The sequence below is a fragment of the Salmo salar genome, chromosome 03 (genome assembly GCF_965601325.2).
Source record: "Salmo salar chromosome 03, fSalSal1, whole genome shotgun sequence".
NCBI classification, from domain to species: domain Eukaryota; kingdom Metazoa; phylum Chordata; class Actinopteri; order Salmoniformes; family Salmonidae; genus Salmo; species Salmo salar.
Genome location: NC_138293.1, coordinates 51204856 through 51265803, shown reverse-complemented (window position 1 = coordinate 51265803; position 60948 = coordinate 51204856). Strand labels below are relative to the sequence as shown.

General features: G+C 43.3%; 1 protein-coding gene and 1 long non-coding RNA gene across 2 annotated transcripts; both read right to left on the bottom strand.

Annotated features, from left to right (window-relative positions):
* Nucleotides 1–20656: 20656 nt before the first annotated feature.
* On the bottom strand, nt 20657–30392 carry LOC145877581 (uncharacterized). The gene is made up of 3 exons (XR_014391912.1): nt 30262–30392; nt 28205–28368; nt 20657–27900 (listed from the first exon to the last, which is right to left on the bottom strand). It is a non-coding gene; the product is annotated as an uncharacterized LOC145877581 (long non-coding RNA).
* Nucleotides 30393–35915: 5523 nt separating this feature from the next.
* Nucleotides 35916–50038, bottom strand: LOC123741838 (GDNF family receptor alpha-4). The gene is made up of 5 exons (XM_045716042.2): nt 50032–50038; nt 49827–49931; nt 37468–37743; nt 37046–37126; nt 35916–36327 (listed from the first exon to the last, which is right to left on the bottom strand). Exons 1-5 carry the CDS (start codon nt 50036–50038, stop codon nt 35978–35980), a joined length of 819 nt encoding a protein of 272 aa, XP_045571998.2. The 3' UTR covers nt 35916–35977.
* Between the last annotated feature and the right edge of the window lie 10910 nt (nt 50039–60948).

Genomic DNA, 60948 nt, shown 5'->3' with positions numbered 1-60948 from the left:
TGTGTCTATTTGTCAGTAGCAGCTCGTGTGCGATGTCTAATACTAAGGACGCCTCGAGGAATTGCTTACCTGAGGTAGAGTACCTCATGATAAGCTGTAGACCACACTATCTACCAATTATATTTTTCGTAGCCGTCTATTTAGCACAACAAACCGATGATGGCACAAAGACTGCACATAACGAGCTGTAGAAGGCTATAAGCAAACAAGAAAATGCTCATCCAGAGGAGGTGCTCCTAGTGGCTGGGGACATTAATGCAGGCAAACAAATCCATTTTACCTAATTTCTACCAGCATGTCACATGTGCAACCAGAGGGAAAACAACTCTACACCACCTTTACTCACAAAGCTCTCCCTCGCCCTCCATTTGGAAAATCTGACCATAATTCTATCCTCCTGATTCCTGCTTACAAGCAAAAACTAAAGCAGGAAGTAGCAGTGATTCGCCCAATACGGAAGTGGTCAGATGACGCGGATGCTATGCTACAGGACTGTTTTGCTAGCACAGACTGGAATGTGTTCCCAGGATTCATCCAATTGCATTGAGGAGTATACCACATCAGTCATTGGCTTCATCATTAAGTGCATTGACGACGTCGTCCCCACAGGTCGTACGTACATATCCCAACCAGAAGCCATGGATTACAGGCAACATCTGCACCGAGCTAAAGGCTAGAGCTGCAGCTTTCAAGGAGCGGTACACTAATCCGGAAGCTTATAAGAAATCCCGCTATGCCCTTAGACAAACCATCAAACAGGCAAAGCGTCAATACAGGACTAAGATTGAATCCTACAACACAGACTCTGATGCTTCTCGGATGTGGCAGGGCTTGCAAACTTTTACGGGCTACAAAGGGAAACCCAGCCACGAGCAGCCCAGCGAGCCTACCAGACAAGCTAAATGCCTTTTGTGCTCGAATCGAGGCAAGCAACACTGAATCATGCATGAGAGCACCAGCTGTTCTAGATGACTGTGTGATCATGCTCTCCATAGCTGATGTGAGCAAAACCTTTAAACAAGTCAACGTACACAAGGTCGCAGGGCCAGACGGATTAACAGGACGTGGGAAGTGTCTTCACTGACATTTTCAACCTCTCCCTGACCGAGTCTATAATACCTATATGTTTCAAAGAGACCACCATAGTCCCTGTGCACAAGAAAGCAAAGGTAATCTGCCTAAATGACTACCACCCAGAAGCACTCACAATGGTAGCCATCAAGTGCTTTGAAAGGCTGGTCATGGCTCACATGAACACCATCATCCCAGAAACCGGCACTCCACACTGCCCTTTCCCACCTGGACAAAAAGAACACCTATGTGAGAATGCTGTTCATTGACTATAGCTCAGTGTTCAACACCATACTGCCCACAAAGTGCATCACTAAGCTTAGGACCCTGGGACAAAGCACCTCCCTTTGCAACTAGATCCTGGACTTCCTGACAGTCCACCCCCAGGTGGTAAGGGTAGGCAACAGCACTTCTGCCACACAGATCCTCAACATGGGGCCCCTCAGGGGTGCTTGCTTAGTCCCCTCCTGTACTCCCTGTTCACCCACGACTCCAACACCATCATTAAGTTTGCTGATAACACAACAGTGGTAGGCCTGATTACTGACAACGATGAGACAGCCTACGGGGAGGAGGTCAAAGACCTGGCAGTGTCGTTCCAGGACAACAACCTCTCCCTCAACATGAGCAATACAAAGGAGCTGATCGTGGACTACAGGAAAAGGAGGGCCGAACACACCCCCATTCACATTGACAGGGTTGTAGTGGAGCGGGTCGAGCATTTCAAATTCCTTGATGTCGACATCACCAACAAGCTATCATGGTCCAAACACACCAAGACAATCGTGAAGAGGGCACAACAACACCTGTTCCCCTTCAGGAGACTGAAAAGATAAGTCATGGGTCCCTAGATCCTCAAAAAGTTCTACAGCTGCACCATCGAGAGCATCCTGACCAGTTGTACCACTGCCTGGTAGGGCAACTGCTCGGCATCTGACTGTAAGGTGCTACAGAGGGTAGTGCATTCAGTCCCAGTACATCACCGGGGCCAAGCTTCCTGCCATCCAGGACCTATATACTATTAAAGACTCCAGTCACCCACGTCATAGACTGTGGTCTCAGCTACTACACAGAAAGCGGTACTGGATCGCCAAAAAGCTCTTTAACAGCTTCTACCCTCAAGCCATAAGACTGCTAAACAATTAATCAAATGGCCACCCGGACAATTTACATTTACCCCCTTTGTTTTTACACTGCTGCTACTCACTGTTTTTATTATCTATGCATAGCCACTTTACCCCTACCTACATGTACAAATTTCCGCGATTCAAATCTAGACGTTCCGCTAGCGGAACACCGCTCCAATATCCAATGATAGGGCGTGGTGCGAATTACAAACACGTCAGAAATCCAAAAACTTCAATTTTTCAAACATATGACTATTTTACACCATTTTAAAGACAAGACGCTCCTTTATCTAACCACATTGTCCGATTTAAAAAAGGCTTTACAACGAAAGCAAAACATTAGATTATGTCAGCAGAGTACCAAGCCAGAAATAATCACACACCCATTTTTCAAGCTAGCATATAATGTCACAAAAACCAAAACCACAGCTAAATGCAGCACTAACCTTTGATGATCTTCATCAGATGACACTCCTAGGACATTATGTTATACAATACATGCATGTTTTGTTCAATCAAGTTCATATTTATATCAAAAACCAGCTTTTTACATTAGCATGTGACGTTCAGAACTAGCATACCCACCGAAACTTCCGGTGAATTTACTAAATTACTCACGATAAACGTTCACAAAAAACATAACAATTATTTAAAGAATTATACATACAGAACTCCTTTATGCAATCGCGGTGTCAGATTTTAAAATAGCTTTTTGGTGAAAGCACTTTTTGCAATATTCTAAGTAGATAGCCCGGCATCACAGGGCTAGCTATTTAGACACCCACCAAGTTTAGCCCTCACCAAAGTCAGATTTACTATAAGAAAAATTGGATTACCTTTGCTGTTCTTCGTCAGAATGCACTCCCAGGACTTCTAGTTTACACCCAATGTTGTTTTGGTTCCAAATAATCCATAGTTATATCCAAATAGCGGCGTTTTGTTCATGCATTCAAGACACTATCCGAAGGGTGACGCGCCGGCGCATATCGTGACAAAAAATGTCAAAATATTCCATTACCGTACTTCGAAGCATGTCAAACGCTGTTTAAAATCAATTTTTATGAGATTTTTCTCGTAAAATAGCGATAATATTCCGACCGGGAGACGTCGTTTTCGTTCAAAGACTGAAAATGTAAAATGGACTCTTCACGTGCTCGCGCGCACCCGTTTCATTGTTCTCAGATCGACCACTATCCAAATGCGCTACTGTTTTTCAGCCAGGGACTACAGAGTCATCATTCAACGTTCTGGCGCCTTCTGAGAGCCTATGGGAGCCTTAGAAAGTGTGATGTTACAGCAGAGATCCTCTGTTTTCAATAAAGAGGCTAAAGAAGGCCAAGAAATGGTCAGAGAGGGCACTTCCGGTTTGGAATCTTCTCAGGTTTTGGCCTGCCATATGAGTTCTGTTATACTCACAGACACCATTCAAACAGTTTTTGAAACTTTAGGGTGTTTTCTATCCAAATCAAACAATTATATGCATATTCTAATTTCTGGGCAGGAGTAATAACCAGATTAAATCGGGTACGTTTTTTATCCGGCCGTGAAAATACTGCCCCCTATCCTAAACAGGCTAATCTGTACCCACACATTGACTCGGTACCGGTAGCCCCTGTATATTGCTTCGTTATTGTTATTTAATAAAAAAATAAAAAAAATTACTTTATTTTTGTAAATATTTTCTTGAACTGCATTGTTGGTTAAGGGCTTGTAAGTAAGCATTTCACGGTAAGGTTGTATTCGATGCATGTGACAAATATGATTTGATTTGAATAAGTCTCTTGGAGCTTTCATTAACTCCTTGAAGCTAACCTCACCAGATGCAACAACTGGGTAACACAGATAGACATGAATATTCGCTGCTTCAAACCTGCTAACCCTACTCCAATCACACTTTAAAAAATATATTTTCATTTCACCTTTATTTAACCAGCTAGGCTAGTTGAGAACAAGTTCTCATTTACAACTGCGACCTGGCCAAGATAAAGCATAGCAATTCGACACATACAACAACACAGAGTTACACATGGAATAAACAAAACATACAGTCAATAATACAGTAGAAGAAAGAAAACAAAAAGTCTATATACAGTGAGTGCAAATGAGGTAAGATTAGTTATTTAAGGCAATAAATAGGCCATGGTGGCGAAGTAATTACAATATAGCAATTAAACACTGGAATGGTAGATGTGCAGAAGATGATTGTGCAAGTAGCGATACTGGGGTGCAAAGGAGCAACAAATAAATAAATACAGTATGGGATGAGGTAGATAGATGGGCTGTTTACAGATGGGCTATGTACAGGTGCAGTGATCTGTGAGCTGCTCTGACAGCTGGTGCTTAAAGCTAGTGAGGGAGATATGAGTCTCCAGCTTCAGTGATTTTTTTAGTTCATTCCAGTCATTGGCAGCAGAGAACTGGAAGGAAAGGCAACGAAACGAGAAATTGGCTTTGGGGGTGACCAGTGAGATATACCTGTTGGAGCACGTGCTATAAGTGGGTGCGGCTATGGTGACCAGTGAGCTGAGATAAGGCGGGGCTTTACCTAGCAGAGACTTGTAGATAACCTGTAGCCAGTGGGTTTTGCGACGAGTATGAAGCGAGGGCCAACCAACGAGAGCGTACAGGTCTCAGTGGTGGGTAGTGTATGGGGCTTTGGTGACAAAACGTATGGCACTGTGATAGACTGCATCCAATTTGTTGAGTAGAGTGTTGGAGGCTATTTTATAGATGACATCGCCAAAGTTGAGGATCGGTAGGATGGTCAGTTTTACAAGGATATGTTTGGCAGCATGAGTGAAGGATGCTTTGTTGCGATATAGGAAGCCGATTCTAGATTTAATTTTGGATTGGAGATGCTTAATGTGAGTCTGGAAGGAGAGTTTACAGTCTAACCAGACACCTAGGTATTTGTAGTTGTCCACGTATTCTAAGTCAGAACCGTCCAGAGTAGTGATGCCAGTCGGGCGGGAGGGTGCGGGCAGCAATCGGTTGAAGAGCATGCACTTAGTTTACTAGCATTTAAAAGCAGTTGGAGGCCACGGAAGGAGTGTTGTATGGCGTTGAAGCTCGTTTGGAAGTTTGTTAACACAGTGTCCAAAGATGGCCAGATGTATACAGAATGGTGTCGTCTGCGTAGAGGTGGATCAGAGAATCACCAGCAGCAAGAGCGACATCATTGATGAATACAGAGAAGAGAGTCGGCCCGAGAATTGAACACTGTGGCTAGAGAGACTGCCAGAGGTCAGGACAACAGGCCCTCCGATTTGACACACTGAACTCTATCTGACAAGTAGTTGGTGAAGCAGACTAGGCAATCATTTGAGAACCCAAGGCTGTCGACTCTGCCAATAAGAATGTGGTGATTGACAGAGTCGAAAGCCTTGTCCAGGTCGATGAATATGGCTGCACAGTAATGTCTCTTATTGATGGCGGTTATGATGTCGTTTAGGACCTTGAGCGTGGCTGAGGTGCACCCATGACCAGCTCTGAAACCAGATTCCATAGCGGAGAAGGTACGGTGGGACTCGTTGGAGGGCAGTAACACAATTACTATTTGTTCATTCAAACCATAACCCTCTTTGGAATAAATATGATTGGTTATTCTGAATAATAACATTTCCAATACACCACAATGACAATTTGAATGCACGGAGATACCGTGATGAGATCCTGAGGCCCATTGTTGTGCCATTCATCCGCAGCCATCACCTCATGTTTCAGCACGATAATGCACGGCCCCATGTCACAAGGATCTGTACACAATTCCTGGACGCTGAAAACGTCCCAGTTCTTCCAAGGACTGCATACTCACCAGACATGTCACCCATTGAACATGTTTGAGATGCTCTGGATCGATGTGTATGACAGCTAGTTCCAGTTCCCGCAAATATCCAGCAACTTCGCACAGTCATTGAAGAGTGGTGGGACAACATTCCATAGGCCACAATAAACAGTCTGATCAACTCTATGCAAAGGAGATATGCATGAGGCAAATGGTGGTCATACCAGATGCTGACTGGTTTCCTGATCCATGACCATACCTTTTTTTTAACAGATGCGTGTCTGTATTCCCAGATTAGGGCCTCATTTATTTATTTAAATTGACTGATTTCCTTATATAAACTGTAACTCAGTAAAATCTTTGAAATTGTTTCATGTTGCGTTTATATTTTTGTTCAGTATAAGTGACAGGAAATACAAATCTTTCTGAACTGGAGTAAAGTGGATAAAAATGTCATATATACTGACTCAGCATTCCATTGAATGTAATAGTTTGTTGGAGCAAATCAGCAGTGTACTTTCCTAACAGAAGGGGGCAGTCTAGCAACGGCTTTGTTTTCTCCAACAACAGCTCCATGGCTCTGTCCCAATCAGTCCTCTCCCTTGCCTCCTCTCCTTCAACATTCCGATGTGAAAGAACTGACCAGGTGAAAGAGCTTCAACTATATTGTTTTTTCCTGTCAAGTATTTTCCAGTAAGGGCAGATACGGAGGAGGAGGCAAGGTAAGGATGGACTTTCAAGCAGCTGAAACATAGTTTTGGCTTTTTCTATTTATGCGTTTACACAGGCAGCCCAATTCTGATTTGACCAATCAGATCAGCTATTTTGCCAATAATTCGGCAAAAGATCAGATTTAGGCTGCCTGTGTAAACACAGCCTATGAGTCCCATAGGCAAGACCGCCTACCCTGTCCCCCTCTGTTTATTCCTATTTTTGTAATAAGATTAATGTTAACTAAGGTTTTGCCTTTGAATAAGAGCGCATGGAAATTAGATTGTAGCCTGGGTATCTGAGCAAACAGCAGTAGCCTAAAGCGGGATATGTGTTGCTAAGGCGCTTAATGACTAATATCAGTGGCTGATTGTCTAAGGTCCACTGATTGCCTGTTCTGTGTGTTTTGATTGCTAATTTCACCCTGCATGTGTTCTAACAAAAGTTCACACCACCTGAATGTACCTTGGCTGCGGATCTCAATCGGAAATAGGAGTCACACAACTGAAAACACATGCAGGTATTTCTAATTGAGTTTTGCCTTTTTACATTGACTAAATATCATCAAAAAGCACTTGTAAACTACACAAATCTGGAAAACGAAGAAACAAACCATCTGATCGGGATACGACACAATCAAATACGATCGGAAATGGTTGCATTTGAGGACTAGAAAGATTATGTTGGATTTTCACTATCATCTTTAACATTACGCTTACTAAGTAATAGACTAGAGTCCTGTCCAGAGGGTGAACTTGTACATCAAGCTGCCTCACGCTACAGAAACAGGAGCTCATATGAGCTGTTCCGGCTCACACACGCCAAGGATCTTACAAGGCTACTTACTTACTTACTTTTTAGTAAGTAATGAGTTGATATCAAGGCAGTTGCTTTCACTGTTTTGTACAATGTCATTCTGGCTCTAGTTAGGTAGAGCACACACATCTGTTTAGCTAAACCTGGTTCAGGCTCTTCATATTTCAGACAGGTGCTGGCTTTGGCTTGCATCTGGAACCAAACATGTGGAAATACTCTGCAGTGATTGGTGTCTGTCTCAGAATGTAGAAGAGAATGAGAGACAGATGGAGAATGTCAATTGCATATTCCTCGTATCCTCTCTCCTCGCATCCTTCTCAAAACCCATTGGATGAGAAAGCCAGAGGTCCCTCCCCTTTGACCTTCTCCTCCAATGAGTTTTGAGGTGGTGAGGTGAGAGCCAACATGTTAACCCCCAGCCCAGATCTTTGCACATCCAGAGTCTTCCTCCTGGGCAACACACTATGCTTACTCCAGTCGGCATAGCTCCCCCAATTAACAATACTGACCGAGAGAAGATATCCAGGGGATTAGAAGTGGATGTGAACTGACATCCCCGTACACTCACCGCACCACCCTGTTGCATTCAGAAAGTCTAATTTCTGGACAAGAAGTGGAAATCGAAACAAATGCTGTTTCTCAATTAATATCTCCTCGATACCTTGCATTTTCTCTCCTTACCTCCTTCTCAAATCTCATAGGACAAGAAGGTCCAAGGGGAGGGAACTGGGACCTTCTCCTTCAAAACATGAGGCGAGGAGTTATCTGGGATCAACATTACTTGAATTTGGCTGGAACACACCAGTACTGAGTACCAGAACCTCACATTTTCTACTGCTTGAGGTCCAGCACCTCTTATAGAATGTTGGCATAAAAATTGCTAAAATATACAGAACTAGTCAAAAGTTGACACCTACTCATTCTAGGGTTTTTCTTTATTTTGTTATTTTCTACATTGTAGGATAATAGTGAAGACATCAAAACTAAGAAATATGGAATCATGTGGAATCATGCAGTAACCAAAAAAGTGTTTATCAAAATAGATGTTAAATTCTTCCACCCTTTGCCTTGATGACAGCTTTGGCATTCTCTCAACCAGCTTCATGAGGAATGCTTTTCCAACAGTCTTGAAGAAGTTTCCACATATGCTGAGCACTTATTGGCGGCTTTTCTTTCACTCTGCGGTCCAACTCATCCCAAACCATCTCAATTGGGTTGAAGTCGGGTGACTGTGGATGCATCACTCTTCTTCTTGGTCAAATAGCACTTACACAGCCTGTAGGTCCTGTTGAAAAACAAATGATAGTCCCACTAAGCACAAAACAGATAGGATGGCGTATCGGTAACCATGCTGGTTAAGTGTGCCTTGAATTCTAAATAAATCACAGACAGTGTCACCAGCAACGCACCCTCACACCATCACACAACCTCCACCATGCGTCACGGTGGGAACCACACATGCGGAAATCATCTGTTCACCTACTCCACGTCTCACAAAGACACAGCGATTGGAACCAAAAATGTCAGATTTGGACTCATCAGACCAAAGGACACATTTCCACCGGTCTAATGTCCATTGCTCGTATTTCTTGGTACGAGCAAGTCTCTTCTTATTATTGCTGTCCTTTAGTAGTGTTTTTTTGCAGCAATTCACCCATGAAGGCCTGATTCACGCAGTCTCCTCTGAACAGTTGATGTTGAGATGTGTTTGTTACTTGAACTCTGTGAAGCATCTATTTGGGCTGCAATTTCAGAGGCTGGTAACTTTAATTAACTTGTCCTCTGCAGCAGAGGTAAGTCTGGGTCTTCCTTTCCTATGGCAGTCCTCATGAGAGCCAGTTTCATCATAGCGCTTGATGGTTTTTGCGACTGCACTTGAAGAATCTTTCAAAGTTATTGAAATGTTCCGGACTGACTGACCTTTGCTTATTTGAGCTGTTCTTGCCATAATATGGACTTGGTCTTTTACCAAATAGGGCTATATTTTGTATACCACCCATACCTTGTCACAACACAACGGATTGGCTCAAACGCATTAAGAAGGAAAGAAATTCCACAAATTAACAAGGCACACCTGTTAGTTGAAATGCATTCCAGGTGACTACCTCATGAAGCTGGTTGAGAGAATGCCAAGAGTGTGCAAAGCTGTCATCAAGGTAAAGGTTGGCTACTTTGAAGAATCTCAAATATAAAATATATTTGGATGTCTAACACCTTTTTTGGTTACTACATGATTCCATATGTGCTATTTCATAATGTTGATGTCTTCACTATTATTCTACAATGTAGAAAATAGAAAAAATAAAGAAAAATCCTTGAGTAAGTGTGTCCAAACTTTTGACTGGTTCTGTACATCATTCCCGCATCACTACCCACCATTATAAACACTGCAAGCACTGGCGATGGACGAATCATTGAAAGATTAATGGAGTTTGAAACACAGACTTTTTATTTTCAAGCAGGAATAGCTCAAAGTAAACAGATGTAGAATAAGCAATTCATTACTTGAGAAACTTCAGACAAAGTAATTTCTCAATTAAGTATTCTAATGGAGGCTGGAAATCTCGACTTTCCACCCGAGTGTAATGTGAAGTCATAGGGTTTCTCAACTACATCAGCCAATATAGACCACCCTCTGCCCTCAGCTGTGCTCTGGACACCATATGTGAACTGATTGCCCCCATCTATCTTCAGAGCTCGTGCTGCTAGGTGATCTAAACTGGGACATGCTTAACAACCCAGCCATCCTACAATCTAAGCTTGATGCCCTCAATCTCACAAAAATTATCAATGAACCTACCAGGTACCATCCCAAAGCTGTAAACACGGGCACCCTCATAGATATCATCCTAACCAACTTGCCCTCTAAATACACCTCTGCTGTTTTCAACCAAGATCTCAGCGATCACTGCCTCATTGCCTGCATCCGTAATGGATCAGGGGTCAAACGACCTCCACTCATCACTGTCAGACGCTCCCTGAAAGTTAAATCTAGAATTTGCTTCCTATTTCGCAAAACAAAGCATCCTTCACTCATGGTGCCAAACATACCCTCGTAAAACTGACCATCCTACCGATCCTCGACTTCGGCGATGTCATTTACAAAATAGCCTCCAATACCCTACTCAACAAATTGGATGCAGTCTATCACAGTGCCATCCGCTTTGTCACCAAAGCCCCATATACTACCCACCACTGCGACCTGTACGCTCTCGTTGGCTGGCCCTCGCTTCATACTCGTCGCCAAACCCACTGGCTCCAGGTCATCTACAAGACCCTGCTAGGTAAAGTCCCCCCTTATCTCAGCTCGCTGGTCACCATAGCAGCACCCACTCGTAGCACGCGCTCCAGCAGGTATATCTCACTGGTCAACCCCAAAGCCAATTCCTCCTTCGGCCGCCTCTCCTTCCAGTTCTCTGCTGCCAATGACTGGAACGAACTACAAAAATCTCAAATTGGAAACACTTATCTCCCTCACTAGCTTTGAGCACCAGCTGTCAGAGCAGCTCACAGATTACTGCACCTGTACATAGCCCATCTATAATTTAGCCCAAACAACTCCCTCTTCCCCTACTGTATTTATTTATTTGTTTTATCTCCTTTGCACCCCATTATTTCTATTTCTACTTTACACTTTCTTCCACTGCAAATCTACCATTCCAGTGTTTTACTTGCTATATTGTATGTACTTCGCCACCATGGCCTATTTATTGCCTTTACCTCCCTTATCTCACCTCATTTGCTCACATTGTATATAGACTTATTTTTCTACTGTATTATTGACTGTATGTTTGTTTTACTCCATTTGTAACTCTGTTGTTGTATGTGTCAAACTGCTTTGCTTTATCTTGGCCAGGTCGCAATTGTAAATGAGAACTTGTTCTCAACTTGCCTCCCTGGTTAAATAAAGGTGAAATAAAAAATGAAATGGGAGTCTGGGGCTTTTTTATCTGTCAAGCACACTATTGACATTCTGTGGCTGTATTCGTATGCTCAATTTGATGATGCCGTGGTGCTTTCCAATTAAAATGTGGAAAACATTATGGAAGAGTGCATATTATCTGGAACAGAGCTCTTCAACACCCATCAAGGGTGCATTGACCCCTACTTTCATCTTCTGTGAGATGAAAATTCCTGCAACATCCCTATTTAGTCTGTTTATTGGTTCGTTCGCTTTCTTGCTGGTGATTACTGTGCGAGCATATGGTACCTTGGACCGGCTTAATTTGAGTGCACCTTTTCAGTGACACAGATTTGACTCATATTGCTATATGCCTGTAAGCAACCCTTTGGAGTCGGAGCCATAGTGGAGATCTCATACTGTAGACTGTACAGTACCAGAATTCAGATAAGTCACCTTATTATTTCAAAAGGGGGAATTAAATAATCAAAGGAAGCTGACCGAAGTTCCCCTGCTGTGGCACTTCCACATACACGAAGCATGTACATCCCAAATAGTACTGACACAACTGCTCTGCTTGCTCCGACGACCATGCCTTCTCGCCATGTCTTCACTCACAGAACTTTCACAAGTCTGGATGAAGGAAATAGCATCAAAGTAAAAAATAATTGCCACCCATTTCCAGGTAGCTATACACTGGCTACATATAAGCCCCACAAGTCTGGATTGTGATACTGTAACTGTACAATGTGTCAGCAAGGGCACCATGACATAATGTTGTTATGTATGGTACGACGTGCTGTTCGTCGTACTGTACGCTGTTATGGTTTACAACATTGTGCTGCTTTACGGATGAATGGGTTGTCAGAATGAGTGGCACATGTCATTAAACGACAGTGATGTAAAATGTGAAACTGTGCAGATGTGCGTTCTTTGACACCTAAGCTAGATATAACATTGACGGCGAAGATGGCTGAATTCAGTTTACCACCACCAGCGCCATTCCTCGCCGTGCCTGGCAAACCTCCAGTCCCGTGGAATAAGTGGCTTGAAAGTTAACACTTATCTCGAAGCTATGGACTTTTCTACAATCTCCGACAAGCAGATGACAGCACTGCTCCATCACTGCCTCGGTACAGAGGGACAGAGGATTTTCAGAGCGCTTGGATCGGCTCCTACATCCACCGCTGCAGTCAGCCTCCTACAGAACCCCTTTGACGGGAAAGAGCGAGTGCTCCTCGACGCTACCGGCTACGGAAAAGACACCAACGCCCAGATGAGTCCATTCAAAGCTACGTGGCTAATCTAAGGGATTAGGCTAGCTCTTGACGAGGTCATCAGGGATCAGCTGATAGAGGGGACGTTATGTGAAAAACAAGGGTGAAACTGCTTTTGGAAACAAAATAATTTACAACTTGATGGAGCTATTAACCTGTTATGGCTAGGGGGCAGTATTTTCACAGCCGGATAAAAAACGTACCCGATTTAATCTGATTATTACTCCTGCCCAGAAACTCGAATATGCATATAATTATTAGCTTTGGATAGAAAACACTCCAAAGTTTCTAAAACTGTTTGAATGGTGTCTGTGAGTATAACAGAACTCATTTGGCAGGCCAAAACCTGAGAAGATTCCATGCAGGAAGTGCCCTGTCTGACAATTTCTTGCCCTTCTTGATTATCTCTATCCATTACAGGGGATCTCTGCTGTTACGTGACACTTCCTACGGCTCCCATGGGCTCTCAGAAGGCGGCAAAAAGCTGAATCGTGGCTTTGCAGGCTCTGGCTGAAAAAAAGTAGCGCGTTTGGGTAGTGGCTGGTTACAGTACTGTGAGACTCAGGTGCGAGCCCGAGTCGACCTCATGCTTTGTTTTCTTTCGTCTGTTTACCTAAACGTAGATTCCCAGGTCGGAATATTATCGCTTTTTTACGAGAAAAATGGCATAAAAATGTATTTTAAACAGCGGTTGACATGCTTCGAAGTCCGGTAATGGAATATTTAGATTTTTTTTGTCACGAATTGCGCCATGATTTACCATTTCGGATAGTGTCTGGGACGCACAAACAAAACGCCGCTATTCGGATATAACGATGGATTATTTTGGACCAAACCAACATTTGTTATTGAAGTAGCAGTCCTGGGAGTGCATTCTGACGAAGAACACCAAAGGTAATCAAACTTTTGTAATAGTAAATCGGAGTTTGGTCAGGGCTAAACTTGCTGGGTGTCTAAATAGCTAGCCGTGATGGCTGGGCTATCTACTCAGAATATTGCAAAATGTGCTTTCACCGAAAAGCTATTTTAAAATCTGACACCTCGATTGCACAAAGGAGTTCTGTATCTATAATTCTTAAAATAATTGTTATGTTTTTTGTGAACGTTTATCGTGAGTAATTTTGTAAATTCACCGGAGTTTTGCGGGGGGTATGCTAGTTCTGAACGTCACATGCTAATGTAAAAAGCTGTTTTTTGATATAAATATGAACTTGATTGAACAAAACATGCATGTATTGTATAACATAATGTCCTAGGTGTGTCATCTGATGAAGATCATCAAAGGTTAGTGCTGCATTTAGCTGTCTTCTGGGTTTTTGTGACATTATATGCTAGCTTGAAAAATGGGTGTCTGATTATTTCTGGCTTGGTCCTCTGCTGACATAATCTAATGTTTTGCTTTCGCTGTAAAGCCTTTTTGAAATCGGACAGTGTGGTTAGATAAAGGAGAGTCTTGTCTTTAAAATGCTGTGAAATAGTCATATGTTTGAAAAATTGAAGTTTTTGTATTTTTGAGGAATTTGTAATTCGCGCCACGCCTATAATTGGATATTGGAGCAGGTGTTCCGCTAGCGGAACGTCTAGATGTAAGAGGTTAAAATAGCACTCCGGGTTGAAGCGGCTTTGGAATGCTCTACTATGCTAACAGACAACTCTGCAGCATCCACTCGGCCCCCAGCCATTCTCACACAGCAGCTTCAGCCCAAGCAGGCGCACTACAACGAGCACGCGCTGCGCACGCCCTGACCGCACAATTTCATGGCTCCACGGTCTTCATGAAGCTCGACCTGCATCAGGGTTATCTTCAGGTGGCCCTCCACCCAGCCAGCAGAGACCTCACAGCCTTTGTCACACATGCTGTGTTCAGATACACAAGCATGCCTTTTGGACTTAGCTCCGCCCCAGCTGCTTCCAGAAGGTGATGAGCACCATCCTCACTGGAATCCCTGGGGTGGCAGTCTATCTGGACGACATCATGGTCCACAGCCCTGACCTCCACATCCATGACCATTGACTCCACCGAGTATTCAGTGCTCTACTGCGGAACAACCTGACCCTGAACGGTGGAAAGTGCAGCTTTGCAGCTCCAGCCGTCGAGTTTGTGGGGTTCCGCCTGGCGGCCGAAGGCATTGCCCCACTCATGTCGAACATTGAAGCCGTCCTCCGCATCCCGGAACCGACCTCAGCCTCTCAGGTGGCCTCATTCTGGGGCATGACAGCCTACTACCTCCGGTTTCTGCACCACTACTCTCAGACCACAGCGCCCCTTCACCAGCTCCTCAAGATGGACGATCCATGGGCCTGGACAGCAGCCTGCTCAGACGCTGTCCGCTCACTGAAGAGCCAGCTTACCACAGCCCCAGTCTTGGCTCACTTTGACCCCGTCTGCCCCACCATTGTCACCTGTGACGCCTCAGCTGGAGCATTAGGATCTGTCCTCTCACAGCTGCAGAATGGCATTGAAAGGCCCGTCGCCTTCGCTTCAAGGGCCCTGAGCCCTACTGAACAACGGTACTCAGTGGGCGAACGAGAAGCACTGGCCTATGTCTGGGCGTGCGAAAGGTGGCACCTCTACCTATACGGCCTACTGTTCACGCTCCGAACTGACCACCAGTCCCTCACAACGCTACTCTCGGCATCAGGAACTGGTCACAAGCCACTTCGGCTGCACAGATTGGCTGACCGCCTCAGACAGTATGACTGTCAGCTGAAGTTCACTCCGGAAAGGGATAACGTGGTGGGAGACCTCCTCTCATGCTCCTTTGACGCTCCTATTCCGTCCGTCTTGTCAGACGACAACAAAACAGAGCTTGTACAAATGCTCTACGCTCCCCTTCAGTCAGCCATCTCACTGGATGAGCTGAAGCAAGCATCGGAACTGGATCCCACACTGTTTACCCTGCGCACCTACATACGCACTGGATTGCCAGCAAGTGTGTCAGAAGAGCTGACGACTTTCGCCAGGGTGAAGCACGAACTTTCTTGCTGGGAAGAAGTCTGTGTCTCTTGAGGGTTTTGCACTGTGGTCCCGAGTTGCCTGCGTGCGGGTGTTCTATCAATGGCGCACAAGGGTCACTTGTGCATAGTGAAAGTCAAGCAGCGATGTCAAGACCTTGTGTGGTGGCCAGGCATCGTCCACGACATTGAAGCCCTGGTCTGGGATTGTGTGCATGCATCCTCAGTGTGAAAACAGGAAAGTCCGCCCCACCCCCCTTGCAGCCTCTCGTGTGGCCGTCCCGCCCCTGTGAGCACATCCAGCTGGACGTCTGTGGCGAGATCCATGGGCACGCAGTCCCTCACCATCAGCGCTTCTTGGTGGTGGCATATGACCTCAACTCTAAGTGGCCAGAAGTGGTTCCTGTCGGAACTGTCACAGACAGTCTGTTCATAAGGTGGGGCCTACCCCTCACCATCAGAATGGGCCCCAGCTAACCTCTGTCGAGTTCTCCTCCTATCTCAGCAACAAGGGAATCAACCCACAAGCTAACGGAGAGGTGCAACGCTTCAACCAAATGCTGAAGAACGGTATCAGAGTGCACCTGGTCCAGGGGTGCACGTTCCAAACTGCTTTGAACCAAATGCTAATGCACTATAGAGCAAGCAAACACACAACAACACAGGCCTCCCCGGCATCTCTCATGCTAGGTCGTGAGATGGAACTGCCACTAGACAGAATCAGAACACAGAGAGTAGCAGAACCGGTGACTAGGCACACCCAAGAAAAGCAGGGAGTGACCAGGCACTGCAGGCAGTGACCAGCATTTTACATCGGCGTCTGACGTTGACTAACTATTTTCCCGTCAAATGCATCCAGGGAAACAGTGCTACATTTTACTGAATTACTATTCGAAAACTTTTTAAAAATGTAATATTGTCATTCTAAGATTTATAGATGAATATCTCTTGAAAGCACCTGTCATACCAGATTTAAAAATAACTTTACTGGGTAATCACACTTAGCGATAAAAGGGGATGCGATACTCAGAAAATGAGCAATTAAATACAGCTCGGCGCCATCTTGGAACAATCGCATTTCACATCTAATGTTGTATAATATTGTCAATAATCCCTTACCTTTAGTTGTCTTCATCAGAAAGCACTTCCAGGAATCCCAGGTCCACAACAGATGTATTTTCGGTCGAAAAAGTCCATCCTTTATGTTCCATTAGCTTGCTGACGTTAGTGCGTCCAAAGGGCATATCCAACTAATCTGCCTTGCGCGCCACAGTGGTTTCGAAATAATACTTTTTTTTCACATTTAGGTTCGTTCAAACATGTCAAACGTTGTATAACATAAATCTTCAGAGCCTGTTTCAACAAGAGAGCCAATAAGATTCGAGGGGGACGATTTCAATGTGTTTCAAAACGTTTCCAAAGGTGGGGGTAGACAGGGCCGCCGGCGTCATAATGGTGATGGCCCTCCCGCTGTGACCAATTTCCAACGCGTCTCATTCACTGAGTTTCAACAGTAGAAGGATCAAAACACTTTGTAAAGACTGGCGACATCTTGTGGAAGCAATAGGAAGTGCTCAATAAACGATATCTCACGGTGTGAATTATGGGCGACGACGTGAAGTTGAGTCCACAATTCAGAATTCCACTTCCTGGTTCAATCGGTCTCGGGGTTTTGACTGCCATATGAGTTCTGTTATACTCACAGACACCATTCAAACAGTTTTAGAAACTTTAGGGGGTTTTCTATCCACAGGTATTAATTATATGCATATCCTAGCTTCTGAGTCTGATTAGTAGGCCGTTGAAAATGGGCACGAATTTTTTCCAAAATGCGCTGTGGCGCCCCCTATCCTAGGGTAACGTCAAGAGGCCTCCTTTCATGCTTAGACGCTGTTAGGTGTCTTAGTCAACCTCCAGGTTAATGGACTGAACTGGCTAGTTTGGAGAGTCGTTATTTATCTCTTCCGTTTAAGGCAGGGGTCGGCAACCCAAAATGTTGAAAGAGCCATATTGGACCAAAAAAACTAAAAACAAATCTGTCTGGAGCCGCAAAAAATTAAAAGCCTTATATAAGCCTTATAATGAAGGCAACACATGCTGTAAGTGTCTATATTAGCTATAGTAGCCTACTATCAAAATGATAAGTAGGCTACAAATAGAATGAGAGAATGATGCACCACGTGACTACTCTGCTGTACGATGGTGCTTTAAGTTTAGCTTCCATTATAATATTAATGTATTATGTTTCGTTGCATTGATGAAATTATAGAAATACAATACAGAAATCATATTTTTGATGTCATTTTTATTTTAGGATTCGAAAAAACAACAACAAAATGTGCAACGTGCATAATAGGCCTCCTGTAATTTCAGACCTCCCCATGGAAATAAAATGCAGTCCTTTTCAATCCTCAATAATACGATACAATCCTCTTCTCTTTTCCCCCTTATCTGGGCAACATACAGAGTGCAATAAAACAGCAGCCTTTTGAAAAGGTAAAGTATATACAATTAAAATAATACAGTTTAAGTTCGATTTCTGTGCATTATCCTCTTCTCTTTAGTTTTCTGCAAATGTGCAAGGGTAAAATGCAGCAGCACCCTCTTCTCTTTTGACACGCACAATACAATGCAGCCATCCTCGGACCTGAGCAAAATCAGAAATCACTTTATAAAAACAGCCACTGTTACTAAATATGTGACTATGACAGGATTGTGTTCTTACCCGTTTAATGTGACTTCTGTTTTCGGACATCACTGGATAGCTTCTCAACATCGGGCATGTAAGATGTAACTTTAATCTTCACGCAGGACTGCAAGCTCTCATCTGTGAGGCGGGTGCGGTATTTGGATTTTATGTAGTTCATGTTTGAGAATATCTGCTCGCACAGGTATGTTGATCCAAAGATGGATAATACTCCAAATGCATATTTCTTCATGTTCCTATAACTGTCAGGAAGAATGGAAATGTCTTTCCACGTTACTCTTTTTGTTATTTGACAACTTCTCATTACAAAGCAAACACGCAGGCAATCCTTCCGCATTGGCAATGAAAGCAAATGATTCGGTCCAAGAACTGTGGAATCCTCTGTTCTCCTCAGCTATCTTTCTCTTTTTCCCTTTGGGATCCATGGCCCATGACACACCCGCCGGTTTGTTTGCAACAGCCACCTGTCTGGCACTACGCCGAGCTGAAAGAAACGTAAATCTTCATTGACAGAAATGTTGAAATTAAATATTTATTATACACATTTTTACAGCATTGGATAATAAATTATATTAAAACAAAAAATATATTCACACCATCTTTTTCCATTTTCATATTTTTGAAAAAGCTCCAGGGAGCCACTAGGGCGGCGCTAAAGAGCTGCATGCGGCTTTAAAGCCGCGGGTTGCCGACCCCCGGTTTAAGGGTTAATGTTTCTTTCTTACAGGTATCACTCTAGGTTCTTGCCCTATGAACATTTTTATGTATGGTAGCAGTCCCAGGTTTTAAAGGGGGGGGGATGTTATGTATGGTACAACGTGCTGTTCGTTGTACTGTACGTTGTTATGGTTTACAACAGTATGCTGCTTTACGGATGAATGGGTTGTCAGAATGAGTGGCACATGTCATTAAACGACAGAGTGATGTACAATGTGAAACTGTGCAGATGTGCATTCTTTGACAGCTAAGCTAGATATAGCAAACGTGTCATGATTAATCAGTGTACTGTAACCCGAAAGAGCGACAGTTGCCGGCTAAATGGGCCCTCGCAGGCAGCTTCATGTCAGGGGCAAGCCTGGTCGGCCTCCAGGGAGTCTGGGCTCTCAAATGCAGGGCTCGGGGGTAGCATGAGTGGGGCCCAACATGGACCCATGGGCTAGCATAGAGAGTGGGAGAGGGAGTGGGCAGCTTATCCAGTCCAGCTGACCCCCCCCCCCCCAAACAGACTCCCCCTCTGTTCAGGGACATAAGTGCCTCAGCCACGCTGCAGCTGCTGGCCGCTGTGATAAGAGCACCACACAGACACACACACACACATACACACACACACACACAGACAGACACGGATGTAGTTCACACACATATTAGGCACACACATATGCAGCACACTTGCGCGCACACATGCACATACACACACACACAAACAGAGAGGGGAGAGAACTTGATAAACAAGATGCGCATGCACACTCACTGCTGGACGTACAAACACACACACACATACAAGCATGTGCTCACCCTGACCCATTTGCTGAACCCCCCACTGAGAAAGTTTGATTATTTCACATACTGTAAATGTGATAGTCTTCCACTGACATGCACTCTACCACAAATGCAATCTCTCAAAATACTGCTGTAGAACATCAACATCACTGAAAGATGCCAGACCTGGGTCAGACCTGGCCTAGGTGAAATACTTCAAAGTATTGTAGATGCGCTTGATTTATCTTGGCGTTTGCACTTTGGGGACTATTCCATTGTTTCCATTGTATCGGGCAAACCAAATCAAGCTCAGCACAAATACCCAGGTCTGCTACAGTAGGCTGATGTTAAAAACATTTTTAGTAAAATGTCTTTGTATGCTGGTTGAATGTTCCAGACAGTGCAGTGTGGTGACATGTTTGTGGTAGCCTTGCCTCAGTCAGTGTTCAGGACTGGGCTATAGAGCAGTGATAAAGCTCCTGCTTGGGAAACACAGCAATGCCCTTCAGACAGAATATTATTAGCGCTGAGTTGGACTGATTTAAAGCCAAACTGTGCAAACAAGCTCCAGTATGTGGATTATAAAGCTTCAGCCAAATAAAGTTCAAACACAAAGCACAGCTTCGCTCTGCTCTCTGCATGTCCTTCTTAGACAACTAGAGAAAGTAGTGCTCAGAATTTATGATGAAAGGTGTACAAAACACATAACTCTCACTCGTCTCAATGAAGTACAATTAGTTGTTTGAGTGTATGATAGAAATAGGAGAAACTGTGCAAAGCATTAAAAAAACTCACCCATCTCAATGGACAACAATAAAAACAGGGTCATGCTTTTGTAATGTGTTTTTTTATGTACGTACAAGGTCAATATAGTATTACCTTTCCCCAATTCCCAGATTGAGAGAAAATACAAAGTTGATGTGAGCATTTGTCACGGGCTTTAGAGAAGGCATGCAATGGGGTTTACCTCTGTGTTTCATTGTTAGGGGTTGAAATCATGAAATAGCTACTAACAAGTCATTACATATGAGAGTAGAGCACAGAGAAAATTGTATTTACATGTTTCATGAACTCGGGCTATACTTTGTTGCAGTGTTTACAACAATGAGCTTGGCCAAATGGAAGGAAATACAGACATTGGATCAAGGGAATGGCAGAGGGGTAAAAAGATGTTGATCTTCAATTCACAATCAGATTTGTAGTTCAAAAAAGAGGGTGGCTTGGAACATAAAAGATGGTCACCATTAGCTTTTTTATTCTTCAAAATAATTTTCATCCCATCATCCTCCTCAACTTGTTAGGCCATCAGCCACCACTGAGTTTCATCACTGTTAGAGTAAAACAAACCATTTTCACTCATCCTGTAGTGTACATAGGTTGTATCTTCTTGCAGGGGGTAATGTAATCACCTTGCAGTACGTAAATCATGTAATATCAGACCCATCTAAAAGGGAGGCCATCAAAGCAGTGTCCCTGCAGTGTTCGGTAATAAATAATTGAGGGATTCCATGTGGCCACATCAATCCATAACTAACGTTATACCATGAAATGTCCATTAACTGTGCATTCCTTTGGAGCTTTTATATGGGAGATAGTGCAACCATTTCAATTACTTCAATTACAATTACTACCAACGGGACATTAAAACTGTAATATCTTATGTTTCACCGAGTCGTGGCTGAACAACAACGCGGATAATATAGAGCTGGGGGGATTTTCCATGCATCGGCAGGACAGAGAAGCTACGTCTGGTAAGACGAGGGGCGGGGTGTGAGTCTATTTATCAGTAACAGTTGGTGCGCAATGTCTAATATTAAAAAAGTCTTGAGGTATTGCTCATCTGAGGTAGAGTATCTTATGATAAGCTGTTGACCACACTATCTACCAAGAGAGTGCTCATCTATATTATTCGTAGCCGTCTATTTACCACCACATACCAATGCTGGCACTAAGGCCGCACTCAACCAGCTGTATAAGGCCATAAGCAAACAAGAAAATGCTCATCCAGAAGCGATGCTCCTACTGGCCGGGGACTTTAATGCAGGCAAACTTAAATCTGTTTTACCTCATTTCTACCAGCATGTCACATGTGCAACCAGAGGAGAAAAAAAACCTCTAGACCACCTTTACTCCACACACACAGACAAAGCTCTCCCTCACCCTCCATTTGGCAAATCTGACCATAATTCTATCCTCCTGATTCTTGCTTACAAGCAAAAACTAAAGCTAGTACCAGTGACTCGCTCAATACGGAACTGGTCAGATAATGTGGATACTATGCTACAGGACTGTTTTGCTAGCACAGACTGGAATATGTTCCGGGATTCCTCTAATGGCATTGAGGAGTATACCACCTCAGTCACTGGCTTTATTAATAAGTGCATCGACGACGTCGTCCCCACAGTGACCGTACGTACATATCCCAACCAGAATCCATGGATTACAGGCAACATCCGCGTTGAGCTAAAGGCTAGAGCTGCCGCTTTCAAGGAGTGTGACTCTAACCCGGACGCTAATAAGAAATCCCGCTAAGCCCTAAGACAAACCCTCAAACAGGCAAAGCGTCAATACAGGATTAAGATTGAATCCTACTACACCGGCTTTGACGCTAAATTATTATGGACAACAAATGGAAACCCATCCGCGAGCTGCCCAGTGACGCGAGCATACCAGACGAGCTATATGCCTTTTATGCTCGAGTACTCAAAGCATGTGCGGACCAAAATGTTCAACCTCTCCCTTACCGAGTCTGTAATAGCTACATGTTTCAAACAGACCATGAAGCCATGAAGTGCTTTGAAAGGCTGGTCATGGCTTACATCAACAGCATCCTCCCAGATACCCTAGACCCACTCCTAATTCGCCCCAACAGATCCACAGATGACGCAATCTCAATCGCACTCCACACTGCCCTTTCCCGTCTGGACAAAAGGAACACCTATGTGAGAATGCTGTTCATTGACTACCGCTCAGCCTTCAACACCATAGTGCCCACAAAGCTCATCACTAAGCTTAGGACCATGGAACAAAACACCTCTCTCTGCAACTGGATCCTGGACTTCCTGATGGCCCGCCCCAGGTGGTAAGGGTAGGCAACAACACGTCTGCCACACTGCTCCTCAACACTGGGGCCCCTCATTTTTTGCTTAGTCCCCTCCTGTACTCCCTGTTCACCCAGAACTGCGTGGCCAAACAAGACTCCAACACTATCACTATGTTTGCTGACAACACAACAGTGGTAGGCCTGATTACCGACAACGATGAGATAGCCTACGGGGAGGAGGTCAGAGACCTGGCAGTCTGGTGCCAGGACAACAACCCCTCCCTCAATGTGAGCAAGACAAAGAAGCTGATCGTGGACTACAAGAATAGGCGGGCCTAAATCATTGTCTCTACTATTATTCTGACATTTCACATTCTTAAAATAAAGTGGTGATACTAACTGACCTAATACAGGGAATTTTTTACAAAGATTAAATGTCAGGAATTGTGAAAAACTGAGTTTAAATGTTTTTGGCTAAGGTGTAAACTTCCGACTTCAACTGTATAACTTGGCGGTGTCAGAGGAAGGCCCAAAAAATTGTCGAAGACTCCAGTCACCAAAGTCATAGACTGCACAGCAAGCGGTACCAGAGCATCAAGTCTAAGACCAAAAGGCTCCTTAACCTGTTAGGGCTAGGGGGCAGTATTGACACGGCCGGATAAAAAACGTACCCGATTTAGTCTGGTTACTACTCCTGCCCAGTAACTAGAATATGCATATAATTATTGGCTTTGGATAGAAAACACCCTAAAGTTTCTAAAACTGTTTGAATGGTGTCTGTGAGTATAACAGAACTCATATGGCAGGCAAAAACCTGAGAGGATTCTATATGGGAAGTGGCCTGTCTGACAAGCTGTGTTTCATCTTGGCTCTTTTTATTATTTGCAATAACGTGACACTTCCTACGGCTCCCATAGGCTCTCAGAGCCCGGGAAAAAGCTGAACGATATCGAGGCAGCCTCTGGCTGAAACACATTATCGCTTTTGGCAAGTGGCCGATCAGAGTACTATGGGCTTAGGCGTGTGCCCGAGTCGACCGAATGCTTTATTTCCTTTCGTCTGTTTACCTAAACGCAGATTCCCGGTCGGAATATTATCGCTTTTTTATGAGAAAAATTGCATAAAAATTGATTTTAAACAGCGGTTGACATGCTTCGAAGTACGGTAATGGAATATTTAGAAATATTTTGTCACGAATTGCGCCATGCTCGTCACCCTTATTTACCCTTTCGGATAGTGTCTTGAACGCACGAACAAAACGCCGCTGTTTGGATATAACTATGGATTATTTTGAACCAAACCAACATTTGTTATTGAAGTAGAAGTCCTGGGAGTGCATTCTGACGAAGACATCAAAGGTAATAACATTTTTCTTATAGTAAATCTGACTTTGGTGAGGGCTAAACTTGCTGGGTGTCTAAATAGCTAGCCCTGTGATGCCGGGCTATCTACTGAGAATATTGCAAAATGTGCTTTCACCGAAAAGCTATTTTAAAATCGGACATAGAGTGCATAGAGGAGTTCTGTATCTATAATTCTTAAAATAATTGTTATGCTTTTTGTGAACGTTTATCGTGAGTAATTTAGTAAATTCACCGGCAGTGTTCGGTGGGAATGCTAGTCACATGCTAGTCACATGCTAATGTAAAAAGCTGGTTTTTGATATAAATATGAACTTGATTGAACAAAACATGCATGTATTGTATAACATAATGTCCTAGGGTTGTCATCTGATGAAGATCATCAAAGGTTAGTGCTCAAAGGTTAGCTGTGGTTTGGGTTTATGTGACATTATATGCTAGCTTGAAAAATGGGTGTCTGATTATTTCTGGCTGGGTACTCTGCTGACATAATCTAATGTTTTGCTTTCGTTGTAAAGCCTTTTTGAAATCGGACAGTGTGGTTAGATTAACGAGAGTCTTGTCTTTAAAATGGTGTAAAATAGTCATATGTTTGAAAAATTGAAGTTTTTGCATTTTTGAGGTTTTTTAATAACGCGCCACGGGATTACACTGGCTGTTACGTAGGTGGGACGATTTGGTGCCACCTACCCTAGAGAGGTTAACAGCTTCTACCCCCAAGCGATAAGACTGCTGAACAATTAATCAAATGGCCACCCGGACCATTTACATTGACATAGCAAACAGTTGGCCCTGTATTTAGCCTCATTATTGTTATTTTACAGTGTTACTTTTTATTATTTTTTACTTTCGTTTATTTGGTAAATATTTTCTTAACTTTTTCTTGAACTGCATTGTTAGTTAAGGGTTTGTAAGCATTTCACAGTAAGGTTTGCACCTGTTGTATTCGGCGCATGTGACAAATAAAGTTTGATTTGATTTCACTTTTTCATTGGACGGCTATTACTTCTGTAGTCTTTAAATGTCAAGAACTATTTTCTGCTCAGTAAAAACATTTTGAAACCTAGAATTATTAATGTTCCTTTTATACTCCCACTGAATTCTGATGTTGTGGGTTTTCTTTATTCCTTATGCATGTTTTCCTGGGCTAAACAAAAGTATTGTCAGTGAGGATAGTGAAAGCAATACTGACGCATACCTGGGAGTGCAGCCAAGTCCAGTGGTGTTTAACACCACACTTCCAATATTGGTATCAACCACATTCAGAATCATAGTCACACCATTGTTCTATTTTGTGGTGTGTTATGCATGCATGGCATGATACACCACAATGAAAGGTCAGTGTAATTATATTTCAGAGAGAGAGAGGCCTTTTTTCTGTCGTACAAATTCCATTTAATACAATTGTAGCCAGGTACCATTTGAGTAAGCCATGTGGACCGATTTCATGTTTTTCCTCACAGAACATTGTGTATGAAAATTTAAAGCTATCAGTCATGCAATGTGATGAGTTGAGTATAGTCGCACCAAGCCAATGTATTCCTCTCACTGTATTCCACTATGGTGTTCTGCTTGAAACATATTATATTACAGACTGGGTCAGGGGGTTGAAAGGTTGAAAATGTCATGGAAGACACTTGACACTTAGCAGGACGTGTACCAGGAGTACACTTCCTGGTAATCCTTCCGGTCACGTGGCTTTGAGAATGTTGACATGTTTAAAGGTCTTGCACACATCGGCTGAACATATTCCAGTGTGTGCTAGCAAAATAGTCCTGTAGCGTAATATCATGTCATCTGACCACTTCTGTATTGAGCGAGTCACTGGTACTTCCTGATTTCGTTTTTGCTTGTAAGCAGGAATCAGGAGGATAAAATTATAGTCAGATTTGCCAAATGGAGGGCGAGGGTGATCTTTGTATGTGTCTCTGTGTGTGAAGTAAAGGTTGTCTAGATTTGAAGTAAAACATTATTTAAGTTTGCCTGCATTAAAGTCCCCGGCCACTAGGAGCATCACTTCTGGATGAGCTTTTTCTTGTTTGCTTATGGCCTTATACAGCTCGTGGAGTGCGGTCTGAGTGCCAACGTCGGTGTGTGGTGGTAAATAGGTGGCTACGAATACTATAGATGAGAACTCTCTTAGTAGATAGTGTGGTCTACAGCTTATCATGAGGTACTCCACCTCAGGCGAGCACTACCTCGAGACTTCTTTAATATTAGACATCGCACACCAGCTGTTATTGACAAATACACACCCCCACCCCTCGTCTCACCAGACGTAGCTTATCTGTCCTGCCAATGCACAGTAAACCCAGCCAACTCTATATTATCCATGTCGTCAGAAACCCATTGTCCTCCCCCATTGAACATAGCATCATTCATGACCATATTACCATGAACAGGTCACATATACCCTTTCTACTGTATGAACTGTACTGTATTCTGCGATTGTCTCTGGTATTTTCTTTTCACATTGTGCATTCCAGCATGGTTTCAGCAACTATGGTGGATGTGTATCGAGGGCAGCATAGTACATTTCAGCTTGTCTTGGCTAGGCTCAGTAGTGTGGAAAGGGTTCAATATTGCCCAAAATGTTGAGACACAAGCCCTTGTTCCTATATGGCATACTAATTCAGACACCCTCTGAGAAATGTCCATTTACAAAATGAGGAAAAGAAGGCAGTCCTTCCACACAAACACAGAACAATGGTACTGTACACAGAGAACATGTTTGCTCATAACTTAATTTTAACAAAGTTCTAGGAGAAGAAAGTGTTTTATGATGAACACTTAGCTAAGCATTAGCGAGAACAAATGAACTGGCGATGACAGCATGACAAAGAGACCAATCTTCACTGCGTGCATGATAATCATTAGGTCAGAGCTATCCCACGTATTCTAAAGTTTCCACATCTCTTGCAGCCGACAGCACTTGGAATGATCAGAGTCAGGGTATTTGTCCAGAATGGCTGAATAAGCCGTAGCTCCACTGTCCATCTCTACCATTCCAGTATTGATCAGAAACAATGTTCCTCCTTCAGTCAAGTCGAAGAGAGCGGTATTAAAGCCCTTATATCCGCAAGGGTCTTTTCCAATCAGTTTGTGCAGTTGAGTACGAAATAAAGACTGTTCACTAGAGTCCGTTTCTCGTGAGCTTTCCGTTTATATAGAGATCTTAAAGAATAACCGTGTAGTTCCCGATGGCATTTTTAGAATTCAGTCCTGTGCTTGGATGTGCTTGGATAGCTGGATGGTAGGTTAGTCCACAAAAAAGTACTTTCATCTTGACTCGAAGCGATAACAATGTACAAGTATACAGATTGAAACCAATCTGTCTCAGTCTCTCCAAGTCGTACACCTAAGGGACTTGCAAGTGCAGCTGAACCACTAACACAAAAAATAGGAAAAGGACTATGCTGTACATGTTTAGGAGAAGGAGTAGCCTATATGCTAAAGACAAAAATGTATCCAGAATTTGTGACCAAATACTCCTGCTTTATGGGTGGTCCTTGGCAGTGTTTCCTCATTTAGTGACCATATAAGAGCAGAGGTAGGACCAAAAGGCCAGTAAAGGAAGTTGGAGGCAGTAGGCCAAGTGCGGGGGCAGAGTTTGGGAGCCCATCTGATGGGAGGGTAGAATCTCTCCGCAATTGGTCGTTTCCGCTGGCCTAAGGGTGAGAAAGAGAGATCAATGTGACAAAAAACATTGTAGCCCCACATGGTTAGCCTGAAACATAACAAAACTAGGTAGGTATTATTCACTGCCGAGGGCCAAAACTAAGCTATGCATTATCATTCAGAAATTTCAAAACAATGTGTCAAAGGTGATCGGGTGGGAGTTAATGGCAAAGGTATTAACTCCTGGCAACTCTTTCTTTAGATGAAATACTGTACAAACAACTGAAAAACGGTCTATTATATTCCATTTTATCTCTGTTTCATCAGGGTCAATCAACAAAACAATCACCACACCTGTGTTGGAATAATTGATTCCGGAATGTTCCATGTGGTCTCTACAGTAGCAGGCAGAGGGTTGATGGCATGACTCTCTCTGCCAGTGGCTGGGCTGAGGTGTCCCGATTTGCTGGACGTGGGCATCACGTCTGTCCCGCTCCCAAACGCCAGGAGGGCATTCCCTGTTTCACAAGATGAGAAAAGGCACAGTGTGAGAAGAGGAGACAATTAACCTGAGGCTCCCGAAATGGACATGATACGTCTTAATGAATTTACAATCACGGCCACATTCAATTACTGCACAGGACTCATTCTGCATTCTGCCTGAACGGCTCGGACCAATTTGGATTTGCTCGGTGGAGAAGAAAAATACTCAGTATTCTCTTCATGTTTCCCCAACTGCACCTGTCTCTCCACATCCTCTCATTAGCTCACAGACTAGTGGCATCGGCCAAACAAGTCTGAGACCTCGCTCTGTCCTTTTTTGTCATGGAGAGGACAGGCCATAGGACAGGTTGCTATCTGATGGCACTAGATTTACCCGGGAGGAAGATAGCCCCTGTCTGTTTAAACAGGTGAGATGAAAAACACTGTCAATAACAAGGATGATTAATTATTAGAAAGGGCATGCGCAAGATTGGAATAGAAATGGATGACCGTCAGGGTGAGTGAGTCACACACAATGATGCATGAAGCTCCTAAAATAAAGCCAAAAATGAATGTCTGGGTCATGTGTTTGAAGGCACTCTTCATCTTCTAAGATGGATCATGAACATATCACACATTTGCTTACACCATCAGAAGGTTAAACTAACTTGTCTCCCAACATGAGATATTACACAATCATTGCATGTAGTAACATTACTATTACTGTGCTATTATGGGTTAAGTCTGTAATCGACACAAATGGTCTCCATAAGGAACTCTGTACAAGTTGCATATTATCAGCCAATATTTACATCAACTGTTGAAACGGGAATCTATGCATAAGCCAATAAGCTGGGGTGAATTAATAAATGTTATTACTTTAGGTTAGCCCTGTGATTCTATTTCCTTTTCACTCAGGAAAGGCACTGTGAACACCCAGGTGGAATTACCAAGGATACGGCATGAAGGGGATAATTAATGAGAAAGAGAGAGGGGCGAGAGAGAGAGGGGTGAAAGAGAGAGAGGAGCGAGAAAGTGAGAGAGTGAAAGAAAGGAAGAAAGAGAGAAAGAAATAGCACGAGATCATACTCTGACTGGTAATTTTCCCACAGAGGAGATAACTCTATTTAACACAATCATTCACTGCTATTGAGCCTACAGGTAACTAACTGCTGTGGGACATATCTGCCTCATTGTATCAAATTTTCCCCTAGTCAAATTACTTCTCCTAGTGAGCCCAATGTGCTGTAGTCCTTTGGCACAGGTATACATCAATGCAAATAGGCTAGGATGAACGAGGAGTAACATCACCCAATAAATAACATTTGGAAATAAGAGAAAAGCTGCATTCAATTCAACAGATAATTAAACAAATCAAATTATGCTTGGTTTCAATGGTAGCTCTGTGAAGGTTTTTTGTAATTGCAAAAGCATTGTTATGTAGACCAATTCATGGAAAACCAAAGTGTTGTTTTTGAGATGTTGGATAAATCATTCCTCAAAAGGGAGACAGCATATGAGAGACATGACAAAAAAACTGATCCCCAGAACTCATGGAGTAAATCGTCCCATATAATTTACCATTGGAAAATACAGAACAATATTTTATAGGGCATCTTGAGATACAAGAAGATGTTGCTCTTGTTCTTCTCCCCTATAAACCTGGGTAGTGTAACATGCTCATTAGAGAATACCATAGCAAAAGGTTTCAAAATGATTCCAATAGTGCCTTGGGCCGTTTTCCTCCATTGTGTGCCTAGTGAACACAACCCTACACTAAGGCTATATCCCAAATGCCACCCTATTCCCTAAATAGTGCATTACTCTTGACCAGAGCCTTATGGAACCTAGTCAAAACTAGGCCATTTGGGATGCAGGCTAAGTCACTGGAGACTGATTTTTGTGATGACTTGATGGGAGCCACTCACTGAGACAGACGTTGTTGGTGAAGTATTCCAGGAAGTCGGAGCACTCTACTTTCTGGTTTCCACTGGCAGAGCAGGAGCACCATGGGGCCACGCTAGATGTGGAGTTATCCACATAGTTGGGAGTTATCGAACTGCCTGCAGAAACAATATGTTCTCAGTTTAGTATCAAATATTCATTCCCTCGAAAGACCCATTGTTATAAGACTGTTATGCAACCTGAAACATTTATGAACCTTATTTGCAATTCACAGTTCAATCGCACAATGTGAGTGGGGATGTTATTCAAGAAATGAGCAAAAATGCAGCTATGAGTACAAGTGTGTTGAGGGTAATTCTTGCAGCTGTCTGTTGCTCGTTTTTAATGGAGTTAAAGACACTTTAATTTGTGCTTTCTTTGAAAACGGTTGGAAGTGTTTGTGTGCCATTTCTCTCCCAAGTTTTGAAATGGAATGGAGAGTTTAAGTGCTTAATAAATACAGACCAGGAATGAAAATGCCAATTGTATGTTTGTTGGCTGAAGTGCACCACAGGAAGCTCTTGAAATGTATTAGGTCGCTTTGTGCTCTTTTTTCAAGAACATGAAAGAAATGGCCAATCTTTGAGCGATTGCATAAAACAAAGTCTACATTTCATCAAAGACACTTCTCAAAGCGTAATAACAGCCTTTACACTTCAGAGTCTGCCTTCAGAGGTCCTTATGTGTACGGCATATTAGGACATACAGTTGAAGTCGGAAGTTTCCATACACTTAAGTTGGAGTCATTAAAACTCGTTTTTCAACCACTCCACAAGTTTCTTGTTAACAAACTGTAGTTTCGGCAAGTCGGTAAGGACATCTACTTTGTGCATGACAAAAGTAATTTTTCCAGCAATTGTTTAGACAGATTATTTCACTTTATCACAATTCCAGTGGGTCAGAAGTTTACATACACTAAGTTGACTGTGCCTTTAAACAGCTTGGAAAATTCCAGAAAATTATGGCATGGCTTTAGAAGCTTCTGATAGGCTAATTGACATAATTTGAGTCAATTGGAGGTGTAAATGTGGATGTATTTCAAGGCCTACCTTCAATCTCAATGACTCTTTGCTTGACATCATGGGAAAATCAAAAGAAATCAGCCAAGACCTCAGAAAAAAAAATTGTAGACCTCCACAAGTCTGGTTCATCCTTGGGAGCAATTTCCAAACGCCTGAAGGTACCATGTTAATCTGTACAAACAATAGTACACAAGTATAAACATCATGGGACCACGCTGCCGTCATACCGCTCAGGAAGGAAACGAGTTCTGTCTCCTAGAGATGAACGTACATTGGAGCGAAACGTGCAAATCAATCCCAGAACAACAGCAAAGGACCTTGTGAAGATGTTGTCGGAAACAGGTACAAAATGATCTATATCCACAGTAAAACAAATCCTATATCGACATAACCTGAAAGGCCGCTCAACAAGGAAGAAGCCACTGCTCCAAAACCACCAAAAAAAAGCCAGACTACGGATTGCAACTGCACATGGGGACAAAGATCATACTTTTTGGAGAAATGTCCTCTGGTCTGATGAAACAAAAATAGAACTATTTGGCCATAATGACCATCGTTTTGTTTGGAGGAAAAAGGGGATGCTTGCAAGCTGAAGAACGCCATCCCAACCGTGATGCACGGGGGTGGCAGCATCATGTTGTGGGGTGCTTTGCTGCAGGAGGGACTGGTGCACTTCACAAAATTGATGGCATCATGAGGCAGGAAAATTACGTGGATATATTGAAGCAACATCTCAAGGCATCAGTCAGGAAGTTAAAGCGTGGTCGCAAATGGGTCTTCCAGATGGACAATGACCACAAGCATACTTCCAAAGTTGTGGCAAAATGGCTTAAGGACAACAAAGTCAAGGTATTGGAGTGGCCATCACAAAGCCCTGACCTCAATCCTATAGAAAATTTGTGGGCAGAACTGAAAAAGCGTGTGCGAGCAAGGAGGCCTACAAACCTGACTCAGTTACACCAGCTCTGACAGGAGGAATGGGCCAAAATTCACCCAACTTATTGTGGGAAGCTTGTGGAAGGCTACCTGAAAAGTTTGACCCAAGTTAAACAATTTAAAGGCAATGCTACCAAATACTAATTGAGTGTATGTAAACTTCTAACCCACTGGGAATGTGATGAAAGAAATAAAAGCTTAAATAAATCATTCTCTCTACTATTATTCTGACATTTCACATTCTTAAAATAAAGTGGTGATCCTAACTGACCTAAGACAGAGAATTTTACTAGGATTAAATGTCAGGAATTGTGAAAAACTAAGTTTAAATGTATTTGGCTAAGGTGTATGTAAACTTCCGACTTCAACTGTATATACACTGAACAAACATTAGGAACACCTTCCTAATTTGAGCTGCACCCCCCCTCCACTTTTTTCCTCGGAACAGCCTCAATTCATTGGGACATGGACTCCACAAGGATGCTGGCCCATACTGACGCCAATGCTTCCCACAGTTGTGTCAAGTTGGCTGGATGTCCTTAGGGTGGTGGACCATTGTTGATACACGCAGGAAACTTGAGCGTCAAAAGAACTGCAACGCGGCAGGGTTTGACACAAACTGGTGCGCCTGTCAAATACTGCAATACCCTGTACAAAGCCACTTCAATCTTTTGTCTTGCCCATTCACCCTCTGAATGGCACACATACACAAGCCATGTCTCAATTGTCTCAAGAATCAATTGTCTAAAAATCCTTCTTAAACCTGTCTCCTCCCCTTCATCTACACTGATTGAAGTGGATTTAACAAGTGACATTAATAAGTGATCATATCTTTCACCTGGATTCACCTGGTCAGTCTGTCGTGGAAAGAGCATGTTCTTAATGTTTTGTATACTCAGGGTACATACTGCTTTAAACCTCCACAAATAGGATCTACTCAAATCCTACTCATTTATTTTAGGCCTACACTATTAAAGAAGCTAAATATCGCATTTCCACCTCCAAATGGCAAATACTTTCCTTGTATGTACATACATCAGCATCTTTCAGTTTCATGATTGGGTCTCATCCGTAAGTTTGCAAACATAAATATCATAACATTACCTCACACCCATGCAGCAGATGTTTTTGGGGTTATAATAAGATCAGAAAGAAGTGCATAAACTATTTCTGGACGTACTTTGAAACAATAAAGAAATATGAACTATAGCTAAATTGTTACATGTAGCGCCTTTACATAGTAACTTTAATTTCCCTCCAAATCAAACATTTCCTGACAATCTTTCTCTGGTTCTTTATTCATTAGTTTTCCTTTTCCATCCTTCTCTTGTTGCGCCTCTAACTGCTTTCTCCTTTTTCAGTACACTGTAGGTTAGTTACATTTTAAATACTTCCCTTTCTCTCTTTCTCCTGTTCTCTATTCAGCGATTTACCCTCTCTCCTCCACTCATTTTGCTTTCTCCAATCCGTTTGCATCCTTCATTTGCTCTCAGGCTCTGTACCCACCTATCAGGCCTGTGTAGGCAAGTAGGCAGGCTCCATAGTTCCCCTGCTTGCAGCTGTTGGCAGACGACTCGGCTGGTTGGCAGTCGTACTGGAACTGAGCCAGACGGGACCTACACAGATCCAATACAACTAGCACTGTTTAGTAGCGAGCAACGGCTGGACACAAATTACAACGATGGTAAAAAAGATTGTTTTATGCAATGGTTTTCACTGGTGGACGATAGGGTTGTGCTATGAATTTGGTACCGCACTAGTAAACTCAGCAAAAAAGAAACGTCCCTTTTTCAGGACCCTGTCTTTCAAAGATCATTCCTAAAAATCCAAATAACTTCACAGATCTTACTTGTGAAGGGTTTAAATGAATGATAAACAATTAATGAACATGCACCTGTGGAACGGTCGTTAAGACACTAACAGCTTACAGACGGTAGGCAATTAAGGTCACAGTTATGAAAACTTAAGACACTAAAGAAGCCTTTCTACGGACTCTGAAAAACACCAAAAGAAAGATGCCCAGGGTCCCTGCTCACCTGCGTGAACGTGCCTTAGGCATGCTGCAAGGAGGCATGACAACACCTGCACAGGATCGGTACATCCGAACATCACACCTGCGGGACAGGTACAGGATGGCAACAACAACTGCCCGAGTTACACCAGGAACGCACAATCCCTCCATCAGTGCTCAGACTGTCCGCAATAGGCTGAGAGAGGCTGGACTGAGGGCTTGTAGGCCTGTTGTAAGGCAGGTCCTCACCAGACATCACCTGCAACAACGTTGCCTGGCAAAAAAGTGCTCTTCACTGATGAGTCGCGGTTGTGTCTCACCAGGGGTGATGGTCGGATTCGCGTTTATTGTCGAAGGAATGAGTGTTACACCGAGGCCTGTACTCTGGAGCGGGATCGATTTGGAGGTGGAGGGTCCGTCATGGTCTGGGGCGGTGTGTCACAGCATCATCAGACTGAGCTTGTTGTCATTGCAGGTAATCTCAACGCTATGCGTTACAGGGAAGACATCCTCCTCCCTCATGTGGTACCCTTCCTGCAGGCTCACGTGACATGCCCCTCTAGCGTGACAATGTCACCAGCCGTACTGCTCGTTCTGTGCGTGATTTCCTGCAAGACAGGAATGTCATGGCCAGCAAAGAGCCCGGATCTCAATCCCATTGAGCATGTCTGGGACCTGTTGGATCGGAGGGTGAGTGCTAGGGCCATTCCCCCCAGAAATGTCCGGGAACTTGCAGGTGCCTTGGTGGAAGAGTGGGGTAACATCTCACAGCAAGAACTGGCAAATCTGGTGCAGTCCATGAGGAGGAGATGCACTGCATTACTTAATGCAGCTGGTGGCCACACCAGATACTGACTGTTACTTTTGATTTTGACCCCCCTTTGTTCAGGGACACATTATTACATTTCTGTTAGTCACATGTCTGTGGAACTTGTTCAGTTTATTTCTCAGTTGTTGAATCTTATGTTAATACAAATATTTACACATGTTAAGTTTGCTGAAAATAAACAGTTGACAGTTAGAAGACGTTTCTTTTTTGCTGAGTTTATGTGTAAGGCTATGTGGCATACTGCAGTGAGGGGTATTTGTTTATTTTATTTATTTCATTCCACAATCCAGAATCACTAGTACAGCCACAGAGCAGAAAAGGGGGAAGTAGAAATAATGGTCATGACAAGAGATCGCAATGAGCAATAAATTTAATCCATCTTACATTTTATCTGCGTAAAATATTTAATGTGTTTATCCAGCAGACTCTCAGGGCTGTTCTAAACGATGTTGGTAGACAGGTTTGGGGGTAGAATATTGAACCATTTTGTTGATTGCTTGTTCGGTTTGTCTGACCTGATACAGATGTGGTTCCCAAATAATCAGTCACGGCCCCACTGTTGGGTCACAGCTGGTACTGTCTGGGTCATGAAACTCATGACTAAAGACTGGGTTGAAGCATTGGTTTGTTGAGTTGGTGGTTCACAATAAATATGAACAGTTTTTCGGTAGAAGCAAAAATACTTTTGGGAGCCAGTGTTATACATCTTACACTGTGAGTGTACAAGGCTGTGAGAGATGAGCTGGCAGAAATCAACCTCTGGGAGCGAGTCACAATATGTTGCCAAAAACAGAAAGAAGTGGTAGTAGCTCATTGTGGCCTATGTCCCAAAAGAGAAAAGTACGTACATGGGTACAGTACATTACACATTAACAGTATGTTGTGTTATTAGAGCTTCTAACTCACCTGCACACATAGTCACCCTTGCACATACTCATCTGTATGAGGCAGCTGGGTTTGTCTGAGTCCTCATAGGAGCAGCCGGGAACAATGGTTTGCCTGCGTCTCTCGGCGCACGCCATGTCCGTGCAAGGGCAGAAAAGCAGCTCATGTGTGTAGGCTGGAGGGACGCGATCAAAGAACCGGCGTAGGGCCTTGTTACACTTGGCCTTGTTGCAGAGGCCTGACTTGGCCAAGGGTTTGATGCAGGCAGATACGTACTCTGTGCGGAGCTTCTGGCACAGGTCGTCAACGTTACACGCTTTGGCTGCATCCAGGCAACGGTTCACCGTCGCCACGTTGGCCTCAGAGTCTGTTGGCGCAAGGAATAGGAGGAACCAGGAATCAGTAGCATAGAATAAGACGAGAATGACCAAGCAAAACATTTTGGGTAAATGCTATATCACCTATCAGTGATACATGTTGAAACAATACAGATGGATAATCAAGTTCCTCTCTTGTTCTAAGGTTAGTGGTATTTTTTGTTTGAATGCATTGGATTCTTTCCTCTGAGGAGGCACACCGTCATACTGTAGTCCTAACCTCTTCAAATAACCAAACAAATATATAAGTTATGGGTAGATATATCTGATGGTTAGAGCTTATTTAGGACATTTGATCCTAATTTGAATTTCCAAAGCATGAAACAATAATCTCATTATAAGTGAATAAACACATTCAGACATACATCAGTCTTGAGGGAAATTGCCATTTAAAAGTAGTAAACGTCTTGAGAAACCTAAATAATTATTTACGGGTATTCATTGTTCCTCTGTACTTCTCTTCCTGCAAATGAAATGTTAAATCAGATGTAAATGAGATGCTTGGAAGCAAAACATCACATTTTTTATGATGCTAATTGTATAAATTTTTAACTATGCCTTCAGGATACAATGTGGGTTATTCTATGCCTAAGGCTGCCCTCCAGGGGGACCTAAAAGATACAAGATGGGTTATTTCAACATGAAACCTCTGGCTCATGGTCAAAAGGTTGCAGTAAGATCAAAATAAACCGAGGTCCATCTACTTACCAGCCGTGATGGAGGCCAGACGAACGGAGTCGTAGTCTCTCTCCATGGCTTCGTAAGGGTAACTCTCTACCAGGTTGAGTCCTGAGGGGATACGGAATGACACATTATATGACACAGTAATGACACTGTATCCCTTTGGAGCTAATGAACAGGACTTGCACATTGTTCATTTCCTGTAGTTGTTTATTATGACTCCTGCAGGTTAATACAGCAAATACTCCCCCTCTCCAAGGACCTTCAGTAATTTGTTACACGGTAACGCCAGGTGTGGTGACTGATGACTGACTGTGTGCCAGGCATCATGACTAAGCTGCATCAGCCAGATTGTGTTGTGGGTAGAGAGTTAAATCTGTAACCTGTGTTACATAAATGGACTTGGCCGCCATCCCATCCGATACAAATGACAGAGCTAAGTTGCTCACCGTGAATGACAGACTGATGAAGACTCCAGTAGATGCTGAGGCAGTTCTTCTCCTTCTTCATACCCCGTTTGCACTGGCAGCCATGCAGGGGGCTAGAAATCAGGGCTGAGACGGCGTTGGCGCACTGGCTCCGGGCCCCGGGGCCCAGCTTCATGCTGCCATCGCCCGCCACGCACTGACGCAGGGTCCGCAGACGTGGGCTGCAGGTCTCATCGCTGGAGCATGAGTCCCCCGCCACCAGACAGTCTCTGCCTGCGGACAGGACCTCATGCAGGGCTACAGGACAGAGAAGGGGATGGGGAGGGTGGTGGAGAGAAAAGAAGAGTACAAGGCAGGGAGTGGAGAACAATTATGATGTGCTTTATAGATATGGGAAGAATAGGACTTGACCTGGAACACAAAGACTCATCTAATGTTCAGTGCCAGTTCATAATGATACACATTGTGTATACAGGTTATTTCAGGTCACGGTTTCAATTTTGGAAACCTAATTTCTCATTATGCAGATCACCCAACCCATCACCTAAACCACTTGTATAATCCAATTAAATGAAAAGCATGAGGCTTGTGAAAACGTGATGAAATGTAGAAAATATTTGACTACAGGCTATCTGTTGGTATATTACACCAGAGCCCGTTCTGTCCTAAAAGATGTTTGAGGCTGAATTGTGTCACTGGCCTACACACAATATCCCATAATGTCAAAGTGGAATTATGTTTTTAGACATTTTAACAAATTAATTAAAAACGAAAAGCTGAAATGTCTTGAGTCAATAAGTATTCAACCCCTTTGATATGGCAAGCCTAAATAAGTTCAGGAGTAAAAATGTACTTAAGTCAAATAATAAGTGGCATGGACTCACTGTGTGGAATAATTGTATTTAACATGATTTTTGAATGACTACCTCATCCCTGTACCCTACACATACAATTATCTGTAAGGTCCCTCAGTTGAGCAGTGAGTTCAAAACACAGATTCAACCAGAAAGACCAGGGAGGTTTTCCAATGCCTCGGGCAAATATTCGTAGATGGGGACCAATGGTGACTTTAAAACAGTTAGAGTTTAATGGCTGTGATAAGAGAAAACTGAGGATGGATCAACAGCATTGTAGTTACCCCACACAATACTAATCTAAATGACAGAGTGAAAAGCCGCCTGTACAGAGCAAAAAAATATTCCAAAACTTGCACCTGTTTGCAATAAAAAAAAAGGAAATAAATTAACTTTATGTCCTCAATACAAAGTGTTATGTTTGGGCCAAACACAACACATCACTGAGTACCACTCTTCGTATTTTCAAGCATGGTGGTGGCTGCATCATATTATGGGCATGCTTGTCATCGTCAAGGACTAGGATTTTTTGGGGGATAAAAATAAATGGAATCGAGTTAAGCACAGGCAAAATTCTAGAGGAAAATCTGGTGAAGTCTGCTTTCCAATAGACTCTGGGAGACAAATTTACCTTTCAGCAGGACAATAACCTAAAACACAACATCAAATATACACTGGAGTTGCTTACCAAGATGGCATTGAATGTTTGAGTGGCCTAGTTACAGTTGTGACTTGGCTGTCTATCAATGATCAACATGACAGGGTCTGAAGAATAAAAAAAATACTAACATGAAAATATTGTACAATCCAGGTGTGCAAAGCTCTTAGAGACATACCCAGAAAGACTCTCAGCTGTAATCGCTGCCAAAGGTGATTCTACAAATGTATTGACTAGGGGTGTGAATACTTAAGTAAATTTGATATTTCTGTACTTAATTTTCAAAACATTTGCCAAAATTCCAAAAACACATTTTCACTTTTTCATTATGGGTTATTGTGTGTAAATGGGTGAGATATTTAACACATGTTTAATTCAGGCTGTAGCACAAATGTGGAATAAGTTAAGGTGTCATCAGACTAGGCCCCTTTTTTCTTCACTTCCTGTCTGAATAATGTGCCCAAAGTAAACTGCCTGTTACTCAGGCCCTGAAGCCAGGATATGCATATAATTGGTACCATTGGAAGGAAAACACTTTGAAGTTTGTAGAAATGTTAAAATAATGTAGGAGAGTATAACACAATAGATATGGTAGGAGAAAACCAACCAGAATTATTTTGAGAGAGAGACCATGCTCTTCCAATGGCCAGTACACTCAATTCTAGCTCCCAGGATGCAATTCCTATGGCTTCCACTGGGTGTCAGCAGTCTATGTTCAAGGTTTCAGGCTTGTAACTTTAATAACGAATAAGAAATAACAGTTTTAGTACAAGGACACCGGCTTGGAAATCCATGTTTGCGCGTGCCAAGAAGAACCTACTAAATTCGGTTTCCTATTGAACATACTTCTTTCCATAAGAAATATTATAGTTTGATAAAATTTTAGGGTATCTGAGGAATAAAAAGAAACGTATTTTGACTTGTTGAAACAAAGTTTAGGGGTAGATTTTTGGACTCCTTTCTTTGCATGGTGAATGAGTGGATTATTCAAATCGATGGCGCCAACAAAACAGACTTTTTGGGATATAAAGAAGGATTCTAACACGACACTACATGTTATAGCTGGGACCCTTTGGATGACAAAGGGACGCCTAGGCTTTTAAGGGGTATGAATACTTTCTAAAGGCACTGTAAAATCCTCATTAGGAAGACATTCTATTTGACCCAGTCCCTGACTCTACGACAGGGTTGGGGAAAATTGGGAAATTATATTCTTTAATACTAATAAAATCCTCAGAGAAAGAAATTTGGGAGTGATCTTAGACCATTCCCCCATACCTTCATCTGCTCTTCAATTCAAACCACAGGTTTTCGAAGGTGTTCAAGTCCGGAGACTGAGATGGCTGTTGCAATATGTTGATTTTATGGTCAATTAACTATTTCTTTGTGGATTTGATGTGTGCTTGGGGTTATTGTCTTGCTGGAAGATCCACTTGCGGACAGATGTCAGCCTCCTGGCAGAAGCAACCAGGTTTTTGGTTAAAATCAGGTCCGCCTCCAGGCATATGTGACATAAGCGGTCACTTAGATCCCCTGGCTGTAAGGGGCTCAGTCCCGTGTAGCTTTGTTGGTAGAGCATTGCACTTGCAATACCAGTGTTGTGGGATTGGTTCCCACAGGGGACTAGTATGAAAATGTATGCACTCACTCACCCCGCCCTGTGAAACTGGGTCCTGGACTTTCTCACGGGCCACCCCCCAGGTGGTGAGGGTAGGAAACAACATCTCCACCCCGTTGATCCTCAACACCCGGGCCCCACAAGGGTGCATTCTCAGCCCTCTCCTGTACTCCCTGTTCACCCATGACTGCGTGGCCATGCACGCCTCCAACTCAAATCATCAAGTTTGCAGACGACACTACAGTGGTAGGCTTGATTACCAACAACGACGAGACAGCCTACAGGGAGGAGGTGAGGGCCCTCGGAGTGTGGTGTCAGGAAAATAACCTCACACTCAATGTCAAAAAAACAAAGGAGATGATCGTGGACTTCAGGAAACAGCAGAGGGAGCACCCCCCTATCCACATCGACGGGACAGTAGTGGAGAAGGTGGAAAGTTTTAAGTTCCTCGGCGTACACATCACAGACAAACTGAAATGGTCCACCCGCACAGACAGCGTGGTGAAGAAGGCGCAATAGCGCCTCTTCAACCTCATGAGGCTGAAGAAATTTGCCTTCTTTTTGTCACCAAAAACACACAAACTTTTACAGATGCACAATCGAGAGTATACTGTTGGGCTGTATCACTGCCTGGTACGGCAACTGCTCCGCCCACAACCGCAAGGCTCTCCAGAGGGTAGTGAGGTCTGCACAACGCATCACCAGGGGCAAACTACCTGCCCTCCAGGACACCTACACCACCCGATGTCACAGGAAGGCCAAGAAGATCATCAAGGACAACAACCACCCGAGCCACTGCCTGTTCACCCCGCTATCATCCAGAAGGTGAGGTCAGTACAGGTGCATCAAAGCTGGGACCGAGACTGAAAAACAGCTTATATCTCAAGGCCATCAGACTGTTAAACTGCCATCACTAACATTGAGTGGCTGCTGCCAACATGCTGACTCAAATCTCTAGCCGCTTTAATAAAAACAAAATTGATGTAATAAATGTATCACTAGTCACTTTAAACAAAGCCACTTTATATAATGTTTACATACCCTACATTACTCATGTGTATATACTGTACTCTATACCATCTACTGCATCTTGCCTATGCCGTTCAGCCATCGCTCATCCATATATTTATATGTACATATTCTTATTCATTCCTTTACACTTGTGTGTATAAGGTAGTTGTTGTGAAATTGTTAGATTACTTGTTAGATATTACTGCGTGGTCAGAACTAGAAGCACAAGAATTTCGCTACACTCGCATTAACATCTGCTAACCATGTGTATGTGACCAATAAAATTTGATTGAAAGTTGCTCTGGATAAGAGCGTCTGCTAAATTATTAAAATGTAAACAACTCAACTTACTGTTAAGAGTTAGAGTTGTAGAATACAGAAGTTTGACATTTGGTTGTGCATCAGCAGTTTTCTCTTGTTTTGTCAGTCGCTGACAGTCAATTAGCCATGTCAGCTAACAATTTTTAGATCAGTAAGTTAGTCTAGCCAGTTAACTAAACTTGTAGTAATCATGGCCAAATAACGACCCTGGGGCCCTGACCTGCAGGGGGCACCCATTGATTTTGTTGGTCACTTTGACTCATATCATTACCATTGCATACATCATGGCAAAATGTGTATAATTGCAGGAAATTAGCTTTAAAACAGAAAAACAAATTCTCCACCCCATGGCAAAATGGATAGAATTGCTAGAAATGAGCATTAAAACTTTGGGGTGGCAGGTAGCCTAGTGGTTAGAGCATTGGGCCAGTAACCGAAAGGTTGCTGGATCGATTACTTGAGCCGACAAGGTAAAAATCTGTCGTTCTGCCCCTGAACAAGGCAGTTAGCTCACTGTTCCCCGGTAGGCCATAATTGTAAATAAGAATTTGCTCTTAACTGACTTGCCTAGTTAAATAAAGGTTCAACTAAAAAAAACAGAGGGAGATTTTACTGTCATTCTGTTACCAAACTTTGTATCTGAACTGTTCATCAAGTAAATGTGTTTGGGTGTTTTAGGGGCCTATTTATCAATATTGCATATAAATTATTCTAAAATACTACTTACGACAGAATTTAGAATGTTCATAGGCATAGAAAATGCATCAAACAATCCTACGATCATCACCATTGATAAATACCAATTGTTCTCAGCCTCAGTGCTCATGCACAACCTTGGCTATTTGCCTTTCGAAACACCCCTAATTAACCATATATGGTCAAAATCATCCCTTTAAAGCCTGTGGGGAATATACAATGCGTACCATGAAATACAACGGTGCAACCAAAAAAAGTGTTTTTTTATTTACTGAAATAGAGCTGCTAGTGTCAGAAGTTGCGAACAACCAAAAGGTTTTATTTGGCTCGATCAGTTGCGGCTTGACCAGTAAAAATCTAAACACAGCTACAAAGAGAGGACCATCAGGACAATTCAAGTTGCTTTAGCAATGGCAAATATACTTCAAATGAGTAGGCAACACTCACCAATAAGCCATCCATCCTCAACAGCTCCCTCCTGTAGGCATATAGACCAACATTGTTCTTCTGCAGAACGAAGGGGTTGTACATCGCACCTGGCCACCACATTCAGCACCGTCTCTTGCACATCACATAACACATCACCTGCACATTAAGTGAGTGGAAGCCTTTTCTGTTCACATAGCTGAACTCATTTTGGGATGGTGCTTTAATGGCAATGTGGGTGCTGTCTATTGCTTCGTTCGTATTTGGGAACTCAATGCTGGCAAACGCCCTTCATCCATCAACCCCGAACTTGTCTCGTCATCATTACACACACCTGGTTCCAATCCCCACTCTATCACTGTATATATACTCCCTCTGCCATTTGTTTTTGTCGGTCATTATAAATGTTACTTGTTTTCCTGAGAGTAATCTCTCCTACTATTTCCTGAGTACTTTATATTTTGCACTTTGGGTTCGCCCTGTGCCTTTTTGTTTATGAAGATATATTTTGAGCACAACAGCGTTTGGGTTTCGTCCAGCTTGGTTCTATGGTGCTTAAATAAATTCAGTAGTTCTAAACCTGTGACTGCCTCCTGCCTACTCCTCTCTACACCTGTCACAACGTCGACTGAAGGTGGCGCCTCTCCTCTTTCGGGCGGCGCTCGGCGGTCGTCGTCGCTGGCCTACTAGCTGCCACCGATCCTCTTTTCATTTTGTTTTGGTGAGGTCTGGTTTATGTTTGCACCTGTATTGTGTTAGATCGTTAGTGGGGGGGGGGGGGGTATTTAGTCTCTCTGTTTAGTTTTGGGGATTGTGCGGGATTGTTTTTGTCTGGTTTGGTTAGGTTGGGATTTAGGCATTCCCTCTGCATTTTTGTGTGTTAAGGCATATGAGTTTTCTGGGCTGCGCCCCTACTCTGTTTTCGGGCTCTTACTGTTATTGTCTTTTCGCCCTGCCTTACATGTTGTTGGCAGTTTTGGACTGTTGCCTATTAAAACGTGTGTTCATGGACCTTGGTCTCCTGCGCCTGACTTCACCCCTCCTGCTGCTTTGAGTTCCTGACAACACCAGTGACAAGTTTCCTCTGCCAGGATGCTGAAACTTGGCCGCAAGTGAATCTTCCAGCAAGACAACAACCCCAAGCACATATCAAAATCCAAAAATAAATGGTTAATTGGCATTTTGCAATGCCCATATCTGCATCAAATCGGTGGTTTGAATTGAAAAGGGCAGTCCATAAACGCAGACTAAGTATATCAAGGATCTGGAAATATTCTGTATGGATCTAAGATCACTCCCAATGTGTTCTCCAATCTCGTAAAACATTTTAGAAAAAGGCTCAGTGCCGTTATCCTTGTCAGGTGAGGTATTGAAAGCGTTTGAAAACAGGGGTGTTAATTTTGACCCTTTTTGAGAGAAACAAATGTTGCTTGTTAAACACAATTTTATTATTTGAGCAATTGCATTAGTTTAAAATTATAACATTTCCCAGTTTTTTTATAGCTCAGTCTTTGAATTATTTATGATTTTATAATTTTTACTCATCTTTCTCTAGGCTGTCAATAATTTTGGACCCACTGTATGTTTTGTGCGGAGCATTCAGAGGACATAAAGACTGTAACAGCACTGTAGATATATATCTATCTCGGCTGTGTCCCAAGTCCTTTTAAGGCTCTATCTGTCTCAACACGTCGACATGACAGCTGACAAAATGAGACTTCTATCTTCATGTTTTTTTCTGAATCTGCTCTTTCTGTAGAAGGATTAAGCAGGGATAAGCGCACTTGATACAACCCTGGCCGGTGGTGCACTCATCAAATGAAACGCAATGAGACAATGCATGATTTATACCCGACTTCCACATTCCCTTTCTTTCCATGCTGCTTTGAAGCATATTAATGAGGGATTTTCAAATACATTCATTACGCTACTCTTCATTCTCTGTCTTTTCATTTGTATTTCTCGGTCTAATTTAAGAGTAGTCTTTTTTCAGGGAGCCTTGTGCTGATTGATCAAATCATATGTTATTGGTCACGTACACATATTTAGCAGATGTTATCGCGGGTGTAGCGAAGTGCTTATATTCCTAGATCCAACAGTGCAGTAATACTTAATACAAAACAATACACAAACCCCAAAATGAAAATAAAGGAATTAAGAAATATATAAATATTAGAACAAGTAATGTCAGAGTCTGGAATATAAATATACACTCAGTGGCCAGTTTATTAGATACAAGTACTATGCTGGTACTTCCTGGTTTGGGGGCTTATCTAAACTTATGAAGGGGAAGCTCCAGATAGCCCAGAATAAGCTGATCAGGGTAGTATTGAAGGTGAGTCCACGTACTCACATAGGCAGGAGCTGCTTTCAGGAACTAAACTGGCTGCCTGTTGAGGCTAGGGTGTCCCAGATTAGACTAGGTTTGGTTTACAGGAGTATTTATAGTCCTGCGCCCAGATATCTAAGTGATTACTTTCCTCGTGTTAGGGATGCACACAATCACAGCACCAGATCAGGTGTTGCTGATGTGTGCTTATACAGGCTCAGGAGTAATGCTGGGAAAGGTACTCTCTTGTATACTGGAGCCTCAGAATGGAATGAGTTGTCTCTGCCTATAAAAACAACGTCCTCTCTGGACAGCTTTAAAAATAAAGTAAAAATATGTTTGATGTCTTCTGTGCCAATATGAATAACCCCTATGATGTAACTGGAATGAGATAGATGTTCTTCTATGTTTTTGTTTTATTATTTCACTGCCATACTATGTTTGATCTTGTCTAGCCATCTTGTCTCAAGAGGACCACAATGGAAATAAGTCCCAGACTTTATTGTGTGTTATCCTCGATTATTTTATTCATGTGCATGTATGGCTTTTAAGTTTTATGTGTGCTTGTTTTTTAAAATGGTCGAATTAATAAACTAAACTAAAAAACACCACCTCATTCACTAAAATTGTTCGCTCCTACAGACATTGAGTCACGTGGCCGTGGCTTGCTATATAAAGCAGGCAGACAGGTATCAAGGCATTCAGTTACTGATCGATTGAATGTTAGAATGGGCAAAACAAGTGACCTAAGCCGACTTTGAGCGTGATATGATTGTCGGTGCCTGGCGCTGCTTTCAGTATCTCAGAAACGTCCGGCCAACTGGGCTTTTCACACACGACAGTGTCTAGGGTTTGCTGAGAATGGTGCGGCCAACAAAAAATATCCAGTCAGCGGCTATCCTGTGGGCGAAAACAGCTCATTGATGAGAGGTCGAAAGAGAATGACAAGAATCATGCAAGCTAACAGGCGAGCCACAAACAAGCAAATAATGGCACAGTACAATAGTGGTGTGCAAAACGGCACACCACTCGTCTGTCTTTGTCACGAATGGGCTATTGCAGCAGACTACACCAGGATCCAGGTTCCATTCCAAGAAGAAGCTGCTCCACTCCAAGAAGAAGCTGTACACGATCACCAACACTGGACAATTGAGGAGTGGAAAAACTTTGCCTGGTCCAACAAATCCCGGTTCATGTTGCATCATGCAAATGACAGAGTCTGGATTTGGCGCAAGCAACATGAGTCCATGGCCCCATCCTGCCTGGTGTCAACGGAACAAGCTGGTGGCAGTGGTGTAATGGGGCAGGGAATGTTTTCCTGGCACATGCTAGGTCCCTTGACATTAATTTGGTAGCATTGCCTTTAAATTTGTTAACTTGGGTCAAACATTTCAGGTAGCCTTCCACAAGCTTCCCACAATAAGTTGGGTGAATTTTGGCCCATTCCTACTGACAGAGCTGGTGTAACTGAGTCAGGTTTGTAGGCCTCCTTGCTCGCACATGCTTTTTCAGGTCCGCCCACAAATATTCTACAGGATTGTGGTCAGGGCTTTGTGATGGCCACTCCAATACCTTGACTTTGTTGTCCTTAAGCCATTTTGCCACAACTTTGGAAATATGCTTGGGGTCATTGTCCATTTGGAAGACCCATTTGCGACCAAGCTTTAACATCCTGACTGATGTCTTGATGTTGCTTCAATATATCCACGTCATTTTCCTGCCTCATGATGCCATCTATTTTGTGAAGTGCACCAGTCCCTCCTGCAGCAAAGCATCCCCACAACATGATGCTGCCACCCCCGTGCTTCACGGCTGGGATGGTCTTCTTCGGGCTTGCAAGCCTCCCCTTTTTTCCTCCAAACATAACGATGGTGATTTCAAGCAAAGAGGCACTGCATTTGAAGTTGGTCCTTGAAATACATCCACAGGTATACCTCCAATTGACTCAAATTATGTCAATTAGCCTATCAGAAGCTTCTAAAGCCATGACATCATTTTCTGGAATTTTCCGAGCTGTTTAAAGGCACAGTTAACTTAGTGTATGTAAACTTCTGACCCATTGGAATTGTGATACAGTGAAATAATCTATCTGTAAACAATTGTTGGAAAAATTACTTAGTAGATGTACAAGTTTTAATGACTCCAACCTAAGTGTATGTAAACTTCCGACTTCAACTGTATATGTACGTATATAGAGTTGAAGTCGGAAATGTACATACACTTAGGTTGGAGTCATTAAAACTTGTTTTTCAACCACTCCACAAATGTCTTGTTAACAAACTATAGTTTTGGCAAGTCGGTTAGGATATCTATTTTGTGCATGACACAAAAAATTGTTTACAGACAGATTATTTCACTTATGATTCACTGTATCACAATGCCAGTGGGTCAGAAGTTTACAAACACTAAGTTGACTGTGCCTTTAAACAGCTTGGAAAATTCCAGAAAATGTTGACATGGCTTTAGAAGCTTCTGATAGGCTAATTAACATAATTTGAGTCAATAGGAGGTGTACCTGTGGATATATTTCAAGGCCAACCTTCAAACTCAGTGCCTCTTTGCTTGACATCATGGGAAAATCAAAAGAAATCAGCCAAGACCTCAGAAAAAAAATTGTAGACCTCCACAAGTCTGGTTCATCCTTGGGAGCAATTTCCAAATGCCTGAAGGTACCACGTTCATCTGTACAAACAGTAGTACGAAAGTATAAACATCATGGGACCACGCAGCTGTCATACCGCTCAGGAAGGAGACGAGTTCTGTCTCCTAGAGATGAACGTACATTGTTGCGAAAAGTGCAAATCAATCCCAGAACAACAGCAAAGGACCTTGTGAAGATGCTGGATGAAACAAAATTATCTATATCCACAGTAAAACAAGTCCTATATCGACATGGAGATGGTGTTCTTGGGGTCATAGGCAGTATTCCTCCTCCTCCAAACACGTCGAGTTGAGTTGATGTCAAAGAGCTCCATTTTGGTCTCATCTGACCACAACACTTTCACCTGTTGTCCTCTGAGTCATTCAGATGTTCATTGGCAAATATCAGATGAGCATGTATATGTATTCTTGAGCAGGGGGACCTTGCGGGCGCTGCAGGATTTCAGTCCTTCACGGCGTAGTGTGTTACCAATTGTTTTCTTGGTGACTATGGTCCCAGCTGCCTTGAGATCATTGACAAGATCCTCCCGTGTAGTTCTGGGCTGATTCCTCACCGTTCTCATGATCATTGCAACTCCACGAGGTGAGATCTTGCATGGAGCCCCAGGCCAAGGGATATTGACAGTTCTTTTGTGTTTCTTCCATATGCGAATAATCGCACCAAATGTTGTCACCTTCTCACCAAGCTGCTTGGCGATGGTCTTGTAGCCCATTCCAGCCTTGTGTAGGTCTACAATCTTGTCCCTGACATCCTTGGAGAGCTCTTTGGTCTTGGCCATGGTGGAGAGTTTGGAATCTGATTGATTGATTGCTTCTGTGGACAGGTGTCTTTTTTTACAGGTAACAAGCTGCGGTTAGGAGCACTCCCTTTAAGAGTGTGCTCCTAATCTCAGCTCGTTACCTGTATAAAAAGACACATGGGAGCCAGAAATCTTTCTGATTGAGAGGGGGTCAAATACTTATTTCCCTCATTAAAATGCAAATCAATTTATAACATTTCTGACATGCTTTTTTCTGGATATTTTTGTTGTTATTCTGTCTCTCACTGTTCAAATAAACCTACCATTAAAATTATAGACTGATCCTTTCTTTGTCAGTGGGCAAACGTACAAAATCAGCAGGGGATCAAATACTTTTTCCCCCCACTGTACATAGAGCAGCAGTCTCTAAGGTGCAGGGTTGAGTGCCGGGTGGTAGCCGGCTAGTAACAGTGACAAAAGTTCAGGGCAGGGTACTGGTTGGAGGCCGGCTAGTGGTGACTATTTAACTGTCTGATAGCCTGGAGATAAAAGCTGTTTTTCAGGCTCTCTGGCCCAGTTTTGATGTACCTGTACTGTCTCTGCCTTCTAGATTGTAGCGGGGTGAACAGGCCATGGCTCAGGTGGCTGAGGTCCTTTCTTGTCCTTCCTGTGACACCGGTTGGTGTAGATGTCCTGTATGGCAGGCAGTGTGCCCACAGAGATACGTTGGGCTGAACGCACCAAACTCTGGAGTCCTGCGGTTGCAAACGGTGCAGTTGTGGTGATATGATCCTTAACTAGCCTCTCAATGCACTTCATGATGACAAAAGTGAGTGCTACAGGGCAATAGTAATTTAGTTCAGTTACCTTCGCTTTCTTGGGTACAGGAAAAATAATGGACATTTTGAAGTAAGTGGGGACAACAGACTGCGATAGGGAGAGATTGAGTAAACACTCTGCACATGCTCTGAGGACATGGCTAGGGATGCTGTCTGGGCCGGCAGCTTTGCAAAGGTTAACAGCAAAGGTTAAGCTTTACAAGGTTAACAAGACTTAAATGTCTTACTCGCATTGGCCACGGAGAACGAGAGCTCACAGTCCTCGTGAGTGGTGGTGGCCCGTGTCGGCCACACTGTGTTTTCCTCGAAGCGAGCCAAGGCTTTTAGCTTGTCTGGGAGCAAGGCATGGTGTCCGCGACATCCTGTTCACCCCGTTACCACCAGCTGGTTTCCCTTTGTAATCCGTGATTGTCTGGAGTCCCTGCCACATACATCTCATGTCTGAGCCGCTGAATTGCGATTCCGCTTTGTCTCTGTACTGACATTTAGCCTGTTTGATTGCCTTATGAAAGGTAGCTGGACTGTTTGTACTCATCCATGTTCCCAGTCATTTTGCCGTGCTTAAATGTGGTGGTTCGCACTTTCAGTTTTGTGCGAATGCTGCCATCTATCCACATTTTTTTGGTTTGGATAAGTTCTAATCGTCACAGTGGGAACAACATCCTCTATTCACTTCCTGATGAACTCAGTCAACGAGTCAGTGTATACTACAATTTTATTCTGAGGCAACCCGGAACATATCCTATATACCAGTCCGCGTGATCAAACAATGAAAATGGTTGTCATGATTGAACATGGTTGATGTAGATGGGTGCTCATTGCTGAGGCTTTTACAAACAGTAGTGAAGTACAGGGGTCTTCACGCTGAGCATGCCAAGATAAGATAATGATCAAATGGTGGCTCTGGATGGTGAATTAAATGGGGAAACAACGGCGGGTGGCTAGAGTACACTGATGCTGCTTTCGACTGTAACATCAGTGTTACACTAGTGTATACAGTACACCCTTGTGTTATACTATGGGAAATTGTGTTACCATAGCTAGGGCTGACAGTGAGGACTTGTGAAGAGCAGACTCAACAACCTCTGCATAATCAAAACAGTTGCTTTGAGAGAAGGTGTTAAGATTCACGATTAGCCATTGTTCTGTAAATGACAGCTGAAAAGTACCATTGGCCTGACTTTGGCCCCAAGAGAGAGCAGGTCCGCCGGAGGCATGGCCCAGTGAGACATGCGTGCCGGCCCGCATAGATCGAAACAGAAAGTCTGAGCCTTTTGGGTAAAATGGAGGTAAATCCTGTATGGAAATGTGCCATGAAATCACGATTAAGTCTTGAACCACATGGACAGCACACTATTTCACATCATCTACGTAATTATCGCAGCACATGAACAGCTACAGTCATCTACAGTGTTTTAATTAGGATACATGTGAATTGCTTAACATTGATATAAATAGATGCATTTACGAGAACTTAACATTAATATGTTGATCCCCACCTGTTTTAGAAGGTGCTTATTTGCTGATAAAACATTTTGAGTGCCGATATCTTCTTACAGAGTTCAGGTATAGCTGCAGAGCAGCGATTTAGTGGTACGCAGTGCCTAGTGTTTAATTGGCTATATAGGAGTCGCAATTCGAAAGAGAGTTCAAAAGAGAAACAGTTGTTCACGTTGAACGTTTCTTCAGTTTCATTGTGCTCTGAAGTGTTACGTAATTCCTGACTACATTCATATGAAGCAACAATATATGCCAAAGTGTTTCGGAGGTGGTACTGTGTACCACGTTTATGTGAGTAGCCTTGCCTGAGACCTGAAGACTTATGGTAGCTCCCTGTGCTCATACCTAGGCTTTAGCTCAGCTGGCTAACATAAGACCTGGTGCCGTGACCCAGATGGTTCTCTGGGAAGTGGAGGTCAAAGTGGGGTGAAATGGAACAGAGGTGGGGAAAAACCGGTTGAATCAACATTGTCATTTCAACAAATGTCATTTCAACAAAAAAAATTAAATGTGATGACGTTGAATCAATGTGGAAAACTGATTGGATTTGAAAAAAGTAATCAACGTAAGGACTTTTAACCTACATTTTTAACCAATGACGTTGTGGCATTTGCTGATTTCATATTAGTTGACAACTCACTCAACCAAATGTAAGTCAAAACTAGATGTTGAAATTACATCTGTGCACTGTTGGTAACCTTGCCTGAGACCTGAAGACTTAAATTAGCTCCCCAAGCCAATGTCTAGACATTCATTTAGTGGTCTTACAAAGTCTTGTGGCATGCAGGATACCCAAGTTTGAACCCAGTCGGTCACCAAAGCACCACATGCTTCACAACAAAGATGTTCTATGGATACCAAATAGATAGAGAGCAAATTGTAGTTTTAGTAGATGAGTCTGTCACTTTGTTAAATACATTACTGTTCCAAATGAGAAATTTGTTTTGTATATACAATAAAACTTTACCTCATGATCTCAAGGAATGTGAGCCAGGTTGTGTGGAACTAACTTCCTGAGACGAAAGGAGATCCCACAACAATAACTCCAGTCAACACCACCACCTACAATCATCATGACAACAACAATGTTCCATTTGAACATGCTTCCTCCATTTCTACACTGTGGGAAATTGTGGAGCAAAATTACACCGTGAAAGTTCTATCAATTTCCCACCGACACACTGTTCGATGAGGGGCACCTAAAACATTCAGGTATCGTCAACATCTTTTTATCATGTTATGTGTAATTGTAACAACACTGTTCGTTACCTTAACCCCCATAGGAGTATTGACCCCGAGTAACAGCATGGCACTTGTCCTCTATTCATCCAAAGTAAGCTAAGCTCAATGGATAGGCTAATGTTAGCCCTTGTTGAACAAAAAAGTGGAATCTCAAAAGCGAGCCAACCGCTCGGAAGGACAGATGGTCAGTTACAAATTTGAGGCAAAAGTCCCAGCCCTTCTCTATCACAGTTTGTGTCAGTTTGTGCTGCCTGGGCAAAAGTTGTAATCGACACCATACATCATGAATGCAAATGAGGCGCTTGATTTGACATTTCCAAAAAGCCCCATCTCAATTTACCAGTGAGTTTCGCCAATTAACCATGTCAGTAATCAATGCCTTCAGAGCCTTAGTTAAGTCCTCAGTTTCCTTGCCACATAAATCATGGGGAGATTAGCCGATCAGTTAGCCAGATGCACTTAATGGCCCACTTCAGCAGAGATCAAATGGAAAAGGAAACTTAATGAACTCTGGTGGAATGTTAGACCTTGCCTATCCCTCTTTCCAACATACCTACAAGGCAGTACGGCTGTGAGGAAATGTATCGGTGTACTTAATGCCTATCAGAAAGAGTTTTAGAACTCTGAATGTACAATTACCGAGTTTGACATAAAAGCCATATTCGGGCGGGATTAGTTTTACTGGGGGAGGTCGGATAATGTAATTATTTGCACGAGCGCAAAACACCACATCGTAATTTTAGTCACATGCGAATCTGCCATTTCAGTTATTTTTTTACATGGCGGGAGAGTACCAATTCCAGCAAGAAAATAAAAAAAACAGTTTGTCGGGTAACTCCAAGGTCCTCTGATAATACTAGTCCTTTGCGTATTGCCATCCCTGTGTTTGACAGGTGCTGCTCGAAGTTTGAGCAAGAAAACAAAAACTGCTTTATATAAATTGATGCTTAAAACAAAGTGCTGTGCATACATTTCATATGACTGGCCTACATTTATCAACTTTCACAGTGAATAATTTTGTTTTGTGCCAATTATTTGAAGCTGAACCTTGCCAAATGCGTCCGTTTAATTAAATGTGCAATAAAAAACTATTGTGCCTAGCCCTATTTAATGAGACCCTGACTGTTGATGTAGGCAATAGTTCGCAAAGCAGGTCATCCCTGATTCCCCAGTGAGCTAAACTTTTTGGAAATGGCAAGTTCACTTTCTCATCCGTAAACGCATCTTAAGTGAAAATGTACTGCTTAGCAGCACATATCAGCAGGATGGGGGGGCATTTTCATTAGTAGGGACGTCGCTAAAATAATGATTATGATCACCCTTCCTCAATTTAAATAATATGAGGACACCAAGCAAGAGTTATCAGTGTAGCTTATTATCATCTACACATTATGTTGAAATACCTTCATGTTTAAAAACCTCCAGGCATCCGTCATAAGTAAATTTGAATGGAGAAAAAAAATGACAGGGGCAGTTTGGAAAAACTAATCCCGTGCAAATTGTCCTCTGGAATAACACATATTCTAGGTAATAATTACACAGAACAAAAATATAAACGCCACATGAAACAATTTCAAAGATTTTACTGAGTTACAGTTTATATAAGGAATTCAGTCAATTGAAATAAATTATTTAGGCCCTAATCTATAGATTTCACATGACTGGGAATACAGATATGCATCTGTTGGTCACAGATACCTTAAAAAAAGTAGGAGTGTGGATCAGAAAACCAGTCAGTATCTGGTGTCACCACCATTTGCCTCATGCAGCGCGACACATCTCCTTCACATAAAGTTGATCAGGATGTTGATTGTGGCCTGTTGTCCCACTCCTCTTCAATGGCTGTGCAAAGTTGCTGGGAACTGGAACACACTGTCGTAAACGTAGATCCAGAGCGTCACAAACAGGCTCAATGGGTGACATGTCTGGTGAGTATGCAGGCCATGGAAGAACTGGGACATTTTCAGCTTCCAGGAATTGTGTACAGATCCTTGTGAAATGGGGCCGTGCATTAACATGCTGAAATATGAGGTGATGGTGGCAGATGAATGGCATGACAATGGGCCACAGAATGTCATCACGCTATCTCGGTGCATTCATATTGCCATCAATAAAATGCAATTGTGTTTGTTGTTCGTAGCTTATGCCTGCCCATACCATAACCCCACCCTGGGGTACTTTGTTCACAACGTTGACATCCTCAAACCACTCACCCACACAATGCCATACACGCTGTCTGCCATCTGCCCGGTACAGTTGAAACCATCCGTGAAGTGCACACTTCTCCAGCGTGCCAGTGGCCATCGAAGGTGAGCATTTGCCCACTGAAGTCAGTTACGATGCCAAACTGCAGTCAGGTCAAGACCCTGGTGAGGACATCGCGCACGCAGATGAGCTTCCCTGAGACAGTTTCTGACAGTTTGTGTAGAAATTCTTCAGTTGTGCAAACCAACAGTTTTATCAGCTGTCCGGGTGGCTGATCTCAGACAATCCAGCAGGTGAAGAAGCCGGATGTGGAGGTCCTGGGCTGGAGAGGTTACACGTGGTCTGCGGTTGTGAGGCTGGTTGGACTTAATGCCAAATTCTCTAAAACGACATTGGAAGTTGCTTATGGTTGAGAAATTAACATTACATTTTCTGGCAATGGCTCTGTTGGACATTCCTGCAGTCATCATGCCAATTGCACGCTCACTCAGAACTTGAGACATCTGTGGCATTGTGTTGTGTGACAAAATTACACATTTTATAGTGGCCTTTTATTGTCCCCAGCACAAGGTGCACCTGTATAATGATCATGCTGTTTAATCAGATTCTTGATATGCCACACCTGTCAAGAGGATGGATTATCTTGGCAAAAGAGAAATGCTCACTAACAGGGATGTAAGCAAATTTGTGGCCAGAATTTGAGAGAAATATGTTTTTTTTGTGCATATGAAACATTTTGGGATCTTTTATTTCAGCTCAAGTGACTAACACTTTACATGTTGCGTTTACATTTTTGTTCAGTATACATAACCAACATCTATAGTAATACTAAAGTATTAGTGAGATAAATCTTTCACAACCATCCAAACCCAAATAAACAATGTTGGATCCTTGTTTGTTAGTATTTAATCTAGCCTTGTCACGTCCTGGTCAGTATAAGGGTTAATTGTTATTGTAGTTTGGTCAGGACGTGGCAGAGGGTATTTGTTTTATGTGGCTCATGGTGGTGTTTTTTTCTAAAAGGGCATTTGATTTAGTATTCCGGGGGTTTTGGGCACTGTTCCTTGTCTACGTATTTCAATGTTGATCTAGTTGGTTGTATGTCTATGTTTGGTTAATTGGGGTGGACTTCCAATTGAAGGCAGCTGTGTGGTGTTGCCTTTGATTGGAAGTCCTATATTAGTTGGGTGTGTTTGTCTGTGTATTTGTGGGAGATTGTTTCTTGTTTAGCGTGAGTGAGCCTAACAGGACGGTCTGTAAATCGTGAGTTTGTTTTTGTTATTTTGTATGTTCGTTTTTGAGTTTATTAAATGTTCAAAATGAACTATCACAACTCTGCTGCATATTGGTCCTCATTTTCCGACGATGATTTCGCCATATCGTCTGACAACGAAGAAATCCCTGACAGAATCTCCCACCAAACCAGGACCAAGCAGCAGAAGAAGGAGCTGAGGGAATTTCAGTTGAGCAAAAGGGAGAAATGGACATGGGAGCAAGTTATGGCCGGAGAGGGCCCATGGAGTATGGCTAGTAAGGACCGGGAACGTTACCGAGGAACGCGACTGGCGTTGAAGCACGAGAGGCACCCCCAATAATTTTTTTGGGGGGGGCACACGGGTAGTTTGGCTAAGCCAAGGAAGAGCCCGAAGCCAGCTACCCGTGGTTATATGGAGGAGCGTATGAGGTGGAGAGCGCCATGTTTCGCTGAGGAGCGCACTCTCTCATCCATACGCACGCACAGTCCGGTGCGGGTTATTCCAGCCCCTCGCAGGTGCCGTGCTAGAGCGGGCATCCAGCCTGGTAGGAGGATGCCTGCGCAGCGCATCTGGTCGCCGGTACGCCTCCGAGGACCAGGCTACCCAACTCCCGCTCTACGCACGGCTACCATCAGGCCCCTGCACAGCCCAGTCCGCCCTGTACAAGCACCCCGCTCGTACAGGGCTACTAGTTCCATCCAGCCAGGACAGGTTGTGCAGGAGGTAAGATCAAGACCGCCTGTGCGCCTCCATAGCCCTGGGTTTCCAGCACCTGTCTCTCGTGCGGACCCGGAAGTGCGTCAGCCCAGTCCGACTCGTCCTGTTACCGCTCCCCGCACTAGCCTGGAGGTGCGTGTTCCCAGTCTGGTACGTCCAGTACCAGCACCACGCACCAGGCTTCAAGTGCGTCATCCCAGTCCGACGTCGCCAGAGCTGCCCGTCAGTCAAGAGTCGCCAGAACTGCCCGTCAGTCAAGAGTCGCCAGAACTGCCCGTCGCAGGTCGCAGACGCCCGCAGTCGGCGCCCGAACTGCCCGTCATTCAAGAGTCGCCCGAACTGCCCGTCAGTCAATAGTCGCCGGAGCCGCCCGTCAGTGAGGAATCGCCAGAGCCGCCCGTCAGTGAAGAGTCGCCAGAGCCACCCACTAGTCAGGAGCTGCCAGAGTGGCCAGACTGCCCGGAGATGCCAGAGTGGCCAGACTGCCCGGCGATGCCAGAGTGGCCAGACTGCCCGGTGATGCCAGACTGCCCGGCGATGCCAGACTGCCCGGCGATGCCAGACTGCCCGGCGATGCCAGACTGCCCCGACTGTCTTCCGGGTCTGCCAGAGTGACCCGACTGTCTTCCGGGTCTGCCAGAGTGGCCCGACTGTCTTCCGGGTCTGCCAGAGTGGCCCGACTGTCTTCCTGGTCTGCCAGAGGGGCCCGACTGTCTTCCGGGTCTGCCAGAGGGGCCCGACTGTCTTCCGGGCCGGCCAGAGTGGCCCGTCTACCCGGCGCTGCCGGGGTGGGTCGTCTGCCCGGAACTGCCTGAACCAGAGCCACCTCCAGATATAGGTGGGTTGGGGAGGGGGGGTGTAGCACAGTGCAGTCGTTGACGGCAGCCACCCTCCCTTCCCTCCCTTTAGTTAGGGGGATTTTTTTTGGGGGGGGGGTTTGTTATTTTTGAGGTGCTTCCGGGGATAGCACCTTTAGGGGGGGGGGGGGGGGGTACTGTCACGTCCTGGCCAGTATAAGGGTTAATTGTTATTGTAGTTTGGTCAGGACGTGGCAGAGGGTATTTGTTTTATGTGGCTCGGGGTGGTGTTTTTTCTAAAAGGGCATTTGATTTAGTATTCCGGGGGTTTTGGGCACTGTTCCTTGTCTACGTATTTCTATGTTGATCTAGTTGGTTGTATGTCTATGTTTGGTTAATTGGGGTGGACTTCCAATTGAAGGCAGCTGTGTGGTGTTGCCTTTGATTGGAAGTCCTATATTAGTTGGGTGTGTTTGTCTGTGTATTTGTGGGAGATTGTTTCTTGTTTAGCGTGAGTGAGCCTAACAGGACGGTCTGTAAATCGTGAGTTCGTTTTTGTTATTTTTGTATGTTCGTTTTTGAGTTTATTAAATGTTCAAAATGAACTATCACAACTCTGCTGCATATTGGTCCTCATTTTCCGACGATGATTTCGCCATATCGTCTGACGACGAAGAAATCCCTGACAAGCCTACTGGTATGTGTCTGCATATCTGATATGTCAGGAAAAGTATGAGTCAGCATTTAACTTTTTTATTATTACTTTTTTAACCTTTATTTATGCAGAAAGTACCATTGAGGTCAGAATACTTATTTTACAAGTCAGACCTGGAAAATGCAATACAATGGGAAGGGGTGGAAGGAAGCACTTTGAGAGACTTCAATTGAACTTTAGATTTCCTCTCATTTTTATTGATTCCCAGCTGGTCTTATTAAAGTCCTTAATAATAAACTCAGCAAAAAAAGAAACGTCCCTTTTTCAGGACCCTGTATTTCAAAGATAATTTCTAAAAATCCCAAAAACTTCACAGATCTTCATTGTAAAGGGTTTAACACCGTTTCCCATGCTTGTTCAATGAACCACAAACAAATAATGAACAGGCACCTGTGGAACAGTCGTTAAGACACTAACAGCTTACAGACGGTAGGCAATTAAGGTCACAGTTATAAAAACTTAGGACACTAAAGAGGCCTTTCTACTGACTCTGAGTAACATCAAAAGAAAGATGCCCAGAGTCCCTGCTCATCTCATCTGTGTGATCGTGCCTTAAGCATGCTGCAAAGAGGCATGGGGACTGCAGATGTGGCCAGGGCAATAAATTGCAATGTCCGTACTGTGAGACGCCTAAGACAGCGCTACAGGGAGACAGGACGGACAGCTGGTCGTCCTCGCAGTGTCAGACCACGTGTAACAACACCTGCACAGGATCGGTACATCTGAACATCACACCTGCAGGACAAGTACAGGATGGCAACAACAACTGCCCGAGCTACACCAGGAACGTACAATCCCTCCATCAGTGCTCAGACTGTCTGCAATAGGCTGAGAAAGGCTGGACTGAGGGCTTGTAGGCCTGTTGTAAGGCAAGTCCTCACCAGACATCACCGGCAACAACGTCGCCTATGGGCACAAACCCCCCAACGCTGGACCAGACAGGACTGGCAAAAAGTGCTCTTCACTGATGAGTCACGGGTTTGTCTCACCAGGGGTGATGGTCGGATTCGCGTTTATTGTCAAAGGAATGAGCGTTACACCAAGGCCTGTACTCTGGAGCGGGATCGATTTGGAGGTGGAGGGTCCGTCATGGTCTGGGGTGGTGTGTCACAGCATCATCAGACTGAGCTTGTTGTCATTGCAGGCAATCTCAACGCTGTGCATTACAGGGAAGACATCCTCCTTCCTCATGTGGTACCCTTCCTGCAGGCTCATCCTGACATGGCCCTCCAGCATGACAATGTCACCAGCCATACTGCTTGTTCTGTGCGTGATTTCCTGCAAGACAGGAATGTCAGTGTTCTGCCATGGCCAGCGAAGAGCCCGGATCTCAATCCCATTGAGCATGTCTGGGACCTGTTGGATCGGAGGGTGAGGGCTAGGGCCATTCCCCCCAGAAATGTCTGGGAACTTGCAGGTGCCTTGGTGGAAGAGTGGGGTAACATCTCACAGCAAGAACTGGCAAATCTGGTGCAGTCCATGAGGAGGAGATGCACTGCAGTACTTAATGCAGCTGGTGGCCACACCAGATATAGACTGTTCAGGGACACATTATTACATTTCTGTTAGTCACATGTCTGTGGAACTTTTTCAGTTTATGTCTGTTGTTGAATCTTGTTATGTTCATACAAACATTTACACATGTTAAGTTTGCTGAAAATAAACGCAGTTGACAGTGAGAGGATGTTTCTTTTTTTGCTGAGTTTAGTAGTACTTAGCCACTGGAAAGACAAATTAAAGGGTTGAGTGAGTAATGATGAATCATCCAAATGTTCTTGAGCTTTCCCAGAATGCTTTGAGCATAAGGCACCTAATCATGGGTACCATTATAGTATTCACATGCACCACTTGAGATTCCTCAGACATTTATGTAGCTATGTGCCTACAGCCTTATTTTGAGAACTAGAAGCATATGTGAGGGGTCTACCTTATATTATTTTGTGAATTGATTTGGTGATGCTAATTCACAATGGTGCTGCGTGTTTGATTGAATCATTAATTTGGTTTCCCTTTTAATTCCCAATGAATGGAATCTTTAGAGTTTGTTAAAAATAAAAACCATATTTATATTTCCTTCATCATAATATGACATTAACAATGTGTGCCCAAAAAGCCTTTAGGCTTTACTTTGTTGTGTTTTTATCCTTGATTTTTAATGTATGTAATGTCTCTGGCTGGAGCAGCATACTACTGTTAATTATCTAATAAATTCAATCAATCAGCATACTTTACAGTAAAGATGGGCTGCAGAGAATGACTTACTGCATTGAGCTTTCTTCAAGTCCCTCTCTACTGTAAAGTAATATGATACTGTTTGGCCACAAAGGATTAACATCAGGGGGTGTGGGGTTGTTTCTTGTAAATTAAATCTTGTGAATTGGTGCACAGGATAAGACAATATTTGCATTTCTGGCACAAAAAACATGAATTATAGACATCAAAGGCAAATAGATTGCTTTTGAAGAACTGAGAATGCAAAACACTGAAGTTCTCATAAAATGGAGGCAATGTCAGCTCTCCTCAATCTCCATATTCAACATCAAACATATTCTGGTATGCTGGAGAGGTAGCCAAAAGGAAAGACAGATTAACCTGCATTGCTTTTACAGAGAATACACTTTTCTCACGCTGATTTTCAGGGGGAAATGTGTCCTCATGCGATATTATAGAGCAGATTTGCGAAATGCTCTTTGTCAACTGTAACATTAGTCTCTTGAAAAAATAATGCACTCGTAAACTATAGCCATTCAAAAGCGCTGTGACTTTCAGCATAGCTACTATGCCTTTGATCTCGTACAAAGGCAATCCAGGAATGAAGGATGACTGTGCGATGGGCATGGACAGTCACATGAATCAAAGCAATTGAGCACCTGAAAGGAAATGGTACTGTAGTTTAGGGTCTCCCAAACTCGGTCCT

Excerpts from the sequence above, each read along its gene's own strand:
- LOC123741838 (XM_045716042.2), bottom strand. Across the intron at positions 37,744-49,826 it reads GTTCTCCGTGGCCAATGCGA|CCCTGCATGAGGTCCTGTCC; the intron begins GTAAGACATTTA and ends TCTGTCCTGTAG. Across the intron at positions 37,127-37,467 it reads TCATCAGTCTGTCATTCACG|GACTCAACCTGGTAGAGAGT; the intron begins GTGAGCAACTTA and ends GTATCCCCTCAG.